This window comes from Nyctereutes procyonoides, unplaced genomic scaffold (genome assembly GCF_905146905.1).
Source record: "Nyctereutes procyonoides isolate TBG_1078 unplaced genomic scaffold, NYPRO_anot_genome, whole genome shotgun sequence".
Classification (NCBI taxonomy): Eukaryota; Metazoa; Chordata; class Mammalia; order Carnivora; family Canidae; genus Nyctereutes; species Nyctereutes procyonoides.
In genome coordinates this window covers 36,279,850-36,351,243 of record NW_026575126.1, presented here as the reverse complement: position 1 = coordinate 36,351,243, position 71,394 = coordinate 36,279,850, and the positions used below count along the sequence as shown (strand labels likewise).

Sequence of the window (71,394 nt, the reverse complement as noted above, 5' to 3'; positions counted from 1 at the left end):
CTGCAAGGAGAAAACCTGCCCGAGGAAGAAGTCAATACCACGGCAAAGAGGGCTGGAGAAGGGCGGACGGAATGCTGATGCCTGATGCCCTTGTTGAGGTGCTGGATCCAGTCGTGCCTGAAGCCCACCTCAATCCCCTAATCTTCCCTGGTTTTCAAGCTACTTTGGGTTGCATTTCTTTGCTTCCATCTGAAACACTCTTGACTCAGTCCCTAATCGTTATCATCTCCTGAGGTGATAAATCTCATGAGATGCCCCCTGCCATGTAAATTGCACTCCTTTGAGGAGAAAGTCCTAAACAGACCTTAAGATTTATGAGGGTATCCTCATTCCAATCAAATGTATTTGGAGCCTGTCTTGTACCAGGTGCTCTTATAGTTAGTTACCCTAACAATTTTCTGGAAAGTATTATTATTATTATTATTATTATTATTATTATTATTATATTATTATTATCCCTATTGTAGAGATGAGGAAGGCAAGGCTCAGAGCGGTCAAGGAACTTCACCAGAATCACATAATAACTAAATGTTGGACGTAGTCTCAAACTGAAGTAGTGTGACTCCAAATGCACTAATAAAAATGTCTGATGATGATGATGAAGATTGCTCCCAATTTTGAGCACTTACCGTGTGTGCTGGACACTATGCTAAGCACTTCCCCTATGTCAAATACCCCAACAACCTTGGACTTTTACCACTGAGGAAATTGAGACTCAGAGCACTTATATAACTTGCCCAGCTAGTAAGGGGAAGCTGGACTGGTCCTCACCTCTCATCCCAGTATTCCAGATTACCTGGTGCCATCTCTGTTCATGCTGCTTAGATGCTTCCTGAATTTATGGACTCGACTCTCATCCTCTCAGCTTTTGTCTTTCTGGCTCGAGAGAGACCCACTGTCACAGAGATGGCTCCAGGTGCTCTTCACTGTCTGTCTGCCCCTCCAATCAGGCCTGGGCTGGCCAGGTTCACGGAGACACTGCTCACCCAGAGCCTTACCTCCAGACTCAAGAGCCCAAGACCAGGTGCCAGGGCTGCATCCCAACCCCTCCTTGACCACTGCTGTCAGTGAGAGGCCAACAGGGTTTGAACGAGGTTGGTGGGACCACCTAGAAGATGACCATGGGTGGACTCCATGTCTCTGCCTCTCTGGCCCTCACTTCTCAGGGAGCCCTGCTTAGAGGCTGCTGGTCCCTGGGGGTGCTGGGCAGTGGCTCCACTGCATTTATTTACAGAGCGAGAACAGTGCCCGCCTGGAACACTGGCATGCTGCCTACCTTCCAGGAATAGCTCAGTGACCTAGGCCAAAGAGTCTCCATATTTGGCAGAGGGAAGAAAACCTTTAGACAGAACAAAAGAATGGTCCAGAATCACTGCCCTTTGCCAGGACCATCTCTTCCCAACTCTAGGTCCCACTCTCCCAGGATGGACAGCTCCTGCTCCTACCAGGCCCCCTGGATATCCCCCACAGTGACAAATAGCCAATGATGGGTCTCTGTTGGCAGTGCTCCATGTACGATGCCAAGGGGAGATATAGGTTCCCATCTGGCAGGCAGGAATTTTGTTTTTTCATCACCAAGTCATCCAGACAGCTTCCTAGGCCAAGAGTGGTCAACAAATGCCAAGCCAGCCTTGACAGGATGCATCCAGGACGGCAGGCACAGATGGCTCCATCGGGCCCACCTCAATGAAATCCTCCTTCAGAGGCCACCAGGTTCATCTGTCCAGTCCTTGGCCAGCCTCCACTTTGTCCAAAGATGTGAAGCTATAAACTCTGTTTCAGAAAACGTCATGGGGAGAATAACGCTATGGATTCTCTCAGCCTTAGTCCAAGAGTTGATTGTCCTTTGGCCTCATGGAAATCTACCTCTGACCAACCTCCAGCCTTCCTCCCTCCTTGCTCTTCCTCTACTTCCATCTAGTGTTCCCTGGGTCACATGAGATACCTTTTTGGAGAAGACAGAGCACTCACGATGTCCAACCTGGGCTTGAAATTCCACCCTCCTGCTCAATAGCTGTGTGGCCCTGAATAGATAACTTAATTTCTCTGAACTTTGGTTCCCTCTTCTGTATATAAGAATATCTCCCCCCTTGCCTGGTGGCTACATGCATTAGAAAGTATGTACAGAAAGTACCTGGCACAGAATAACTTCAAAATAAGATAGTCAGTACTTTTTGCTATTATTTTTTAAATGTTTTCCCTCTAAAAGCCCAGTTCTTCCTTGCCACCAGATCCCTTACCCCAGCAGCTTTCCCAGATGAACAGTTTCTGGAGTCCTCTTCTCACGCCTGTTCAAGCTCTGTCTTCCATGAGTTTTGCTGGAGACCATGTCCTGGTACAAGATGTTACATCCTACGGTGAGAGGTTTAAAGTCACTCTCACCTCCCAGAATGCTGGGCATGGAGACCTGGTTTCTTCTCTCTTTCCAGCCTCAGAACTCTAGAAAAAGCCTCATGCCCTGGGAAGAAACTGCTATCCCAGTCCAAGGCTACCCTCTCCAAACACTCACAGCATATGCAGAAATTAATTCAAAACATAGCACAGCCTTAAGGATAAAACACAAAATCCTAAACTTCTAGGAGAAAATCAGGGAGAAAAATCTTTATGATCTTTGGTTAGGTAAAAAGTTCTTAGAGATGGCCCACAAGCAGAATCTATTTTTTTTATGGTAAATTGAGCCTTATCAGAATTTAAAACATTTGCTCTCATTTAATGAACGAGATTAAAGGAGAATGAAAAGATAATTCACAGGCTGGAAGAAAATATTTGCAAATGACCTATCTGACAAACAAAGGCCTTATATCCAGTGTACGTAAAGAACTTTCAAAACTCAACAGTGAGAAAACACAAATAAACTCCTCCTGAAATAGGCAAGAAATTTGAACAGATGTTTTACTTAAAAAGGCATGTGGAGGGATCCCTGGGTGGCGCAGCGGTTTGGCGCCTGCCTTTGGCCCGGGGCACGATCCTGGAGACCCGGGGTTGAATCCCGCGTCGGGCTCCCTGCATGGAGCCTGCGTCTCCCTCTGCCTGTGTCTCTGCCTCTCTGTCTCTCTCTGTGTGACTATCATGAATAAATAAATAAAATCTTTAAAAAAAAAAAAAGGCATGTGGATTTTTTTGTTGCTGTTTCTTTGTTTTCTTTTGGTCCTTAGATTCTTCATAGAGGGGAACTGTATGGCGTTTGTCTTTGTCTGACTTATTTCACTTAGCGTGACACCCTATAGATCCATCCATGTTGCTGCAAATGGCAAGATTTCATTCCTTTTCATGGCTGAGTAATGGATAGAACTGTTGAATCACTATGTTGCACAACTGAAACTAACATAACATGGTATGCTAGTCATACTTCAATAAACAATAAATGGCTTGGAAATACTGGGCTTCGTGAAGAAGAAGAAAAGGTATATGGATGGAAAATAAGCACATGAAAAGTTGTGAAACGTTTTAGTCATAAAAGAAATGCAAATTGAAACCACAGTATGTGTGGTTTGTGTAGATACCACTACATGCCTACTAGAATTGCTAAAATAAAATAAAATAAAATAAAATAAATAAATAAAAGAATTGCTAAAATAAAAAATCCTGGCAATCGCAAGCGCTAGGAATGTGGGATAACTGGACTCACGTACACACTGGCTGCAAATTGCTACTGCTCCTTTAGAAAACAGCTTAATAGTATCTTATAAAGTCACACATATACTTAATGTATAATCTACCAATCCTACTCCTAGATATTGAACCAAGAAATGAAAACTGTGATCATGTAAAAACCATCATGTGAATGTTTATAGCTGCTTTATTCATAATAACTAAAAACTGAGATCACCTCAAATATCCTTCAATCAGTTATTGGATAGACAAATAACTAAATACCTAAGCAACAGAGTACTATTTAGCTACAAAATGTAATCAACTCTACATACACACAATGATGTGGATAAATCCAAACGCATTTCACTAAGTGAAAAGCTAGACCCAAAGGACTATATAACATACACCTTTATTTATATGATCTTAGTGGAAAGGGCAAAGCTAAGGGGTTAGAGAACCAATCAGTGGTTTCTGGAGGTTAGAGGTCAGGGGGAGGAGTTGACTACAAAAAAGACAACACAAGGGAATTATCTGGGATGATGGAACTCTTCTGTATCTCCACATGGCGGTGAATATATGCGTTTGCCAAAACCCATAGGACTGTACACCACATAGAGTGAATTTTACCATATGTAAACTTAAAAAACAGAATCTAATAAAATGCTTTGAAAACCAAAAACGGGAATTATAAGTAGTAAAAGAAAAACTAAGTTGGGGACACCTGGGTGTCTCAGTGGGTTAAGTGTCTGACTTCGGCTCAGATCATGATCTCAGGGTCCTGGATCAAGCCCCAAGTTGCAGTCAGCTCCTTTCTCAGCTGGGAGTCTGCTTGTCCCTCTGCACCCCCCCCATATCCCCCACCTCCAGGTCGTGCACGCATTCATTCTCTCTCTCTCTCAAATAAATTTTTAAAATCTTTAAAAAAAAAAAAACTGAGTTGACAGAGCTGAGGAAAGAAATGAAAGAGAAAACACCACAAGTGTGAAAGCCAAGTTAAAAGAATAAAGAATAAAATATGCATAACTAAAATGGGATGGGACAGGATGGACAGTATAGGACAGGATAGACTATAAGCAAGAAGTCAGTCAGGACCTAAATACAATAGTGCAAGGGAGATTTGCAGTTGACATACGCCAGGATGAAATCAGTGGAGGAAATGGGGAGTGGTCAGAACCTGGATGTATTTTGGGCGTAAAGTCACTTTTTACTTCAGGACTGAAAATGAGGTACAAGAGAATGACTCCAAGGGAAGGGTGTTGCCTGGACAACTGGGTGACCAGTGGTGCCTGTACGGTACTGGGCAACGCTGGTGGAGGACCGGTTTGGGGGAGTTCGGTTGGGTTATGTTAACTTCGCACAGCCTACTAGCTACCCAAGAGGGGCTGCCTCCCTCAGACTGTGCCTTAGCTACACTCCATCTTCAGGACAGGGAAGTAATGCCTACAACATTCTGAGAAAAGAAAGAACTTCAAGTGTAAAGCAGCAGACACCACCACAAAGGCAAAATAAGAACTTGTCCTCAAAAAAAAAAAAAAAAAAAAAAAAGAACTTGTCCTCAGAAAAACTATTCAACAATAAATCTAATCAACCAAATAGTGAATCAAAATAACCTGAAGAGAGAAAACTTGTGGTTAAAAAAACTTACAGGTGGCAGTGTGTAGTCCACAGATTAAGCAACTAGAAATTTCAGTTATAGACAGAAAATAAGTGTTACTACTTTGGACAATATGAAAGCAGTGCATTTAATAAGCACCTTCTGTTGTGGGAGAGGGAGGGGAAAAGAGTAATGTGCTAATTTTCTTATTTCTCGTTAACAGTCACTGGATAGTGTCTCAAATTGAAATTGCGTTTAGAACTTACTTTACTTTCTTAATATTTATGGTATTTGCTCTTAATTTTGAAGGCTACTTTAGGAACTAATGTTTCTTGTAGGAAAAAAAAATTGATCTAATCTCCAGAAATTCCGTGTCAGTTCATTAAGTTTCTTGTTGAGCTATTAAAAATTTCAGTTAAATTAAATTTAACACATATTTAGTAAAAATGCCCTGCACAGTATGATTCCATCTTGGCCAAATTATTTCTCTAACTACTAAGTGCCCATTCATCTACTCCTCTTTCTCCGTATAGGCATAGCGACATGACCAAAATGGTTATCACAGACTGTTAATGATGATTCTTTTTGGTAATATGAATGGGTTAGCTTTTTTTCAAGCAAATATTTTCTTTTACTACCAATCATTTACATGTAAATACAAAAGATGATAATTTTTAAACCTGAGTAGCAAGGGGACGACTCGATGGCTCAGTAGTTGGGCGTCTGCATTCAGCTCAGGGCCTGATCCCAGGATCTGGGATCGAGTCCCACATAGGGCTCCCCATGGGGATCCTACTTCTCTCTCGGTCTGTGTCTCTGCCTCTCTCTCTGAATAAATAAAAAAAAAATCTTAAAAAAAAAAAAAAAACCTGAGTAGCAAGAACAAACTCAGCTGGGTAGTAAAGGATAATATTTGAAGGTTCTAAGAGAAAATCCACTGAACAGTCTTTGCCTGGTTCTGGCTTCCCTGGGCGTTTGTACCAGCCCTGTATGGAGAAGTCAGTAGTCAGTCGTCAAGGACATGACACACAGGGCCCCACATTAGGGGCAGCCAGCCATCTGATTACTACTAACATTTGAGCCAGGGATTAGATGTGTGGCCAGGATGGTGTGTGTGTTGGGAGAGTCAGGGGGCGTGTGGGAAAGGGAAGGAGCTCTGTCTCCATTTTTCTGTTTCTAAGCTCACTATGGACAACCTCCAGGTCTCAGGAGTGGGTCAAAACAGAAGTTTCTGGGGGGTGAGGAATGAGTCCACAGTTAGTCTGTCTTTGAGCTCTCAGAATGGCAAGCACTGCCTACTAGAAACCAAGCAGGCTCTCCAAAAACAACACTGCCCATCTCCCAAGATTCCTTTGTGAGGGGCTAGAAAAGCACTATGTTGCTATGTCAGAAGACATTCAGCAGGGCCTCTTGCAAAGTCCTGTGGGCAACTTACGGACATGTCCAAGGGAGGGCGGCCATGGAGGCTGTCCCAGGTGTTGGCTCTGTCCTGAACAGTATTCCCATTGATTACTTGGATAAATAAATGGAGAGCTTGCTGATTCAACTGGAGGTGGCATGAAGCCAGAAAAGATGTCAGGGCCCATCTTAAAAGATTCTGTAGGCTGGGATGATGGGCTACAAAGTAACAAAGTCTACTCCATAAACACAGAATGGGAAATTCCAAGCTTGTCTTCAGGTAAAGATGTCAGGGCTTTAGTTGACTTCTCTTCGTATTAACGGATCAGGGTACAGGGCTCCCAAAGCCATTATTGGCAGTTCCCAAACATACCATCCCCACTGGGGCTTTGCAGAGCATGTTGTTTCCTAGGTAGCCAGGTACCCTTCACCTTCCTTATCAAGGCAGCCCTTCCTCAAGACTCAGAGGTCAGTCAGCTCCTCCAGAGGAGCCCTGGCCCCCTACACCTCTCCTGTGATGTCAAAACCACTTGACCAAACCTACCGTAGCTTTTGCCAAACATAATTCTCTACTCAGGGATTTCCTTTGTCTTTACAAGTAAACCCTAGCTCCTGAGTCTTGGTCCTCTGTGTCCCCATCAGTCAGCATAGCATCCGGGACACATGATTTGTGAATAAATGCTTGATAAATGAACAGATGGGTAGGTGAACGAAGCACAATGGACTCTCCAGCTAAAGCAGCAAAGCCAAGGGACAAAAGGCCAGAGTTCTGTGACCACATCATCTCCAGACCACACCCTTCTGGTGCTCAGTAACCTCTGCACTAACGAACGCCAAGACCCAGGGGCGTTGATCGTTGGTGCCTCTGAGGTTTTCTACACAGAGCTGAGTTTCGGAAACTCATTTTCCTCATCGGTGAATTGAGTAGGTTGGATTGACAGCTCCACCCAGGACCAGCTTCACAGGCTTATAGCGCAGTTACGGGGGCCCCGGGGCTTGAAAAGACCTCCACTTGGTTTAAAGTTCTGCTGCCACCATTTTGAAATCTCAATTTTTGAACACTCCACGTTTTCATTTAGCAGTGAGCCCTGCAAATTATGTAGCTGATCCTCTTCATCTATGAGTAAAAAAGGACTCATTTTATTTTTACTGTAAACTTAAACCATTTAATGAATATTAAAAGCAAGGCCAACTTGCATCTAACCTTTATCAATTCATTGAACAAATATTGGCCTATGTTTTATGTAGTTGTTATTATAAAATGCATACAAACATACTTACCTTCTTCTCCAGGTATCATTATTTCATATGTGTGTGCTTGACCGTGCTTTGACATGGTTCCCGTATTCGTCATTTTTAAAAGTTCTGTAATATTCTAGAATGTAAATACACCATGGGTTTTAAGCCAAACCCCGATGGCTGGGCATTTGGGTTGCTTCCAATTTTTATAAATAGCATTTCTAAGAGCAACTAAGTACAAATTACTTTCTCTTTTTTTTTTTCCTCTTTTAAGCTATTTCCTTGGAGTATATTCTCAGAAGTGGAATTATTGGGTCAAAGGGTAGGAATAATTTTACAGCTCTTAAACATTACTGGATTGTTCTCTTGAAAAACTGGACCAATTTATGGAGCCATCAGCAATATACATGTAATTGCTTCTAAGGTCCTGAAAGAATTCTTTTTTTACTAGTTTAATAGGTAAATAATGATATCTCTAAATTGAAAATAGCTTAAATGTTCAGCAAAAAGGGAGTGAGTTTCAGAAGCATGGTAAATCTATATACTTTTTTTTATATGATCTGTAAAAATCAGGTCCTCTGGCCAGGGTAGTCTTCCCTCCCCGTTCCAGCTACTTTGTGCTCCACGAGCACAAGCACAGATTCCCCCCACTGGCAGAAGGCCCTTGCTCCGGACCAGTGCTACATAGGTGAATAGGACAAGCTGGGTCCCCACCATTTCCCCACCATTGCTAGTTGTGCACATCTGTATACCTCTGTCTCTTACCTGTGAGCTTGGAGTGAGCCCCACCAAGTGACTTCCCGGGTTGAGAGAAGAGTCAATAAAATAATGTAGGAAGTAGGTAGGCTCTTTGAAAGCATCCAAGTTAGTTACTGGCATAATGGGTTTGGTGCTGGGAAGGAGCTGGCTGTGCAGAGCCACTGATCAGTCCTGAGCACCCATGGAGTTCCAGCTGGGCTCTAGGAGGAAGAAGCAATTGTGAACACTTGCTAGTGGTGGCCCAGCCAAGCTGTGTGCCTTCTGGGAGGAAGGAGCCTTATCTGGCACCCAGTCCCACCTTCCCTCTAGTTTAACGGTGATACACATTTCAAAGGTACTTACTGTGTACCACACACTGTTCCAAGGGTTTCATCAAATTAACCCATTTAATCATCTTAATAAGGTAGCGAATTAGCAACTGTCCCCAATGGATAGGTGAGGAAAGAGATGCAGAAGAGGATGAGTGACTCGCTCTTAACAAGTCAACAGCAATTCACGGCTAGTAGTGGAGCTGGACACGGCCCAGGTGGTCTAGCTCTGTCTCGAGGATCCAGACACCTGTCTTCTGAGCTATGCTATCTCCAAATGAATCAAGGGACACCAGAGCCCCATGGGCCCTGAATGTCATCTAGTACAACCACCTCATCTTTAAGATGAAGAAACTGAGGGCCTATCCAAGAAGCTAATCCACCCAAAAGCACACAGTATTCAGTGATCAAGCTGGATGGCAACCCAGGTCACCTGACTCCCAGGGCAATGCTACCCACCCCCACACCACTTCCTCTCACAGCAGCTCATCTGCTGCCCCAGGATCAGTGGCAGGGCTGAGAGAGGACAACCTCTCAGCACTCATCCCTGAGGACCTAAGCCAAAGAACTAAGCAGTCTCAGTGCTGATGGAAAATCATACCAGACAGGTTAGGTCTGGAAAAATCAAGCTGAGACCAGTGTTTTCTGGAGAAACACCAAACCCACCATTTGCTCTGGCCAACAGAGCAGTTTCTTTATGGCTATGTCTGTCCAGAGGAGTTAAGGGCTGGGAGAAAAAGCGACAAAAGCACATTTCTTTTAAAGAACCTAATGCAGGGAACCCTGGGTGGCGCAGCGGTTTAGCGCCTGCCTTTGGCCCAGGGCGCGATCCTGGAGACCCCGGATCGAATCGCACATCGGGCTCCCAGTGTATGGAGCCTGCTTCTCCCTCTGCCTGTGTCTCTGCCTCTCTCTCTCTCTGTGTGACTATCATAAAATAAATAAAAAAAATTAAAAAAAAAAAAAGAACCTAATTCAGAAGGACGGAGGAAGGAGGATTCTCCAAGGCCCATCCCATCGACCCAGGAGAGGCACTTTCTGCCAGGACCGGTGCCAGGAGGAACCCCCATACTGAGTTCTGTCCTCTCTCCTCTCCAGCCCCCCCCCAGCCCCAACCTACTCCGGCCCAGTCCTCCCTGTATCAGGACACCTCCGGCCCCTTCTGGGATGCGTTCTGTTGCTTCCTCCCCCTGCTTTCATCTGCTGACATGCACCTTCTTCAAGCCTCTACAGTTATAAATAAATGATGTCTGGATTGATTAAAGGATTGGATTTCCCTCCAGCAACAACCTTGACCTCTCAATTCTGAAATCTTGCTGCCAACCAGCATCACGCAGATTTCCTGTTGCCTTGGGACTTGAGTGGAAAGAGCCTTCAATGGGGGACACAAGAGCACCAAATCTGGCATAAGAAAAGGAGGATTCCAGTTCTGGCTCTGCCACTGATGCTCTGTGTCCTTGGGCAAGTCACACAACTCTCTGAGCCTCAGTTTGCTCTCCGTAAAGAGGATGATAATTCCTAGCCACCTTCCTTACAGAATTATTGGAAAAAGTGAACAAGGTAAATGTGAAAACACAGTGAATTGTCCCAAGCAGATGTCAGCTACACAGTAGCTCTACCTTGCAGCTGGCCAGCTCCATGACCTGGGGAAGTCCCCGTAATTGCGATGAGCTGCACTTCCATCCTCCACAACAGAGATAACCACACAGGCTCTTTTCCAATGTTGTTTTGGAGACAAAAATGGCATATACATGTGAAGATATTTTTGAACAATAAAACATCCTGCCCTACTGATATGTAGTGATTATAAATGATGCTTTACAGAGAATGTTGAACAAAATAAGGAAATACTTGTGGTATAAGCGAAAAACTCAGAATACAAAATTGTGTATATAGTTTATAAACAAGAACAAGAAGAGAAGAGACAAGGAATGATGACAAACATGCTAACCGCAGATGTCTCCCATAATTAGGATACTTTAACCGCTTTATGAACTGTTTTTTCCACAATGAGCCTGTATTGGTAATAGGGCAGGGGAGGGATTAAAATGTTTTTTATTAAGGTTTTTAAGAAGTTATTGAGAAGTCTTGTTCTCAAGTTGCTCAGACAGAGACAGGCACTAACTGCCAGATCGATGCTATTAACACAAAAGCTGCTGTGCACAGTATGTTAGGGACAGAGAGGGGTGGGGGGAGGTTATCTCCTGCAGGAGGGAGGAGAGGAGGTGACCAGACAAAGAGCTGGCCCGGCAGCCACAGAAGCACTTACCTGTGACTTCTGTGGGCCATCACAGAACAGCAGAGCTACAAGAAGCTCAGAAACCCCTAGTCTCCTGCTATTACCCATTTTCACTTTCCAATCAAAATCTGAGCCCATGATAGGAAAAATGACTTGTCTAGGACGTCAAGTCTCATCTCCTGCTTCTCCAGTCCTTCTGTGTCATCTCTGGGGGACTGTGGCCACCCAGGTCAGTACCTTTCTGCTCTTTAGCTAACATTTACCCACCTCCCAACTTTCTGGTCAGTATATGTACTGGTGAATCAGAATCTCTACTATGGACTTGGGCACAACATATTCAGGATGTGACTCTAACATACCCCTCCCCGTCCAGAAAATAAGGCCATCACAAATACAGCAGCTGAATAATAAAAATCATAGAAGTTAGGGATCCTAGAGCCTAATGCACTATCTTCTTCTTATAAGAGAGAAGACCGAGGCACAGATCTTGAGTGACTTAGAGTTACACAGCTAGTTTGTGGATGTGTCAAGTCATAAACCCCACCCAGGAACCCAATTCCTGGTCCAGTGCTCTTTTGCATTATACTATTCAGTCCCTCAGAAATGAATGAATGAATGAATGAATGAATGAAACAAAAATTGGTCATAAATATTGTAATAGATAGTCATTACAGACTGGACTGTCCAAAATATTTGGACCATATATAATAACCAAAGAGCTAATGCCTTAATATACAAAGATTGCCTGAAAATCAATGTGAAAAAGATAACCCAATAGAAAAAGAGAACAGATAAAGATGCAAAGACATAATTCATAGAAGAAATACAAATAGCCAACAAATATATCCTACTTTTGTAAGATATGGTTGTCATAAAAAAATTTCAATTCACCCAAAGGAGGATTGGATGGGAATGCTTGAGGGACCTTCAGTTTTTACATTATGTATTTCTGCGTTGTTTAAATTTATTATCATAAACGTTTTAGAAAATTTTTTTAAGTAGACTCCACACCCAGTGTGGAGCCCAACATGGGGCTTGAATTCATAACACTGAGATCAAGACCTGAGCAGATGCTTAACTGACTCAGCCACCCAAGTGCCCCTAGAAATTTCTGAAAAACTGGGATCCCTGGGTGGCGCAGCGGTTTGGCGCCTGCCTTTGGCCCAGGGCGCGATCCTGGAGACCCGGGATCGAGTCCCACGTCGGGCTCCCGGTGCATGGAGCCTGCTTCTCCCTCTGCCTGTGTCTCTGCCTCTCTCTCTCTGTGTGACTATCATAAATAAATAAAAATTAAAAAAAAAAAGAAAAGAAATTTCTGAAAAACTGACCTTCTAAAATAAAAATATATAATCACATGATTTCAAAGCTAAACATTTCTTTGCCATTTGGAATTACTTTGCTTTGTCTTTCTACATCATTAACATGTTCCAACAACAAATAAATAATAGATTCATGCCAGCAACCAAAATTAATTCCAAGTATGTCAAAAATGCCAGACGTGAACAATTTTAAAGTATCACATGAAAATATAAAAGTGTGTCATCTAGTGGAGATAAAGGCCTCCCTAAGCAAAACATAATACCTGAAGGCCATAAAGAAAATTGTTGACAGATGTGACAACTTACAAATTAAAACTTTTGTACAATGAAAGACTTACAATTATAAACAAAGAAAAAAGTGAGAGGTTGGAAGGACATATTTGCAATAACATAATACATGAAGGACTGATATCTGGCCTTCAGGCAATAACCTAAAATCAATTAGAAAAGACTAAATTTGGAATATACATAAACATGAACAGAAATTATGAAAAGGCGATTCAGTAACAAAAATTAATGGTTAATTAATAATATTTAACATATTCCACTTCATGTATAATCAGAATACCCATCAGATATCCACTAAAAGTAGTTAAAAAATTATAATCCATACTATAGAATGCTATGGAGGCATTATTTGCTTAAATTAAGGCCAATTTACATGTACAAACATGGAAATATTTCCAAACATATTTCATAAAAAAAATATGTTGTAGAGGGACACCTAGGTGTCTCAGTGGTTGAGCATCTATCTGCTTTCAGCTCAGGTCGTGATCCCAGAGTCCTGGGATCGAGTCCCACATTGGGCTCCCTGCAGGAGCTTCTCCCTCTGCCTGTGTCTCTGCCTCCATTTCTGCATCTCTCATGAATAAATAAAATCTTTAAAAAATATATGTCATAGAAAAATACAAATAGTATGATCCCTTGTATGCTTAAAAGCCTTATATCTGTTTCCATTCATATGCATATACACATAAATGGGTAGGCAAAATTCTGAAGGAATCCACATCAAATTGTTAACAGTCGTGTCTCTTTGGAATGAAGTGGGAATGAAGGAGGTTGCTTGGGGACCAAGGGGACAGCCACCATTTACTTTATTTGCCAATGTGCCTACTGTTTAAATCCTTTGCAAAACTATATTCCTCTACGTGCCATATTTTTTAGAAAACAATAAAATAAAACACTGGAGAGGTCACCATGGCTATTTTCTCTTGAACCAGACTATCAAGAATTGCCTCAACTTTAGGAATGATCTCTCTTTTTTTTTTTAAGATTTTATTATTTATTCATGAGAGACAGAGAGAGAGAGGCAGAGATGCAGGCAGAGGGAGAAGCAGGCTCCATGCAGGGAGCCCGACGTGGGACTCGATCCTGGGTCTTCAAGATCACACCCTGGACTGCAAGCGGCGCTAAACCGCTGCGCCACCAGGGCTACCCTTAGGAATGATCTCTTGAGATAGAATGAGACAACCAGCTTTGGAAGCCCCTGGAAGTTTCCTCCAAGTTCAGTCTTCATGGTGTATAAATATGGTTTGTTCCATCCCAAGTGCAATGTAAAAGCCAAGCCCACTCCTCTCCAGAAGTTCCTGTCTTCCCACTCCCCATCCTCTCGACTGCCAATTTCTGCCTCTAACCAGTCTCCCTGGCCCTGGAAACCTCTTTGGGAAGGACAGTTCTCCATCCTTTGCCAGGAAAGCCTAAGTTGCAGGTGTTTCAAGAGAAGAAACTTTATAAAGTGGACTCAGGCAAAACCCCAAGAAGAGGTCTCTGAGAATTCACAGTCACTTCTACTATCCTCACCTGAGGAGTAAGAATTTCTCCTCCATTCCATTAAAAGATGCCAGACTCAGACGCTTGTTCATTCACACATTTGTGAGCCCCTCCTTCTGTGCCAGATGTCCGGCAGAACTTTCGTTAGGGTCCTTAGTTCATTCAGGCCACACTGCAATCCTGAGGTGGGCACTACTGCTTGTCTACATTTTACCAATGAGAACCAGGGTCTGAGAGGTGATGTTGCCAAAGATCAGTTCAGTGTCCCAAACATGTATTACTCAGGTGCTCCAGGGCACAGGTCCAGGCGTTTGGGACCCGCAGAAAACTAGATGCCATCCCATCCTTGAGGAGCTCATAGTGTGAAGGTAGAGACTCTCAACAATGAGGAGATTGCGGGTCTTTAGAGTCTTGGCTTACACTCTACAGAGGCCAGTGTCGGGCAGTCCCGTAATAAACATGACAGTTGCACTCAAAAAATATGCAATTTCGGGGTGCCTGGGCAGCTCTGTCGCTAGAGCGTCTGACTCTTGATTTAGGCTCAGGTCATGATGTCAGTGTCCTGAGATCGAGCCCCCACCCCCGAACCACCGGGCTGGGAACCTACTTAAGATTCTCTCCCTCCCTCTGCCCCTCCTCCCAGTGGCAAGCTCTCTCTCTCTCTCTCTCTCTCTCTCTCTCTCTCTCAAATTTATTTCTCTACTTTGTGCTGTGGAGCTTAGAGACAGAGACAAGTCAGCCATGGGGGCCATGGAAGTCAGTGTAACCCATCCGCAGGGTTTAGCGAAGGTGTCCCAAAAGTGCTGAGCCAGGATCTGGACCCAAGTCCATGCGACCCCTGGTCTCGAGCCCTTCTCACTGTGCCACACTGCACAAGCTATCTCCCCGCAGTGAGGCAATCTGGGGGTACAGATCACACTGGATGAGAGAGGTCAGTGTCAAGCAAGCAGATCATAATGAAAGCCTAGTGACAGAGTTTTGCTCAAAATTATGCCCCAGGATGACCTATGACTCTGGGAATTTCCATCAAAAAGACCAGCGTTCTCCTTTAGCCTTGACCTTGGGGAGCACAGACCTTCCTCATGGGACCTCAGGTGCCGTTTGGGGCGGGCTGCTCTCCTCACGGCCTCTGGAACCCCAGTTCCAAGGTGCCATCTCCGCTTTCCAGACCCACATACAGACATTCCCCTCTTGTCTCTCTTTTCTGCTGTCAACTCTGCAGCCCATCCCGATGGCCACTTCTTGAAACCTCAACCCGTTTACCAAGTAGTCTGATCTCTCCACTCTTCAGCCCTGCGCCCGCGCTCCCAGCATCCACGCAGCCAGCAGCAGCCACCCCGGCCCGTGCCCCCCGCCCCTGTACTGGCTGCGCTCAGACAACGCTCACTCGGCACATGTAGTAGACCAGCTGGGGGGGCTTGGCAGGGAGCCGCCAGGCCACTGATACCCTTCAGTTAGCTCGTCACTAGTCCCGTCACTACCAACCAAACCCATTTCTGATTTCCCCTGTAGCAGAGAACACGCACCTTTCCTGGCATCTTAGGCAAAGCCCTCTACCCACACAGTGGGTGCCCTTCATATCAGAGATGGAGTTTCTCCAATCCAGAGCGTCTTGACTACTCTGGAGACTTAAACAGGACACTTGTCTGCCTTCTCTCTTTCTCTGCACGGTATGTGCTCATGCACACACGTGCACACACATACACACACACACAGATGGCAGTGTAGACAGAGACATTGTGCTTTAACACAATGGAAGCCAGAGCTTCTGAAGACGCTCCTCCTCCCCCCAGCCCTTGGCTGCCTGCCCAGGAAGCTCCCCATCCTCTCCAGCCCCTGCTCCTGGGTCCTCCAGGAAGCAAGCACCTGACAAACTGACAGTAGCCGCAGGCCACCCCACATCCCCCTTCCCAGCCTAGAGAATCCCTTCCAAAGCAGACAGGGCTTTTTAACAAACAATTAGCTTGAATTTTTCATTAGCTGCTGCTTCCTTTGCAGTTCCTGCCTCTCCCCCTTTGCATGGCCAAGCTCTGTACAGCTGGGGAGGCCCATGCCATCACATAGGAGAGCCCAGCAGATGCGCAGGTTGAGGCTCCCATGAACCCACCTCTGAAGTGGGCCCGTAATGAAGTTGATTATAAATTAAAGCCATTTCTTCCATGCAGCCCATGGGTGGCCTACTTGAGAAACAGCTGTTTCCGAGAACACCAGCAAAACTCTTCCTGCTGTAAGAAAACCACTCTTCCCTGAGGCTAAGGATGGTGACGGAGAGGCTAATGAAGATGATAAAAGCGATAGAGAGGGGCAGGCCTTCCATGGGCACAACACTCCACTGCTGGCAGTGCTTTCACACATTCCGACTCTCATTTTAGCCTCCTACCAACACTGGGAGCTCATTATGATCATGATTATCAGCTTCTGGTTTACAGAAGAGGAAACTGAGCTTCAGGGCCGAGTGACTTCATCCAAGGGCTGAGGCAGGACCACGGATGTCTTTCTGTGGCAACTCCAGGCTGGGTTTTCAGAACCAGGAGACCAGTTAGTTCCCCTTTCCTCTTTAGGGGACCTAGATCAGGGGAACACTGTCTAGATGAGTGAATGGACAGATGTTCAGGAATCGATACTTGGCAGTGTTTCTGGAAATGTTTGGGAAGAGAGGGAGAGAGAGAAGACATAAAAGGACTATTCTCAGTTCCAAATATATATGCAGCAGCGAGGGGAGCCTGTACAAACGTGTTCTAGGACATCCGCGTGTTGGCTTCCAGCACCACAGCCAAGGATGTCTACCTGATGTCAGAAAGGTGAGGCTCTCCCAGGCGGAGCATCTGTCCCTCTAAAGCCAGCAGGAGGGCAAGTGCCCCGAGAGGAAGAAGAAAGGTCTGTTGAGCCCTGAGAAGAAGCTTAAGAGAAGACATCTCCCCATGGCTCCCCACAACCTAAAGAGGGGGCCATCCACCGCCACGCACCTATCAGATCTGCCTTATGCCCTCAGTTGGTTCCACGTTACCTCAAGGGCCCAGCATAGGAGCAGAAGATGAGCTGGTCACTTTTGGATTGCTCTGGTTGCTCTGTGGTACCTAGGGAACAGTCAACAATCACCGAAAAATGAACAAGTGAGCACATGAATGGGAGAAGCTCAGGGAGGAGGCCAGTGCACCCCCAACCGCATGCTCCCCTCTTCCATCTGCCTCACCTTTACTCCCATGGTTAGCACCCTGGTCTCCTGCTGCCCTCTCCCCTGTCTCCTGGCCACAGCTCAGTGCCCTTGCACCTACCTCCAATGCTCTCAGGAAGTCTCCCCCCATCCCATGGTCTCTGTGCAACTGCAAACAGCAGTAGGGACCCACTCAGCATAGGTGCCTGTGTAGTCCGCAAGTTCCGGAAACCAATATCCTTGGAGGCAACCCTCAATCAATGGTAGAGGGGCCAGGGGGTAAGCACACACCCTCAGATGGAAGGTTCTCAGTGGGACCCAGCCCAGTTCCCTGGAGCAGTGTCCTCCAGGATGCACCCTTATATTGGATTGTCCTCCTTCTGTCCCTTTCCCGGGGAGGAGAGAGCCTCCCAAGCTATCCTACCTATCATAAGACCCCTTGGAGGGTTCTCGGTGCCCCTAGCCCTCTGCTGTTTCCTTGGTTCCTGTCCACACAGTTTCTACCCCACTGGGGGAAATTCAGCAGCCCATGGTCCACAGAATGCACAGTGACCATACAGCTGCCATAGCTAGTGCACCGATGCCATGCTGTGGCCTGGGCTGTGCCTTTACAGACCTTCTCTCCAAGCCTCACAACTACTCTGTGAGATACATAATCCTATCCCCACTTTATAGACACACATACCAAGGTCAAAAGAATAGGAATAAGAGAGAAGCAACTGGCCCGGCCCCATCAGGGATCTCACCTTGGCTTACGTGGCATGGCCAGCCTGGATCCAGAACATCCGCGACTCCCCCAATGAGCTCTGTGTCTACACAGAGCCCTGAGTTTGAACCCCTAGCACCCCCTGGCAGAGGGACACAGAACAAGGTGGGTAGGAACCTAGGGATGCAGGAGTAGCACGACTAGAGCACAGGGGAGCAGGCCGAGGGGCTGAGAAACAGGGCTCAAAGGTCCAGATGGCCGAGCGTGCGGGGCCCTGCATGGGGGGTGGGAAGGTGGATTTTTCCCTCCGAGAGTAACCTGAGCTTGTGAAGGCTCTGAGACAAGGGGACAGGGTCCGAGTGCTGTTTCCGAGGCTTTCCAGGGCTGGGTGTGGTCAGAGTGGCTTGGCCAACTGTCCAGGAAGGAGATAATCAAGGCGGGAGGCAGGGCAGGTAAGACGGGGAGCCCGGCCAGCCCAGCCGAGGAGGGGATAAACCAAGAGAACCCGAGGCGAGAAGGAGGACTGACTTGAGGGTGGCCTCAGGGCTGACTCCCTGTCCCCACCAGAGAAGCCAAGGCCAGCCCGGTGAGGAGCTCTGCGCAGCCCCCACTCCCCACTGCCAGTGGGCAAGGTCTGGAGCCTCCAGGAAAGGGCGAGGCTCCCTTGAGCCCCATCCTGGGAGTCTGCTGGGCCATCTCTGCCCCCTTGAAACCGTGAAATATTTACAGCCCGCCGAGCAGGGGAAGTGGGGGGGAGCTAGCGCATGAATTATTGACAGCTTCACTTGCATCATGGCCCAGACTGCTGGGCTGAGCAGAGGCCCAGGGGAGCCCCACGGCAATCTAGGGGCATTAAGCGGAGTTTTTGAGGAAGCCAGGGATAGAGGCTCCTGTCAGGGGGACCCAAGGTGGCCGGAGTAGCACGGCCCCTGTCCTGGCCCCTTGGGGTGCCCAGCATCAGGGAGCGGGTAGGGAGCAGACTGATTGGCAAGGAGCCCAGGGTTATCAAGGCTGGCCCGGTGGCCCCCGTCCTTCACCGGCTGCCTCCCAGGCACCAGGGGTTTGGCCTTCCCGGGCTTCACCGGGCCGCCTCCAAGAGGGCTGCACACCGTCCCCAGTCTCGCAGCTCACCCCGAAGGGCCCGCTTCTCTTGCCCCCACACCGCCTCTGCCGGGCCACAGCACAGGAGGCTGAGCCTTCCACACAACTTCCACAGAACAGCCCCTAGGAAAAGGCCTCCAGGGTGACCAGCTCCCTGCCCTCAAGCAGACAGCCAGATCCTGCTGTCGAGGAGTGAGCACTGGAATAAGAGTCAGAGGCATGGGTCTGACAGCACCACTAGTCACCCACAGACCCAAGCCCAGGTTTTCTTGTTGGAGAAGTGGATATGGATACGGTGCCCCCAGCCAACCCCATGGGGCTGGCGGGCATCTCCAGGAGACCTCATGAGGAAGGACTCTGCAGCCAGAGGTACTGTTCTTACCAAGACCAGGGCTCCCCCAGTCCCCAGCTCTGGCTGCAGCCAAGCTTCAGCCTTCCCAGACAGAGAAAACCCGACAGCCAGGGTGACAGGCCACCCAGCCGTGTGATCTGTGTGATCCCGCACCAAGACCAGAGGCTTCTGATATTTTCACATTTTGTCCTTCCAGGACATGTGGTGTTGAGAGAAGCAGCCTCCTGCCAGGGTCCCCCTCCTCCCCGGTCCTGAGGTGAGGGAAGGAACCAACCTGGGGATGGGGGTGTCCTCCTCTCAAGCCCATGCTGGAATAGGAGCATCCGGGCCGCTGCCCTCCATCGCTGAGCTGAGGGCAGCTTCCGGGGATCCCGGGGGCCTCTGACTTTCTGCTGGGAGGCTCTGGAGGCCCTGAGCCAGGGGGAATGGGGAGGACTCCCTGCCTTGCATTTCCCAGAAGCCCACCTCCTCCAGCCCCATGGTCCAACTCCTGCTGCAGGAGGGAGCCAGATGGTGTTTCTACTTCTCACTTGCCACCTCCCTCCCCATAGCTCATGGCACTCTGCGAACTTTCAAGTTAGCAACTTTAATATCTTCCAGAGAAGAGAAGGAAGAGGGAATGAAGAGGCCACCAGAGGCCGGGGGGTGGGGGGGTGGTGCAAGGGAACAGGGCTGGTCCTGCAAGCCATTTGTGTACAATGCTCCATTTGACCAGATACAATATTTCTCAAAAGGGACACTACTGGCCTTTGGAGTTAGATCATTCTTGGCTGTGTGGGATTATCCTTCATTGCAGGACACTTGGCCACCATGGCCCTAGGCCCCTGACACAGCATAGTGCCCAATTCCTACAACACTGTTATAACCAACCCCCCACATTTCCAATGGTCTCTAAGGGCACAGTCCTACCCCATAAGGAACCACTGGTTGAGGGTCCTCAGGGACTGGACCCCTCTCTTCTCTTTCCTGACTGACTCCTACTGTCCATGCGCCTGGTTCAGCTCACCAGCAAGACGCACACACAACGTGCTCCTACCCACCCACCCAACTGACTGATCCAGTGTCCCATCCAGGTGGTGCATGGACAAACTATCTCTACCTGCCAGACAGACTGACTGCCTGGCTAACTGGCTGACCAGCTGAACTCACCAACTGCCTGTTTACCTGACCAACAGGAAAAAAGGCCTTTCTGGAATAAGAATTCCCTGAAGCCCTCCCCAGATCTGCACTCAGCCACACTCTATAGGGTGAGAGCCCTTCCACCACCTCTTAGAGGGGGTGTCTCACTTGCCCTGATTCCCTTCCTATGGGGATTCTCTGGGAACAGAGGCCATTGGCCCTTGGTCCAAGCCTCCAGACTCCCTCCAGTTAGGCCCATTCCCCACGGCCCACCACCCGCCCTTACTCAGCTCCTTGCAGCACCTCGATCCGGCTGCCTTTATACTGACCTCAGGGATGCCCCCCTGTGCCTTCCCCGCAGGTGGAAACATGCAGCAGCAGTACTCCCCCAAGCCTCACCAGGGGCCTTTCTCAGACACCCCCACCCCAATTCATGCTGAGCTGGCTGGCCTGTGTGAAATAAGCTCTCTCCTGCCCACCCTCCGCCCCACCTGGTCTTCTCCAAACCCTGGCCTTCCTCCACACAGAGTAACAGCCACCCATCAACCCGGTTCTTCACCCATGTGTCCATCTACCCGCCTGCCTGCCCAGCCCACGATCCACCAACCACGTATTAAATCATTCGCTCGATATCCAGGGTCTATCGGACAGTAATGGGGCCACACTTGGCCAGCGCCACTTACCCTCACTCAACTAGCCCTTCGTTAAAAATACTTTGAATTTTTTTTTCTTTCAAACTGTATCCCTAGAAGCCTGGTCTTTCCACACATTCTGCATGCACTGATGGAGCACCTACTATGAGCCAGGCAGGGTACTAGCGGATACAGAGAAATGATCCCGTGCCCTCTCACCAACAGCCTGTTGTTGCTGCTGAGGGCACAAGCAAACAAGCCATTGAGACAAAATGTGGGGCAGCCGAGGGGTGGCCAGCAGAGCGTGCCGAAGGGGAGCAGGGCAACAGTCACATCCAGCCCCAGCGTGGGGCTCACAGATGCCCAGCACAGTTCTGAGCACCGTGCAGATGTTGACTCGTCTCATCAGAAGGGGGCACCTGTTCCAGGGGGAGGAGGATCCCACACAGAGGGAACAGTCCGTGCAAAGGTCAGGAGGTCACAGTGACCGCAGCAAAGAAGGCAGGTGGGAGAGAAGCCAGAGAGGAGGCTGAGGACAACGGCAGGGCTCACGCTCATTCTTCCCTCAATGGGGGTTCGCTGTGTGAGGACCCAGGGACTCAGGGATTCTCTGTGTAAGTCAGAGCCCCAACCCCATGGAGCTTACAGTCTAGTCTCAGAGGAGTAGCGAGGGTCAGTGCACATCAGAATCTACTGAGGTGGTTGTAAAAGCCTCTGGGTGGTTCTGAAATGCACCCAGGCTGAGGCTTACTGTACTGAATGAACCCAAACCACACACCCCACACTAACATTCTGTACAGACGTAGATTAGAGAAGGAAGCCGAACCTTCCTGGCCCGGGAGAATGTGAGGAGCTAGCGCTGGTTGTGGAGCATAGTCAGGGGTGCTGGACGCTGCCGAGGCCCTTCCTACTTCCGTAATGACAGACGGCCGGGCTGTGGCGCATCACCCATGTCTCCCTCCTCCTCAGGATGCGGTGCTCATTCCCACAGCCCACAGCGGAGGCCCCTCCAGGCACCGCCCTCCGCAGAAGGGGGTCCCCCTCCCTTAACACCACACCCAGAGCAGCCCACGTCCAAGCATAAAGGACTTGTTCCCCAGCCTCGAAAAGGGACCTCTCGAAAGGGTATCCCAGCTCCAGGGCTCCCCACGGCAGCAGCTGAGACCTCTCCTGCAGCTGGTTCAAGCTCCTCTCCCGCCTGATCTCCACCCCCAGCTGAAGCGTTGATACAGCGCACTCCCCAATAACCCCCTGGCATGCGGATCTCCATCTCCGGGTCAGCTTCCTTGAGAAACGGACTAGGACACTGGCCATACCGAGCGGGGCACTGGGATGGTGCTGCCTTGACAGGCCTACCCAGTTGCCCACTTTCTCATCTGAACCCCACTTCTGACTTAGCCCCACTGAGGAGGCCTGTTCACCACTCATCACACATCATTCATTCTTTCAGGGTCTCCATATGCCAGCGGTCACTACCCAGTTTCTCTGACCTACATTTGGTTGTCCTGGCCTGGATCTTTATCACCAGCACCACTACCTTTTTCTTTGTACTCCTTTCATAAAATTTAAATTTAAGTTAAAAAAAAAATATATATATATATATATATGTATGTTTCCTCCTCCAGGAAGCCTTCCTAGACTACTTTCCCTGAGTTTGATGAATCCAGAATCTTGGAGCATTCAAACTTCCAGCTGTTTCAAGTTGTTAGAACGTTTGTGTGTTCATACGTGGATATTTAAAGCCATGCTTGTGGATTTCTATGAAGTCTTCATTGGTGCATTTCTCTCAGGAAAGTGTGTTCTGCTTCTCCAATAGAGGGGGATGGAGAACACCCAAGATCAAGGTCCTCCTTCATCTGTGTCTCCCGCCAGTCCTCTGTGCTTGGCAACCACTTGGCTACCCCCAGAAGTGACCAGTGAAAGTCTGATGACTGCCAAGTAACTCAACAAGAACTAGCAGTAGGAACACTTCTAGCCCTTAATTCCCTTCTAGCCCTTAATTGAGCACCTGCATAACAATCTCCCTGGAACAGAGAAAGGGCAGGCAAGGTAGCTGTCATTATCTCCAGTTTGTAAATGAATATACTAAGGCCAAAGAGGTGACATGACCCCAGGGACACCCAGCCAGCAAGTGGCAAAGCCCAGGCTAGAACCCACGTCTCCTAACTCCCAGCCCAGAGCTCCTTCTGTCCGAGGGCAGGCAGCCCCACGGAGTGTGGGAGCGTGTGGGAGCGTGGGGATCTGGTCCACAGGCCAGCAGCGTGCCCCTGGTAGGCGAGGCGGCCCCTCGCAGGCACTGGTCCAGGGTGCCCCAGAGGCTATTCTTTTCCCAAATGACCATATGCAAAGAGCCTTTCAGCAGAGGTGGTCACGAAGAACGACGAGGGATCCTGGCCACGGAGGAGCCTGCGGAGCCCTCCAATGACATGACCAAGGACTGAGCCCATCTGCGGGAAGGGGGACGTTCGGAACACACGGAGGGACTTCACTGCACCACCCGGCAAAGGCACCAATCCCTCCTAACATCACCCGGACCCTGGAGGGCGCCGAGGGGCGCCAAGGCCTCCCGGGGGTCACAGCACCATGGGAAGTGAGACCCTTGAGCCTTACTGAGGGGAGCGAATGCTCCATCAGGACTGTTCTCTGGCCTGAGGCCCGGCAGTGGGTGCGCATCAGCGCTGGCTCGGGGGATTCCTTAAGAGCGGCTCTGAGCCCACAGCGGCTGCTGCAGGGAGGACCACCAAGAGGCTCACGGACAGCCCTGAGCTGAATTAACGGGGGCTTCACCTTGCCCTTGAAGACTGGAAGCGCCTGGGAGGGCACCGGGGTTCTTCTTCATCAGCATCCACATCCGCATCCACAGCATCATCTCAGGTAACACACGTGTAGCTTTGGCCCCCTACCAGGCTGTGCCCTAACACTTCCCATGGGGGGGGGGCGATGAGCCAGCCACCCCCACCTCCCCACCCCACCCCAGGCAGATACTATTATCATGCCCTTGTCCAGCTAAGGAGACAGCGAAGCGGGCTACTTGACCAAGCGGCAAGGGCAGGGTTCAAACCCACGCAGTCCCATAGGGTCCCCTAGGCCGCATCACCCCTTCCAGGGTTCTGGCGTGTTCTGGCCCTAAAATCCAGTTCGAAGCCCACAGAACTGACCAGGAAGAGACACCTCCACCCTCCCCACCGCCCACATACACACAAGCTTTGGGCGGGGATTCGGAGGAGGCTGCCCAGCCCCGAGCCCCGAGCCCCGAGCCCCGAGCCCCGAGCCGGGCTGCAGCCTCCCGCGGGCAGAGCAGGGACGCCCAGGCGGGCTCGGCGGGGCGGCGGCCACCCCCCACCCCGGGGCACCGGGCCCACCCGGGCTGAACGGTGAGCCTCAGACCTGCACGGAAGCACCTGCGCGGGCGCAGCCTACCCGTCCCCCATCTGCGCGGCCCGCGCCGCTCCCGCCCCAGGCAGCGCCCTCTGCTGCTCGGGCCGCGGCGCGCTTCCCGCCCCCCCCCCCGCCCCGCCCTCCCCTCCCCTCCCTCCCGCCCCTCCCCCGCCTTCCCCTCCCTCCCACCCTCCCCTCCCCCATCCCCCTCCCCCCCCCCCCCCCCCCCGCCTCCACCCTCCTGTCCCTAACCCCCCTCCTCCAAAGTCCAGCGCAAGCCTCCTCCTCCTCCTCCTCCTCCTCCTCCTCCTCCTCCTCCTCCTCCTCCTCCTCCTCCCCCAGGGATGGGCGGGCAGGGGCAGCCTCCAGAGCCTGGTCGGCCAGTCAGTCCGTGAAACTGACTTATCTAGTAGATAAGTAGAGTCACGTGGAGATGCTAATAAGACACATGGGCTTCCAGATAGGTCCAAGTTCTGTTCTTCTTCCAGATAGGTCCAAGTTCTGACCTATCTTGGGACCAGATAGGTCCAAGTTCTGTTTGCCCCAAACTCATAAAGCCTCTTGGAGCCTCAGTTTACAGATCTCTACCGTGGGAGTGATCATTCCTCCGCCCTAGGGCCACTGGAAAGGTTGACTATGATGATGCGGTGAAGGTTCAGGCTACTAGGAAGGGGTGGTCATGATTACACACACCCACCTTCACCCGGCTCAAAGGGGTGACCCACACTGCTGGACTGCTGAAACCCCACCTGCAGGCCTTCAGGGCCTTAGGCTCCTTCACACCTCCCTTCCCCCTGACCTGAAGGGGGCCCCAAAGACTGTCCTCGGGAAGCCCTCCGAGGAAGGTCCTCCCCGTGCGGAGGTTAACCAGCTCGCGACCTGAACTATGGTAACTGAAGCCCCTTCTCGGGGCCTCACCATTAAATGTGGGAGCTGGACAAGACGTGTGGTTCCCAGATACTAGACTGTCAGCACCCAGAACACCGAGGGAGCTCTTTAATAATCCAGAACCCTAGACCCCAACTTCCCAGGGTTCTGATTCAGGCAATCACTGTGGAGCCTGGGACGCCCTCCCCAGCTCACTTAGACATCCAACCAGATTTCAGAACCGCAGCTGAGATGTTCAGAAGGTCTTCCCCAGGTCCAGGATTCAATAACCTTAGATGGGTTGAAGAAAAGACCTAGATTGATCCCTGGCTTTGCTCTCTAATCTGGAACAGGCCACCTTCCTCTCAGAAGACAGTCTTTTTTTTTTTTTTTAAGATTTTATTTATTTATTTATTTATTTATTTATTTATTTATGAAACAACAGAGAGAGAGAGAGAGAAGCAGAGACACAGGCAGAAGGAGAAGCAGGCTCCATGCAGGGAGCCCGACATGGAACTCAATCCCAGGACTCCAGGATCGCGCCCCAGGCCAAAGGCAGGCACTAAACCGCTGAGCCACCCAGGGTCCCTTAGAAGACAGTTTGAAGAGGTCTCTCCCTATCTGTTTCTCCTTTGGAGAATATTAGGAAACGGCCCCTGGTTAGTGGGTGTCCTTGGTTACCTTCCTGAAATTCATTCCTCTTGCGTTCCTTGGTAAGAGAACCCCAGTCCTGTTAAACTGTCCCTTAATCCAGAAAGTGATGTTAATCCTCACTCAGCTCACTCGGTTCTGGTAATCCCATGTCCTTGGCAGTTATTTATTGAAGAAGCATCATAAGAACCAGTTTTGGCTGAGGAGCTATGAAGGGAAGTTTGCAGTGGTGGGTAAGGGGGTGGGAAACAACTACTTAGAAAGAGGTACAGAAACAGACTCCTTCTTTCCCTGGATATAGTGGTGACTACTAGATGTGATGTCCGGAACTTCAGCAGCCACCTTTTGACTGTGAGGGGATAATCTGATGACAAAACTCCTAAGCAGAGTAGAAAGCTGGAAGGAAACTTGTTCCTTCATTACCTTATGAAGCTGCTATATTAGCCAACTCTGGAGCCACTTTCTTCTAGGGATTTTTTCTGTTACTTACAACACACAGCATCCTAACTCATGCGTTCAGCTTCTGGAACCAAAGGAAAACCTATGCACAGTGAGTTGTGGGCAGGTTTCCTGTACTAGGAATCATCCTTCCACCAACTCCTTCCATTCTCGAGGACTGTCAGTTTTATCTTCTAAATAATTCTCCAATTCATTCATTTTTCTGTATCTCCACTGCCACCATCCTTTGAAAACTGTCACACTTACTTCTTAAAAAAAAAAGATTTTATTTATTTATTCATGAGAGACGCACAGAGAGAGGCAGAGACACAGGCAGAGGAAGAAGCAGGCTCCATGCAGGGAGCCCAGATCCTGGGATCACACCCTGAGCTGGAGGCAGACGCTCAACCGCTGAGCCACCCAGGCATCCCACTCACACTTATTTCTTGACTGGCCCCACACATGCACCCTCCCCCCATCCAACCATCGTCCCTCTCTAGATCAGACTGTTGACCATATCACTGTCTTGCTTCAAATCCTTCAATGGCTTCCCTTTCTCCTAGAAAAAAACCCCATATGCTTTCCACACCCACAAAGCCCTATATCATCAGCCCCTCTCTACCTCATCAGCCTCGCCACCATTTATGTGAGAACTGGATGTCCGTCATGCTCTGCTCCCATCATGTTTGAAGCTTTACTTCACCTAGGAGCCCCTAACCACCAGGACCCCTCTGCCTGGAATCCTCTTCTCCACCCAACCTCAACCACCTACCTGACTCTTCTTCCCCTGCAAACTCTCCCTCAAGATATCACTTCCTCAGGAAAGGAACCCCCACATCAGCCCAGAGGAGCCCCTATCCTCCCCATTAAAGGTTCTCAAGCCTCTTGAGCTTTGTCTTTGAAATACTCATCATCAGGGCACCTGGGTGGCTCAGTAGGTTAAGCCTTGGGCTCAGGTCATGATCTCCAGGTCTGAGTAGGGAGCCTACTTCTCCCTCTGCCTGTCACTCCCCCTGCTTATGCTCTCTCTCTCTCTCTCTCTCTCTCTCTCTCTCTCTCTCTCTCTTTCTGTCAAATAAATAAATGAGTAAAATCTGAAACATTCATCATCAAATTGATTTGGTCAAATCCTGTCCCCCCTGGCTAGACTCTAACCAGCATAAGGTCAAAGACCTGTCTTTCTTGCTCATCATTTAAGCCTAGCCCCTCTCACGATGCCTCACATAAATCCGATGTTCAACACGTCATTGCCAAAAGAACGAATAAATGATTTTTGACTTTCCCAAACAAGGATGGTGCTAACTTTTAAGCTCCATCCCCAGAACATTAGGGGCTAAACTTCTCTTCAGAGCAACCTTCTTTTGTGTAATCAGAGAATGTCAGTGCTAGATGAGACCCAAAGATTTTCCAGACAAGCAGACAGAAGCCTTGGGTATTCATTGGATTATCAGCCATTCCCTATGCATCCTCTCTGCTGGGTGCTATGCTGGGTGGTGAGGGCCCAGAGTTAACTAGGGCAAGGTTCCTGTCCTCCCAGAACTCCCTTCTGGTAGATTTTCCCAACCTTTTCCTCCTTTCTGCCCTCCCCTGACCCAGTTCTCCATCTGTCTTCTGAGGCACTAAAGGCAAGGCAAGTGTGACAGCAGGACACCATGGGGCCCTGTTCCTGCCTGGGGGTGCCCTGGGGACTTCCCAAAGCTCTGGTCTAAAGGACAGAGAAGTGTCCGGGCAGTGCTGACCAGATACCAGAATGGAAGACTTCTGGCCCGTCCTTCTTGCCTGTCAGCCAAAGGAATAGGTATCACAATGGAGAGTTTCCAGTGTACAATGGATAGTTCATAATTGCCTCAGTTTCCCCAGGGTGACTTTCTCCCTCAGAAGCTAAGCTTTCTGGGGTGTGTTAGGAGAAATTCAAACTCCATTTCAGAAGAAGATAAAAATCCCACCTTGGTGCCTCTTTGTTCCTAAGCAGAGACCAACTTCATTGACCAGGATGGAGCCACCAACCCTCAGGCCTGAAGCCAGGACTGCCAAGAAGACTTGATGGGGGTGGGGGGAGCCCAGACTCAGGGTGGGATTGAAGAGAGATGCTCAGGTCAGAAATTCCGGTGGGAGGACGGGAAGTAGCTGAAGATGCAGAGCTGAGAGGCATCTCCAGGCATCACCCAACATCTCCAGCTAGACACAGTCACCCACACGCAGGCATCATAGTTCTGAGTCTCCACTGCCTTTCTTTGCCTCACCCCCTCATTTCAGACGCCCCATGGAAGATACTCCAGCATCAAAGAAGCCTCCTACTGACTTGCAGGCATAGAGGGCTGGAAACAGAGGGAACATAACCCTGGAGAGAAAGCCATGGGCTTCTTTCCCTGACATCTCAGGTGGTTAATATTGGCAAGGTGGGCTGGAGGCAGCAGTAGACTGGGAAGACAAGAAAATTGGGAGGGAAAATTCATTCAGGGAAAGATCTGCTCTTTAATTTCCCAAATAGATTCGCTCTTTGCTTTCCTCTCCTTACCCTCCCCCCTCCTCTCCCTCCTCCAGCTCTCCTTCCTCCCCCTCCCTTCTCATTCCCCACCCCAACTCCTCCATCTTTCTCTTCCAGCACAGACAGTCTTATTCAATTAAAGTAGGACAGGAATGTTTTCCAAAGCTTTAAAATATCTCTGTTAAGGAAATTCACTGGGAGGAAGAAACCCTGCTTAATTTCTTGGAAAATAAAAAACATATGGTGGAAACGGCTGTTGTTTGTCTTGTCCTCCAGTTCCCTCCCAAGGAGAACACATCTCAGGCTCACCTGTCAGGCACACCAGGCAGGTGGGGCCTGGGTGGTGATGGCCAAATCCAAATTTGCAATCCTCCATCTGGCTGCTGTCCTGAGTTCTGACAGGTGAATTTAGGGACCAGGAAAATGCCTTTGAACATCTGCTTGCTAGGGAAGAAAGTAACAGCTACTCCCATCTCCTCTCCCAAGTGGTCTTTCTCCCCACAGGCAGGCCAGAGCTTCAGTTAACCCACATGGGCCCCCACCGTACTCCAGAATTCTCACTGTGAAGGCTTGCTGTGTAGGCAGAAGTCAACTCAAGGACCCATACCTTAGAGATAAAGCAGCTTCTATATCCTTATGGAATGAAAGACTCAGAAATAGGGACACCTGGGGACTCCTGGGTGGCTCAGCAGTTTAGCACCTGCCTTTGGCTGAGGGTGTGATCCTGGAGTCCAGGATCGAGTCCCACGTCGGGCTCCCTGCATGGAGTCTGCTTCTCCCTCTGCCTGTGTCTCTGCCTCTCTCTCTGTGTGTCTCTCATGAATAAATAAATAAAATAAAATAAAACCCATTTGTTATATAAAAAAAAAGAAAAAAGAAATAGAGATGCTTGGGTGGCTCAGTGGGTGAGCGTCTGCCTTGGCTCAGGGCATGACCCCGGGATCCGGGATCGAGCCCCACATCAGGCTCCTTGCCGGAGGCCTGCTTCTCCCTCTGCCTGTGCCTCTGCCTCTGTGTCTCTCATGAATAAATAAATAAAATATTAAAAAAAATAATAAAGACTCAGAAATTACCTAGAAAGGGCCATTTGAGAGTAAACAGAATGGTTAGGGTGGCAGTACTTAACTTTTCTGGGTCACTCTGGGAATCTCATAAAAACTAAAACTTCTTTCCCAAAAATGTACATACACACAAAGCAACAAGATTTTGTACATGACTTCAGTCCATTGAACCCAGGTAAATAATCCATGGATCAGCAGACAGCATCATCCTTAGGCCCAGCCAAGAGAGGACCCTACTTCATGCTTGAAGCTCTATAGGGCTCCACTCTGGTCCTTCTTGGTCCTTTTCCCTCCCTATGGGGGAAGGTTTCCTTAGGGCCAAAAGACTGTTCACACTTGGAGCTCATGCCCCCTTCTGAACCATTCTCCAGGCATCTGGGACCATTCATTCTTTATCCAGACAGATCCAAATCCACTTCTGGGGCCTGCATGTTACTCTTCACCCAATTCATCCTCTCAGGGATGGAATTTTCCACCTGTGTGCTAGTCCCTAGGTCCATAGTACAGCTGTTTGTTGGGGAGAGTAGATATCCAAACTGTGCACAAGAACTCTGTAGAAAGTGGAATAGTGCCCTTCCCAAAGATGTCCATGTTCAATCCCCAAAACCTTGAATATGTTTCCTTACACAGCAAAGGGACTTTGCAGATGTGGCTAAATTAAGGATCTGGAGATGGGGAGATTATCCTGGATTATTCAGATGGCCCCAATATAATCACAAAAGTCCTTCTAAATGAAAGAGGGAAGCAGGAGAGTGAGATTTGAAGATGCTACATTGCTGTCGTCGTAGGGGAAGCAGCCACCAGCCAAGGATGTGGGCAGCCTCTAGAAGCTACAAAAAGGAAACAAATTCTCCCCTAGATCCTCCAGAAAGACATGCAGTCCTGAAGACACCTTGATTTTAGCCCAGTGAGACCTGGCTTCTGACCTCCAGAACTGTAGAAGAATAAATCTATGTTGTCGTAAATTATTACATTTGCAGTAATTTGTTACAGCAGCAATAGAATACAGACTCTTAAGGTCCTGGACAGAGCCAAGAATGGGAAGCAAAGGGGAATGGGTTGCAGGCTGGGGAGAGAGGGACAGAACATTCAACCACATTGTGCCATAGAATGTCAAGAAATCTAGGGGTTCTGAATTTGAACATGGAATCCAAGGTTGTTACAAAGGAACATGTGTCAAGGTAAGATGTAAACATATTTTATATAACAGTTGTTAACTTGACTTCTGACTTCTAAATATGTGGACATATGGCTCTTGGGCCACCATTTGCACTCTTGCCGCAGGCCCTGCAACTGTTTGCAAGAGTCCCCCAGAGGAAAGGCTCAGGACTAACTCTCTCATGGTCGCCGACATTTAGGCCACCACCTTCCATTATGCTCAGCACCCACGATATTTCATTATCTATGGATGGCCATATGAGAGAGCTCTTTAAATACTCTAAAGGCTAAGGCTGTCCAAAGTCACAATCACACTAAACTTCAGAGTCAAGCATAATGCATATGCAATGATCTTCATTATCATTTCCGGAAAGCATGACAAATAGACAAAAATGGCAGTGTGTGATTGTATTTTTCTTATATTTCTACTGCCAAGCCCCTTCTTATAGTTCTCATTTCCCTTGTTACATTTCCAGTATTTATAACTGGCTCAATGGAGATGTTACTTTCTCATACCAAGCATCATGTAATCCTCATCCTATACTGACATTTGTATATGTCAAGAGATAATTGTCCTTTCCATATTCCCAGTAGCCATGGTGGCCTGCATCCTCCATGCCTTCTTTCTCCCAGCCCCAACACATGTCATGGCCAAGTCTTGATACTCCTGATCTCTCTGCCAACCCTTCCCAATCCTCAAGTCCCTCTACCTCTCTGTCCCACAGAAATCCACCTCCTCCCACTCTCTACCTCATAGCTGGTGGCCTCGCTTCTAGCCAGCAAGAGGTGGGGCCAGCACGCAGCCCTCCTAGGGATCCCAGCATAGCAGCAGCAATGTAAGGACCACAGTGAGGGGCAGAGTCATCCCCAGATGCTTCCTTCTCCTTCTGTTGCATCTTCTTCCCTCTCGGTGGGCTCCTTCTTTCCGCTAGACTTTCCAGGTTCTCTATAGCTTCCTGCTCTTTACACTAAAAATGGTGTCAGCTAATTCTTATTGAGTACTTTCTATATGCCAAGTGGCTTGTACATACATCGTATCTTGTGATCTTTACAGTAAGCCTAGAAAATGGGTCTTATTCTACCCACTCAACAGGTGAAGGAGCACACAGGCCTGAGGAGGTTACGTTTTTCCCCTTGTAGCTAAATGACTGCAGTGAGTTTCCTAGCTTCAGCCTTCCAGTCCAGTTGGCTTCCCACTACTTTATATTAAGTGACCAAAGAATTATAATGGAATTTCAGGCTACAACCTACCAGATGCGTGAAGCATTGCAGAGGCCGGAAAGGTCTTCGACTTCCATTGCAAAGTTGGCCCCTTTTCTCTGCTCCATGAGGACTTATGCACGGTCATGGGTAGTTTGCCTGAGGCTCCTGCCCAGTCTCTCTGGCAGAAGCAGACTTGTGAGAGCTACTGTTAGGGTCCAGGTAGTAGTATCAGGTCTCACAAATAAAAATATAGGGCGTCCAGTTAAATTTGAACTCCAGATAAGCAAAGAATCATTTTTTAGTGTGAGTATTGCATGTGGCATACTTAGACTAGACTAAACTAAAAAATTATTTGTTGTTGGAGGATGTTCCAGGATGGTGGCATATTAGGGAGACCCTGAGCTTGCCTCATCCTTCAAATACAACTAGATCAACCTTGAACCATTTTGGACTACTAGGAAAAGGATCAGAGGCGTACAGAAACAATGTGCACATTTGGCTCGAGCGAAATTGGCAGAAGCAAGGTTCAGAGCCCTGAATTGGGGGATTGAGAAAAATCATTCATTGTTTATCTAGAATTAACTGGGGGTCTTATACTTTATCTGGCAACCCTGGGCCCAGGCCACTCCTCTGGGTTTCAGCTGAGCAGTTGGAAGAAGGGCAGCTGCAGTTCCTTCCACTCACCACAGGTGGGCAAAGAAGGTCTGGAATGGCAGTGTCTAGCCTGAGCTGCCAGGGAAAGGGAACGGGAAGCCCTTTTACTCCAAGGTACCCTTTCCCCTGCTGGTTCCTTGTGCCCATTTCCCAGTGTTGGAAGGAGGCTGTGCTGGCCCACTCTGTCTGGCCCTCCTACCAGCCTCCCATCTTCTGCAACTGCCTGCAAAACTGCCCTAGCCCAGTGGGTTCTCTTCTGCTGATCCCAGTACACCCAGGTCTGTAAGCCAAACATACAGGTCAGCCCAGGCCACCGTTTTTGTGACTTGAGATGGCAGGAGTGGGAGAGTGGCCAGACCTCAGGGCCAGCACAGCCTCCTTCCAACACTGGAAAATGCCTCTATGGCAAACCCACTCATCAGAGCCACCATTCTTATTCCTGAGAAGCTGAGAACTGTGCTTGTGGTAGAAGGATCTGGATCAGAAACCAGGGCAGGCAGGCCAGGAGCTCCAGCCTCCCTGGTGCACTCATGTTTTCTCCACTCTGGTCCCTGGGGAACTGGGCAGGGGCAAGGAGGGAGGGGAGAGGGCAGAGGTTATTTCTATTTCTCATAGGAAATCTTGAGCAGTTAAAGGCAACATGCTTAATCCAGAGAATGACTGTTATGGACTGAAATGTGCCATCCCCCCACCCCTACCCCACCCCCCACCATTCATTCATATGCTGAAGCCTTATCCTCAGTATGACTGTATTTGGAGATCAAGGTTTTTAGGAGGTAATTAGGATTCAATAAGGTCATAAGGGTGGGTCCTAATCTGATAGGACTGGTGGCCTCATAAGAAGAGGAAGAGAAAGAGAAAGAGATCTCTTTCTCTCTCCATGTACATGCACTGGGGAGAGGTCATGTGAACACACAGCTAGAAGGTAGTTATTTTGTGAGCCAGGAAGAGAGACCTCACCAGAACTGGACCATGCTGGCTCCTGATCTCAGACCTTGAGCCTCTAGAACTGTAAGAGAGTAAATTTCTATTGTTGAAGTCATCCAAGCTATGGTATTCTGTTATAGAAGCCTAAGCTAAAGCAATGACCCATACGTGGCAGCTCCCAGGCACAGGGACAGAAAACCACATACCACAGCCTGGCAGTGGAGCCTAGTGGCAAAGCACAAGGGCTCAGACCCAAACAGCCTGGAACCTAAATCCCAGCTTTGTTACTACAAGTTATGTGATGTTGGGCCATTTACTTAACCTATCTGTGCCTCAGTTTCCTCATGTACGAATCTGGGCTCATAACTGTTGTGGGAACTACATGAGTTAATGCACATACAATTATCTACTGAATCCCTACTCTGTGTCAGGACTGAGTATCTAGCTGTCAAAGCAAAGAAGTGTGCCTGCCCTCATGGAGAGGCAGAAATGGATGTAAGAAGGTAAGTATGGTAGTGATAAACGCTAAGGAAATGAATAAAGTAGTGTGGAGGGCTAGGCTGAGGTGGGGACTGCAATCTTAAGTAGACAACCAAGGAGGGCCTGATGGAAGTGTTCAAGCAGACACCTAGGAGAAATGCACTCCAAACAGAGGGAAGATTGAGTACAAATGCCTTGAGGTGAATGCACATGGCCTTGTCTAAGGAATAGCAAGAAGGCCAATGTGGCACAGAGTGAGCAAGAGGGAGAGCTCTGGAAAAGTAGTGGGGACTGGATCATTCATGACCATTGAGAGGACTAAGACCCATACTCTGGTATGTGAGCCATTGGAAGGTTTGGAAACATAAGTTATGTTTTTATAGGATCACCTTGGCGCTGTTTGGAGGAAAATATACTGGGTGTAGTGGGGGAATGGAGAGCTAATGCAGAGAGATCAGCCAGGAAGAAGGATCCAAGGGAAGGATCATAATGGCTAAACCTAAGGTAGAACAGTGTGAGTAGCAAAATGAAGTCAAATTCCAGATATATTTTATAGGTAGAGCAATGTGACTTGCCATAGATTGGATGTAGAAAGTGAAAGAATGAGGAGTCAAGGAGAGCACCAGAATAGCTGAGCAACCGAGCACCAAAAGAAGATGGTTTAATGGGAAATATCAAAAGATCCATTTTAAACATGTTAAGCTTAAAATGCCTATTGAACAATGAGCAGAGATACAGGGAAGGCAGTTATATCTATAAGCCTGGAGTTCAGAAGAAAAGCCTGGGCTCAGTAATTTTGGAGTCATCAGCATGTAGAAGGCATTGAACACATAAGATTAGATGACATCACCAAGGAAGCAAATGTAGATGGAAAAGAGGTCAAGGGTTTAGCCCTGGGTCTCTCCCACATTAAGGGCTCCAGAGGCCCAGGAGCAACCAGCAAAGGAGAATGAGAAGGGACTAGCCAGCACAATTAGCATGATTTCATACTTGTAATTACTCGTATTTGTCTCATTTGTTATTATTGGCTGCATTGATGCACCACCAATTCTAGGTCAGCGTGATACTGTCTAAAGCTAACAGAGGGTACCTGAAGGATCTGAAAATTTGATAGAATTGCTGAAGTTTTCATCAGACCAGAAGAGCCAAAAGAAAGAAACACATATTTAGTTGTGTAGTGATAAACGGTGGTGCAAGAAGGAGGAAAGATCTTGCCAGGGAAAGGTGGAAACATTCCTCATGTATAAAAGGAAAAAGAGGAGAAAGAAGGGAAAGTCATACTCCTTCCACCCCTGCAGCCACCCCCTTCCACTTAGCTGAATGACAGAATAACAGGAGACAATGAGAAGACAAAGAATATTTTAACTACCGTCTTTATTTTAAAAGGTCAACTGTAATCATATAATTGAGACACCTTGTTTGATTGAAGGATGAAAAGCCATACATGATTAGAACATAGAATAACTAAAGAAGACTCTTAGGGACTATTCCATAACTAGCTGGCCCCTTTGCCTTAGATCCTGAAGGCACTTAGGAAACTGAGTATTTGGCCAAGGCATTAGGGGTTGTTGAAATTCAGGGAGGATGGGAGTCATCCCTGAGGACTGCCATGGAATGGATATTGAGATAGCCCTGACACTGAGAACCTTGCAGGTACAGAGCCAACAACTCAATATATACCAGGGAGACCAAACAATCCATCTGCCATCACCTGCAAGATAATAAGATGTGACAAGATCGCTAATGTATCTTGAGAGAGAAGAAACTGCAAGACTAAATGCAACAATCTCACACTTCAAGGAGGCAGGAGGGAAATGACAGATAGGATAAATGTTGAGTTACTTGGTTACTGTTCTCAAGCAGTCCACATATTATGTATACATCACACACAGGGAATAAAGAGAGCTGCCTTTTATTAAGCACTCATGGGCATTGAACTAAACTCTACACAAAGTAACTTCTTGAATTCCAACAACAATCCTGTGAGGTAGGGGTGCCATTTTTACTCCATCCCTTTTATAAATTCATGTGTTGGGCCTTAGGAGGGGGTCAACTGAGCTTCCCAAGATCACAAAGCTACCTATTAAGCAGCTAAGTTGGACCTTGAACCTGGGGATCACTGGCTCTAGAATCCATACTGGTAACCCCATACCACTGCTTCCCTTCCTGAAGTTTCCAGGCACTCATCCTCCTCTTACCTCTCAGCCCACCCTTACTTTCTTTATGGTAGTTCCTGCCCACTGCATCTCTCACTGCCAGTAAGCCCCCAGCTTCCACCACCTCATGGTAAAAGTACATGATACATGCATGGTGAGTGCTCATAAATGCTTCCTGAATTAAGTATCTGGTATCAGCTTTGGATTGGGTTCTCTAACATTGAGAATGAGGGAACTCAATCTCAGGGGAGGCAGAGAGCCAGAGCTTTTGATGAATGCCGAGGTACCTGAGATGGGGCCCTTTTTCACATGGCTTTGAGAAACACTCCAAAGAAATCCACAGGTTGGTTGTGGGCCATCACTGGCCTCCTGCCATTGTCCAGTTTCTCCACCCAGCACCAGAAGACTGATTCATTCATTGGGTGACCATTGAATGGTCCATTCTGTCACCACTGTTGTGTCAACCCTGTCAAAGAAACTGGTCAAGTAAGTAGGGGTGGGAGAATGATCACCCAGGCTCTCTGGTGCTCCAAATATCACTCATGTTTTATCCTTGTTAGTTCTTATGTGATACTTAACAGGCATGACACATGTAGAAGTGCTTATTTATTTGCCTTCTTGTTCAGAGAATGGGAGGTCACATCATAACCTAGGTATACCCTCCACTCGTAGAATTTTTTTTTTATTTTTTTAAATTTTTTTTAATTTTTATTTATTTATGATAGTCACAGAGAGAGAGAGAGAGAGAGGCAGAGACACAGGCAGAGGGAGAAGCAGGCTCCATGCACCGGGAGCCCGACGTGGGATTCGATCCCGGGTCTCCAGGATCGCGCCCTGGGCCAAAGGCAGGCACTAAACCACTGCGCCACCCAGGGATCCCCACTCGTAGAATTTTTTTATGAAAAAGAAGAATCCTGGGGATCTCTGGTGGCTCAGCAGTTTAGCGCCCGTCTTCAGCCCAGGATGTGATCCTGGAGTCCCGGGATCAAGTCCCACATCGGGCTTTCTGCATGGAGCCTGCTTCTCCCTCTGCCTGTGTCTCTGCCTCTCTCTCTCTCTCTCTCTCTCTCTCATGAATAAATAAAATCTTAAAAAAAAGAAAAAGAAGAATCCTGACAATTCTTCATCTAGAAGCTTTAAAATCTCAACACAAGAGATATCAAACAGATAATATCTATACCACTGTGAAATTTTAAAGCCTGAAATCTAGATACATCATTGGACAAAAGCTTGTTAAACTACTTTTATAAAGAAGAGACAGCCTAGAGGTATGGTCTAGGTAGCAAATATTAGAATTTCACATTGCAATGATTTATGAAAACCATGTAATAGCATATTTGAAGTTAGGAAAGTACCAGAAAATTCAGGATATATATGGTTATACCATCAAAATGCAGACTGTTCATGGAAGACATTTTGCCAAATCATCCTGCAGGCCTGGAAAGTACAGATCAAATTCTGTAACAAAGGGCTCGTGAAAAATCTTCAAACCCCAGGTCTATTACCTGATTACTGGAGCAATTACCTGATTACTGGAGCAAACTGTTAAGATCCAAATCCTAACAGTTGTCAAAAATGCCAATAGTGCCCATGTTCTGTGAAACTGATTCTTTCCTGAAGCTAACAGATGATACAATAACTAAGGTTCAGCACCAAGGACAGAGCTTACTGAATCGGGGAGCATGTTCAGTTTTTCAATTCTGCAGACAAGAAATTTTTGTGAGTTCAAAATGAAACCAGAATACTAGTGCTAGAAGCAGTAAAGCAGTGCAACATTTTCATTTTACAGGGGAATAATCTGGATCCCAAAGAAATCAAATGATCCCAAAGCCAGAGCACCAGGACCCAGGCTTCCTAACTCTGGGCTCTGGGCTCTCTCTGCACCATACGGAGGCCTGCTGACAGGTGGATTCCAATTGTTAGAGGTGGTCATGGCAGGGTAGGAGAGCTTGATGCCATTAAACAATCAAATGCTTTGACCCATCTTAGCCAATTTCTCAATGTTTCTATCATTCAGTTCAAGATAATTCCCTTGCTCCTCTACAGAAACTTTTCCAGGTTTGGGGGGGTTCAGTCAACGTTAGTGCCAAGAGTAAATATCTGGGGAGAAGAAGCAACATAGAAAACACAAAGGATTGTAAAAATCTCCATGGTTCCTCAGTCAAGGAAGCTTTTCTTATTACCTTCTGGGAGTGTGACCAGTTAGAAAGAGAGTACAGGTAATGAAGCACAAGTAAGTGGATTGCTCCTGCCAAGATCACAGCTTGAGAGAATGAATGGCAGATGGGAGGCCCTAGCCAGTCAAACCCAAGACTCAGGAACAGGGCCTAGGGACCATTCTCCCACTTCAAACCTCAGACAGTCAGCCGCACATATTGAGACCTCAATAGACATACACAATAGCAGGTTCTTGGTGTTAAACACAGGCATGGCTTCTGCCCTGGGAGAGGCACTCAGGCCAGCATGCCAGATCTCTGTTGAAGCAGCCACACCACAAGAAGCATAAATCTGGCTCCCTCAAATGGAAATCCTCCTGTATGAAGGATTCAGGGGACTATGTGAATTTGGACAACTTGTACCAGCTCTCTGGGCCTGACTATCCACTTCCATAGAGAACAATGAACTAGATGATCTGAACTTTGTAAATTGTCATCCCAAGATTACCTTCCTAAGTAAGATTCAGAGAACTGGAAAGATACGATTAGGTAGTGGGTCTTTGAATCTGTAGGTCAAGCTTAGTGCCTCCTTCCCCAAACTTTTCCTACCAACCAAGAGCAGTCACTCCTCTGATCTCTCTGGAGATTTGTATATACCTAGATAACAACATTAACTATAGAATTGGAAAGGAAAGTGGATATTAATGCAGAGGCTACATGAGGTGAGCTGGCTGGACATCAGAAGGCAGCTTTTATTCTGATGAGCTTGCTACCAACACGATTCTAGTCTTCATTATTACAGACTAATAAACTCAAATTCTGTCAAGATCCCAAGTCAGAGATTCATGGGTGGCTCAGTGATTAAGCATCTACTTTCCACTCAGGGCGTGATCCTGGAGTCCCGGGATCGAGTCCCACATCAGGCTCCCTGCATGGAGCCTGCTTCTCCTCCCTCTGCCTATGTCTCTGCCTCTCCCTGTGTGTCTCTTGTGGATAAATAAATAAAATCTTTAAAAAAAAAAAAGGATCCCAAGTCAAATTTGGTCAGATTTCAGAATACTGATGTACTCTAACAAACCTTACTTGAAGACCAAGGAATAAGACCAGGATTTCAATTAAATCACAGTGAGAAATGTAACTGTCAAGTGGATTGGAAAGTTACTTAAGCTGACCACAACTTTTCCATGGGAGCCAAATTATAGAAACATTGAGGAATTGTCTAAAATGAGTTAATTAAATTACTTGATTGTTTAATGGCATTAGGCTCTTACCTTGCCATAACCATCTCTACACCTGCGGTTCACCTGTCAGCCGATTTGCTCTCCCCCAACACCTGCCAGACAAGTTCTACCCAGATAGGGATTAGAGGGACTCTGTTGCTTTTATATGACTGATTGTTCCTTCAGCTTCAATTTCTGACTAATTTCTCTTCTGACTGACTCTTTCTTTGTATGTGTGTAAATTCATTTACCACCAAGTCTTTTTGGTCCTGTTGACATTCTCTTCCTTTAAGATTATCTTCATGCCTCTACTCTGACCCATCATATATTGGCCATGTAGTTTGACCACTATCTGTTTGCCAAGTTTGAGAATTAGAGGAGGGGCACTATACTAGTTAGATATGGTAACCTCACAGACAGCCCTCAAACTCAGGCTTGAAACCACAATTAATTATGATTTATCATGCATCTCTGGGTCAGCTGATCTTGGTCAGGCCTGTTCCTATATCTAGGGGGTCTCCTGGGAATCATCTGATCTAAGCTGGGCTCAGCTGAGGCATAGCTGCTCTTCATGGCTGTCACTTCCCTCAGCTGGCAAAGGCATGTTCGCCTCAAGGCACTGAAGCTGCAAGAAACCAAGAAGAAACCCCTCAGACCTCCTAAGGGCTTAGAACTGGCACATTGTCCCATCTACTTCCTTCTATTCTTCCTTTTCAAAGAAGTCACTTAGCTGAACCCAAAGTCAAGGAATAGGAGGAACTACAAAGTCACATGACAAAGGGCATGAATATAGACAAGAGTATAGAATGAAGCCAATGACACATTCCACCATAGGCATCTTGCTCCTGCCCCCATGTATCCCCTAAAGGAATGACCACACTAGCATTGTTGGGACAGTTTTGCGTTTGAAATTACTTTAATGCATATCGTCTCATTTGTCTCACAGCAACCTCATAAATTAGGACTTGACATGGCCTTCCCTGCTTCACATATGAGGAAACTGAAATTCTGAAGGATTTTGGTAAGTTGAGCTCAAGGGCCTTGATTCTAATTCATCTGACTGCAGATGACAGCTCTTCCCCTACTACTTCTCTGCTTCATCTCACCCAGACAGAGCCTTGATGCAGAATCAGGTGTTCCCTGGGCCTCTTCCTAAGATCCTATAGGATCTTCCTATGCCAGATACCAGACTCCCAGTTCTGAGTCAGCATCCCCTCACTGACTTCTTGAAGTCCTTGTCTGGTACCTCCCCACACTGGCCCCACCTGCCCCTCAAGCACTAGCCTAGTGTGGCGAGAGCAATGTCTCTGATGTATACTACCTCCTGTCTACCATTCTGGGCGATATCCTGGGCTGGTAGGCTCTCTGCCTGACCCCTCTTGTGATTGCTTTTTCTAAGAATGGCCAGGGCTATAGGGCCTTGGCCTATGTACCATGGACTGGATGACCCAGAGAGACTGGGAGTGCTGAGACTGTCCTAAAAAGCAGAGAATTTGGATCTCAGGTTGTACTTTCAGGAGCTTTCTTCTAGACCACTCTATTGTTGCATGGACATAATTCAAACTCAAGGAGAAGAGTTTTCAGGTGACAAGGAATTGTGTCTCTCTTGGGGTCCCACCAACTCTGGTCCTGAAACTCATTATCATTTATTCAGCAAGAATTGATTAGAAGCTTACTGTTTGCCAAATAGCATGCTAGTTAGGGAAAATGCAAAGATGAATTAGATGTTGTTCTTGGACATAGGAAGAGGGAACATAATTATAACAGGACAAGTGCTATATTTAAGTGTGTACCTGATTCCATAGGAGCACAGGGGAAGGAGGGCCTGAGCAACCATGTATGACCAGGAGAAAGCCCTGAAAAGGTAATGCCATAGCCAGATGTCAAAGGACCTGAGAGTTTGCCAAATGCATGAGGTTTCAGGAAACAGGGCAGGGGAATCATCCCAAGTGAATGGAACAGCATGGGTGGAGTCCAGGGGCATGTCATCCTTGTAGCATTGAATGACCTACACAGGAACGTTGGGAAACAAAATGAAGTAGGACTCGTATTATGTGCCCGTTAGTTGGGTTGGGTTTGAGTGCAAGTGACAAAAACAAAAGTGACTTAAACAAGATAAAATATTATTGTTCTCTAGCATAAAGGCCAGATTTGTGATCCAGAGCTGGACTGGATTCTTCTACCAGGGAGTTAGTCTCCTATCTTGTTGCTTCCTTTTACATGGACTTAACCTCAGGATCAAGAAAGGACATCTTATTCCAGCTGGCAGAGGTTTAAAAATAGACAAAGAAGAGGGCACAGTGTGTGTGAATGCCGACTCATAAAACAAGGTGCCCAGCAAGCTGCCAGGTAACACCTCACTTACTCCCACCTTAGTCACTTGACAACACCCAGTGATGAGGGTGGTTAGAAAATATGGTCTTTGTTCTTGCACACACACACACACACACACACACCTAGTTAAAAATGATGGGCTTAAGCAAGAAGGGAGAACCAATATTCAGGGACAACAAGCCATCTACACCATGAAAGGAGCTTCAATTTTGCACCATAGCAGATGGTGAGTCATTGAAGAATTTTGAGGAGGGGAGTGACAGATGTGATTTGCACACTGGAACAATCACTCAGGATGCTGTGTGGAGAAAAGACTGCAGGAAACAGCAGAAGAATCTGTACAAAGGCTCCTTTGAAGCACCCGTGGCCAGCAGAAAAGGGGAAGGTGGGGCAAAGACAAAAGATACAGAGAATGGGGCCTGGGAAGGCGTCAAGAATGACCCCCAATCTCTAACTTTAGTCAATACCAATGCTCAATAACTATCTGTTAAATAGTTAAATAAAAACATAAACGAAGAGTGTTTATGAGGGATTAAATAACATTTGCAAAGTACTTAGAACAGCGTGGAACACACAGTAAGCTCTCAGAAAGTGGACATAAAACCTCTGGTCTCAGAGAAGGCTGTAGGTTAACAGTCTTTTCTACCCAATAGGACCATCTTCTGTTTAATGGGCTCCCCACTCCTCCACTCCCCTCCTCCACACTCCAGTTTGAGTGAGGAATCAGTCAGCATCCTGACCCCGATCGGATGTGATGCTGCCAGTGCTGGGTCACCAAACAAAGGTAAACAGAGGGCCCTAAATGGATCTGGGTTCTTCAGCCTGTTCACAAAGACCTTGGTGGACCCACTCAAAATGGGCCAACTGTTCTAGTTTTCAACCAATGGAGTAGGAAATACCAAGTCAAGAGGGCTTCGTATTGTTTCCTGAGCCAAGGGGTGGGCAGGTGGGTGCAGGATTGGCATCACTTGCTCGCAGAATAGGGAAGGGGGTATGTCTCCGACTTGCTCCAGCCAAGTCAGGCATATTTAGAAGAATGTTAAGAAATGACTCAACTAGTTGAGAACATGGTACTTGTCTCTGTTTTACTCTTCTTCTGTTTTTCACAATTTTTCTATTGTATGTATGGTTTTTTAAATAAAATTTTAAACACACACATCTCAGCCCCAAATCCTGGCCAACTGTAGCTCTGATGAAAGGTGGGACCCCTGGCCAAAAAACAGCTTACTGATTCTTGCCAACCAACCAGGAAGAGAAAAAGCCCCTCTCCCCTCCCAAACCTCTCTGCCAGGAGCTAGCAGACCTTGCTATTGGCCTGCGGATGCTCCCGTCATCCTATTGGTCAGCGTCTAGGTCCTGCCCCGCCCCTCGCTCCAAGACTGTTAATTTCATCAAACATTTTTCAGGTGCCTCCTGTGTGCCAGGAGCTGAGGATACAAAGATGACTAAGCCTTGGCCGGCAGCCCGGAGGTGCTCACACAGAGAGACCTATTAGGACGGGCCTGCTCTGGCGGTAGGAATCTGGCTGGAGCTGAATGTTCACACTCCTTTGGCAGATGGAGATGGAGGGGTCTGGGCCAGAAGGCAGTGCCTGTGGGGACAGAGCTGAGAAGGGAGCTCAGATTTTATATTACCACCCCCACCTCCTGGGGGAAGCCAAATTGGAGATAAACAGAGTCCTGGCTCTGCCCTAGGGACAGAGACCCAGAATCCTGTGTCTGTGTAAAGCACCTTCCCCTTTCCACCTGAGATTTAAGGGTGAGGGGGCTGCACCTGGCCACCAACCTTGCTGTGAGCAAGTAAGGCACTGAGGGCTGCCCTACAAGGCACCAGCTGGACTCTGTCGGCATATATTAATAGTGCGCACCCTCCAGGACACCGATGAGCCTGTAGCCCCCATAGTCACACCTCCCCATCTTAGAGCTTCCTCAGAGCTGGACCTCATCCATCCCCACCCTGTTACTCTTGAAAGGTTTCCAGTTGGTCAGTGGGTTGCTTTGTGAGGGTCAGGGAGGGAAGCAAGGCCTGCTGAGGGGACTGAGCTCCCATCTGCCTTCATCATACAAGAAACTGAGCCACTCAGAACCTGATCCAATGTGTTTTTTTCCAACCCAATTTGATTAAAGTCAGTATCACCTGAAACCTGAGACTAATGTATGTGCACAGGGACTCGCAGGTGGCCCTCTCCAGCGGGGCACTCTCCCTTCTGCAGCCCCTTGGAATCAACCTCAAAAGGCCGGAGGCGCCATTACCATGGGGGCCAGGAGCCAGGCCTTCGTTGAACCAGACCAAAACGCCACTCTGGAAAGTCTCAGAGCATCAATATTTCATGCCACTGGAGCTGTCTTTGTTTTTATGCAAATTGCTCAGGCTGCCAGATGGGCAAGGGCTGGCAGCGTCATCCATCACCGGGCTGTTCCCTCCTTGCAACATCTCCTACTGCCAGGGCCCTGCAGGCTGGCCTCAGCTGTGGCCTGTCCTCTCACTGAGTCTGCATGGTGGACCGAAGCCCTGTCCTGAATGCCGGGGGACACAGAGGAAGCCAGAGGCTAGGTCACTGCACTGGGGGACCTGAGGATGCAAGGACTTCATGATGAGACAGAGGCGGCGTGTCACTTCAGTACAATGTCACGTAGCTTTTCTTTTAATCCTCAAAGAACCTGGGAGGAAGGCATAATTTTACCTTATTATTACCCACAGTTTGCAGATGAAAAACTGAGGCCTCTGGAGGGTAAAGGAATCTCCCAAGGTCACCCAGCAAGTTGAGCACTTGAGTCATCCAGCCATACCTCTAATCCAATGCCACCGTGAGCTCTGGCCTGGAGGCTCTGCTCTTTCTGTGCAGCCTGCTGGTGATCCACATGGCTTCCAGAGTTTATAGCCTCCCTCTCCAACAGCTAGGCCACCGACCCTACTAGCAGCCTCACCCAGGCCACAACTCACCTTTGCCAGGTTCCCAGGGCCTGAGCCCACATCCAGGAACCTAGCCAGTGGCCCCTCCTTCCAGTGTGGGGGGGTCTGCTTTGCTCTTGCCAGTTCTTGGTCCTCCAGATCAGGAACAAAGGATACCTCAAAGCTAACTCCTACCTAGTGGCTCCACCTGTGCCAGGATCCCATGGGGTCTCTGGGCCCTGCCCTGTGGTAAGGCCTCACCATCTCTGCCCAGCCTCCAACCCCAACTCGTTAGCTGCAGTTGCACACCTCTGACTTCTTCAACATGACATCTTTCCTGAAACTACTGCTGGCCTGCCCTCACCCGGGCAGTGGGTACCCACTGCCCAGTCAGCCCTCTGCCCCATTGTCCCTGACTATGCAGGGGCGAGGCCCCAGTCAGAGCTCCCAATCCTGCCTGGTCCACCCCACACTTCCAGGGTACCAGGACAGTAACAGCGATTTGAATGACATGTAGCACAGGACCCTCCAAGCACCCAGCCCCCTAGATCCCAGGGTGCGGCAGGGAGGCAGGTGGTAGAACCTGCAGAGGTTGATCAGTTCACTGTGATGTCACTGAGTGGAGCGAGCTCAGCCAAAGGGGAAGTAGGGAGACCTATGAGTAAGTCGTTGGGAGACCTTGCACAAGTTGCAGCCCTCGGCATCTATATAATTCAGGTTAGGATCATTGATTGTCAAGTCCCTTTCTGAGTCTCCACATCTATGAGCTAGGGGTCACTATTCCGAATCACTCTCTTCCCCTTTTCATCCCTCCCCTGGAACTGGGTCAGAGTGAGCTAGTAAATGGCTACAGTCAGGGTTGTGGTGGGCCAGTGACACTTGCATGAGGCCAGAAGTGCCTCGCAGAGTCTGGATGTCACCTCTACAGCAACAGAGGGGCTCCCTGCATTGACAAGAGGCCTGTGCAGACCACTCCTGAACCCTCCTAATTCCAGAACTCTTAGTATCAGGTTCTGCACCTCATAGAAGAGATAGGAGCCAAGTCCCATGGGCCGTGTCTTGTGACTGTATTATTTCGTGTTGCCCTTGCATCACAACAGACTAGCAAGGTAAACAGCAAACCCCCCTCTGCAGATAAGGACCTGAACTCAGAAAGATTACAACATGCCCCAAGGCCACACCACTAGAATTTAAGCCAGATCTGTCTGAGCCCAGAGCAGCTCCCCACTGTACCATGTAGGATCGAAGGGACCCTGATGTCATGCCAGCGAGACATTCCTGAGTTTGGAGTGTGCCAGGTAAATGAGGCTTCCACATGTGTCTGCGCCTCCCCTCACACAGGCTGTTTTGCACAGGCCTGGAATGCCCCTTCCCATGTCCCTTCTGCTCCACGAACCAAACCTCTTCTCTGCTTTGGGACATCCCATTTGTCCTATAAGACTCAGTCCAGGCTGCTCCTAAGAGATGAGATATTCCCCTCCTCCCTTTGCTTATGTCCCTCCTCCACCCCAACCTAAGTATCCTCTCCTCTGTGATCTGGTTGCAAAGGCTTCCATCAGGTTCTCGGGGAGCAGGCTCAGAGCTGGATGCTGTGCAGGCAATGCTCATCCTGTCCTGTCAGCATTCTGCAGGGTGGCCCTTGAGATTCCCACGGATCTACACCCTTTGGCCTTTTGGCCCCCAGCCCCCACTACGGCTCTGTCTCCACCACTGAGCACAGCACTGGGCATACCTTATGTGCAGAGTAATCATGTGCTCGTGTGAAGAGCACCTGCTCACTCGCACCCCTAATGTCTTCAGGTGCTGAGAGATGGAGCAGGTCCACACAGAAATGTGAGCTTGAGCCATTCAGACTCGATGGTTGTTTATCCCCGACCTGCAGAAAGCAGCTTCTATTCACTACCACCCCTGACTCCCTCTCCTGCTGCCCCCAGGCCCCCTCTCTCCACTGAGTCCAGTTCCGGCATATACCGTTGGGGTGATGGGGACTCCCCCGAGGTGTGCACAACCCTGCTCATCCTTTGCCCCAGAAACTGGAGTGGGGGCGTTTAGGTCAGGAGGTGAGCCTAGGCCGAAGTCTGAGAGGTCCCGGGACCTGATAGGGGAGTTCATTTTTCATGGTTCGGTGTCCAGTTGGTCAGATGGAGCCCAGGGCGTCAGGCCCTGCTCCTGGCTACTGCTGGTAACAGAGCCAGAGGTCAGAGTGGAGAGCAAGGAGATCGGGTTCTTGGGCAAGGACCAAACTGACTGTCATGTCACTTGCCTGCACGCTGGGGAGAAGGGGCCACAGGACATATCCAGGAAAGGTCAGACCTCACCTGGACAGCCCTGGACAGGAATGACCCCTTAGCCAGTGGATGTCAGACTGTGTGGCTCTGAGGAGCTGAAGAGGTCCCCAAGGAACAGGGAATTAAAGGCCCAGCAGGGAGGACTCAGGATCCCCACCCCACCCCCACTCGAGAACAGCTTCTCTCTATCTGTTTTACATATTAAACCTTCATGCAAAATTTCCTTTGAAGAGGGATCCCTGGGTGGCGCAGCGGTTTGGCGCCTGCCTTTGGCCCAGGGCGCGATCCTGGAGACCCAGGATCGAATCCCACATCGGGCTCCCGGTGCATGGAGCCTGCTTCTCCCTCTGCCTGTGTCTCTGCCTCTCTCTCTCTCTCTCTCTGTAACTGTCATAAATAAATAAATAAATAAATAAATAAATAAATAAATAATTTAAAAAAAATTTCCTTTGAAGAGAGAAAGGGTCCTAGTAATAAGGATGACGAGGAGGGATGGGGGTAGATCCTACCATGGATTGTAAATGTGTGGATCTGGGACCTCAGCTCCTTCCTCCTCCCTGTCACAGCCTCAGGCTCAGCAGGAGGACACCAGATGGTAGATGGTGCACACCATCACCCTACAGCCTGTGCGGCCTGTGTAGACACTGCCTAAATTGGACCCCTATCCTCCTCATGGCCCCCACTCCAGTCTCCAGCGGATCACTTCTGGGCTTCACGCTGCTGCACTGGAAGGTCCCCTCCATCACTTCTCCTATTCGTGTCTTTTTCTCAGCCTGGATCCCTGTTCTCTCAGCTCCACTGCTACCTCCCGAGGGAGCCCTCGGGGACTACGTCGGGCACAGGTCGTGCCACATCGAGCCCACGCCTGCCTGCTGCCCTGCACATTGCACACAGGTCAAGCCTGTGCATCTGGGTTCACATAGCTCTACCATCTCAGGAGCTAAATGACATTGAGCAAGCAAACCTCCCTGTGACTCAGTTTCCCCAAACTTGAGATGCTGATAGTACCTACTACTGTTGCTGGGGAGATCACCTGAGATACGACAGCTAAAGCAGCAGGCCCTGTGCCTAACACAGGGCAGATGCTCAATAGGTGGTAGCTGCTGTGACTATTCCTGTCGTCCAGTGAGTTCTTGCAACCAGTCCCAAGCTCTGTTTCCCACATCTTTGCTCCACCGTGACCGTTGCACACACAGCTCAAATACTTTTGAGCTTCCCAATGGACTCTTGACAAGAATGACAGGTTTGCTGGGCCAATGAGAGTAGAGAAGACAAGCAATGTCAGGAAGAGAAAAGAAATGAGAACGGTAAATTTTTATGGTTTTTTTTTAAAGATTGCATTTACTTATTCGTGAGAGACATAGAGTAAGAGAGGCCGAGACCCAGGCAGCAGGATGTGGGACTGCAGGTCTGGGAGAGGCCTTCCTGGGCTCACACACAGCAGGGCCCTACCACGTGAAGTAGCCCCCTCTCAGGACTCCTTCCACTCCTTGCTCTGCAGATTACCAACCCCCATGCTTCAGGTCTCAGCCCAGAGGAATCAGACCCTCGAGGTTGGGTAGCCCCCCGCCCACAGCCCCAGAGCTTGTCTGCCAAGTGGTGCTCACTCATCTACCAGTGGTGAACTTGCCACTAGCATCTTGTTGGGGTGCCCTCTGGACATGATCACTTTGAAGGGTCTTCACATTTATTCCCTCTATACCCCAAGCACCAGCACAGTTTCTGTGCCCCATAACTGGTTGTTGGGTAAATGGACAAATGTAACCAATTAATAAGTCACTAAAGGTGCTGAGAAGCCAGTGGGTCTCCATCTCCATGCTTCTGAGACTATGATTCTTGTTTCTGGAAGCCACTTTTCAAGCCCCTCAGGGTAAGGGGGGACCTATCCCCAGTCAGGCTGAGCCCAGCTACCCGGATGGAAGGAGGCACCCCAGTATCACAGGCAAGCTCTCTCTGTGTAGACTCAGGGCTGCCTGGGAAAAGGGAAGGGATTACTTGGCACCAAATGTAACTATATGCAAAGTGTGGCAGGAGATGTGGGTTGGAGAGGTGGGGAGAGTTTGCTCTCTGTACTTAGGCCAGCTCAGTGAAGACACTGGTACCCAGCACCACCCAACTACCCCGGCTTCCAGAGTCAGGTGTTAGCATCTCTCCCAGGTCCCATAACCCCTCGGTGCCTACGACCAGACCTCTTCTCTGGCCACAGCTGTGCCCCAGGAATGCAGTCTGGAGGTCAATGCTGATGATTAGCTGCTTAGCCCTGGTAATGACATTGTAAAGTGCCATAGTCTACTGGCTCAAAGGAAAATAATGTTTAGCTGTGGTCACTTACAAAGCATCTCCCCTCCTCCCAACCTCTTCTGCTTGTTCTCAGTTACCTGTATTTGTCCACTTGCTTTCTCTTTGAGGAAACAAAAATACCTTTTCCTGGTATCCTGGAAAGATTCTGAAAGATTCAGCTACCTGGGATTGTTTGTAGATGCTGGGCATCTAACTCTATCAAACTGGTAGGGACCGTTCAACTTCTACATTACCTAAAGGAAACAAAAGCATAAGACTAGAGCATGAATGTTCATAATAGCTTTATTTGTAACAGCCCCAAACTAGAAACAACTCAAATGTCCATCAACAAATGAAGGGATAAACAATTTGTATTATAACTGCACCATGGAATATTGCACAGCAATACAAAGGCTGAGCTATTATTGTATCAATGAGTTATTGATACACGCAACACAGATGAATCTTAAAATAACTCTTCCAGGTGAAAAGAACCAGACAGTAAAATAGTACATACTGTAGGATTCCTGTGTCTCTTCCCCTCTCTGTGTGTGTTTCTTGTGAATAAATAAATACATCTTTAAAAAAAAAAAAGAAAGAAAGATGGGGGATCCCTGGATGGCTCAGTGGCTTGGTGCCTGCCTTTGACTCAGGGCATGATCCTGGAGTCCCAGGATCGAGTCCCGCATCAGGCTCCCTGCATGGAGCCTGTTTCCCCCTCTGCCTGTGTCTCTGCCTCTCTCTCTGAGTGTGTCTCTCATGAATAGATAAATAAAATCTTTAAACAAAAAGAGAAAGAAGAAAGAAAGAAAGAAAGAAAGAAAGAAAGAAAGAAAGAAAGAAAGAAAGAAAGAAAGAAGAAAGAAACTTTTGGGGTGATAGAGACGTTCAGTACCTTGATTGTGATGGTTTCATGGGTATATACTTATATCAGGACTTACCAGATTGTACGCTTTTAATATGTACATAGCCAATTATCTAAATAAAGTTTTTTTACTTTTAGTTTTAGTTTTTTAAGATGTTATCTATTTATTCATTAGAGACACACAGAGAGAGAGGCAGAGACACAGGCAGAGAGAGAAGCAGGCTCCATGCAGGGAGCCCAATGTGGGACTCGATCCCAGGACCCCGAGATCATGACCTGAGCCAAAGGCAGACTCTCAACAACTGAGCCACCCGGATGCCCCAAATAAAGCTTTTTAAAAAGATTTATTTATTTGAGAAAGAGAGAGCACCAGTAGGGGGAGAGTCAGAGGAAAAGAATCTTCAAGCAGACTCTGCACTGAGTGGGGAGCCAGATGCAGGGTTCGATCCCACAACTGATGAGATCATGACCTGAGCCAAACGAGGAGCCAGACACTAAACCGACGGAGCCACCCCGCCACCCCTAAATAAAAAAGGAGGGGGGAAGAAGTAACAAATTACAAGGTTATGTCATAGGCACAGCCTCAGCCGCACCCGTGGACCTCGTTGTCTGTCCGGCTCCTGGCTCAGCCCTGGACACATGGGGACACAACAAAGCCTGGTGTCCTTAAACTGAATAGGTAAGTGTCGGCCTGTGTGACTCATTTGGCCCGGGAGAACCATCTCCTCCTGGTCCTGGCTTAGTCACGTGTGCTGAGATACAGCACTCACAGCTTTAGGACGATGAATCTGATCCATAGTAACTCCCTAAGCAGAACTGTGAGCAGTTTATCCAGCCCACCCCGTGCCTCCCTCCATCTCCTGCTCCTCAGCCCTACAGCCGACCTGCTCCCCAGGGGCTGTTCAGAACCCCAGTACTGGGCTGTGAGAGAAGGGGTGACCTGGAACAGTCCTGGGCACAGCCCACTGCCCTCTGGGTGAGAGAAGAAATGGCAGGTATCCTGGGTCCTTCCGCCTCTGGGATCCTAGCCTCTTATCCACTCCTCACAAGACAAGGCCACCTGAGTACCATGAAGGAGAAGCAACAAAGGGGAAGGGAAAGGCTGAGGGGGCAGGGAGGATATGCGGATAGGGAACAGACAGGCCATCCTTTATTGATGGGCTCATTAGCTATTGATGAGAACGGCCTTCGTGTTGGCCTTGTTGCCTGTCCCAGAGAGCCGAGCTGTGGTGGGGCCAGGGCATTCACGGTGGGCTACAACACCTCCTGAGCCAGAACGCAGATCCTGACTCAAGGAACCGGTGGGTCACCAGGCTCTGTGGGGCACCGACTCCTCTCCAGGGTGGAGGCCCACAGAGCACCGGCTGCTCTGTACATAGGAAAACGAGCCAGTACCCCACCCCCATGCAGAACAGCAAAAGATCTAGTGTCCCAAGATGTCCCAAAATATCCATGAGTAGAGCCTCTTGTGGAGTAAAGGCGCTGTGCATCCACGGATCCCTGGAAGCCAAAATATCCATAGGCAATTTCACCTTGCCAGGCATTGATCTGAGTGCTTTATATGTATCACTGCAGTGAGATCCCACGGCGACACTGGCAGATGTCCTATTATTCTCATTCCTGTTTATAGATGAGGAAATGGAGGCTCAGGGTGGTTAGGTCATTTGCCCAAGGTCACACAGCTAGTAGCTGAGCGAGCCTGGGTTTGGACCCGGCAATCAGCCCCAGAGCCTGTGTCCAAAACCATTGTGTGGTATTACCTCAGGGAGATTAAGGGGTGCACTCAAGGTGACCAGCAAGTAATTGTAAAACTCAACACCAAGTCTTCTAACACGAGCTCGGTCCATCGCACCTCTCTGCCTCTCCTCGCTGTGACCAAGTGGAGCCCCTCAGGACGGTGAGGGCAGGGAGCTGGCCAGTGCCCTCTCCCCATGGCCCTGTCAGGGTGAGGGGTCCTCTCTTCTCCAGGCCGGAGCTCTCCCAGGGAACCTGAAGGGATATATTGGAGTTGGAGAGAGGACTCTTCTCCAGTTAGTAGGGTCAAGGTTCCTGTCGCCCCGAGAGTCAATGGGACTGAAGCAAGCCCCTAACCCTACCCCTATCCTGGCCCGTCTCACAGGAACCTCGGGGGAAACCTCACACAAGAACCTGTCCTAAGGTGGGTGGGGTGTGCCTGGGTGGCTCATTCAGTTAAGCGGTTAAGCATCTGCCTTCAGCTCAGGTCATGATCTCAGGGTCCTGGGATCGAGCCCTGAGTCGGGCTCCCTGCTCGGCGGGGAGCCCACTTCTCCCTCTCTGCTTCTCACCACTGTTCATGCGCTTGCTCATGCTCGCTCTCTCGTGCTCTCTCTCTCTCTCAAATAAATAAATATGATATTTTTAAAAAGAAAGAAATATCCTGTCCTAAGAACCTCAATGCCAACGGTCACTGAGGAGCCCCACAAAACCATGCCTGACTTGATCACTCACTTATGAGCAAAGTATCCTACAGGCTAGGGGTGACAAAGAGGAGACACAAGGCCACCGCTGCCCCCTCTGTACCTACATGTTATTACCGGCTTCGTGGAAATGTCCCAAGCCAACAATTTGTTCAGCCTCCAGGTCAGAATCTGATCTGTGCACCGTTGGCCAGGAAGGGTGAGGGTCACCCTTTCCAAATTCACTCTGCCCGATTTGCCATGGGTGCCTGCACCTTCACCTGCCCGCCGACGCTGACCAGATCCTTTCTCAAGCTTCATCCAGACACAGACACAGCAAGGGCGATCCTGTTTCACAGAAGGATAGGATTTCTGCATCCTGGGCATCAGCCGGGCAGGGTCCTTCCTGCCAGTCCTCTGTCTGCCCTGAGACCAGCAGATGCCCTCAGCCATGGAGAGCTGACCTCGCCGAAGCGTGCAAGGCTCACACAGGCCGAGCAAGAAGTACCTTCTCCGTTGCTCCTGCTGGTGAGTTCTTGGCCATATTTCCCCCCTCTCACCCACACTTCAATCTCTGCAACTGGATCTTAACAGCTGTATCAAGGGGCCCTGAGCATCTTTCCCCCAGAGTTCCAGAAGCATTCTGGGGAAATTCAATTGCATGCATGGTAGCCAGCATGAGCTACCCAGGTTGGCCTGTTTCCCAGCATGCTCTTAGGGAGACACATTATTCTTATGGTCTACAGCCCTAGCTCAATTTGCTTGGAGCCTTCCAAGAACACCAATTCCAATCCTCCATTAAGCTTAGGCCTTCTCTCTGTGCCAGAAGAAGGCAGATCTGTCCCCAGGTTTCCACCCACTATGCCCATTTCTGCTCCAGAAATTCTGGAGCCTTCTTGAGGCTCAATGCCCCACTTTAATCAGGAGAGTAGACAGTAGCCTCCGTGGTATTTTGTCAGGCACACGGCAGCTTCCGTGGCCCGCCCCACCCACGGAGGCAGAAGCCTGCAGTTCCACCATAAGGGGAAGTGCTTTGTTTCATTAGCCATGTCTTTGTGTACCATTCGATGAATATCCAACAAGTACTGACAGAGTCCCTTCTGTGTGCAAGGCATTGGGGTGACAGGAGGTCAGGAGTTCCTCCCCCAGACCTCTCTGCAGGCACCGTCATTATACCTGCTTCACAGACCAGACACTGAGACACAGAGAGATTAAGCAACTTGCCCCAGGTCTAACAGCTTAATACATCCTAGAACACAGCTAAGGGGGTGGTTCTTTAGAGGGATGATCCCAAGAAAATAACACAAGATTGGGGGTCTCTGCAAAAAGGAGAGGCTGGCATTTGATGTTGTGCTATTCAATGTCAACACTCAGCCACAGGACCTGCTCTGCCGCTTCTTCCCCCGCCCCTCAGGAGGCCTGGGCAGGAAAAGGGAGGGAGAAGGTGGGGTGTCCGACTGACTGTCAGACGGAATGGGGCCACGTCGCTCCTCCCCTCCTGTTCCCTGACCCCTGAATTGGCGGCAGAGACCAGAGGAGGCCGGATTCCATCACAGCATGAGAGAAAGAGGCGCACACAGGATGCATGCGCAACAGGGCTGAGCAGGGAGCCCTGAGGTGCGTGTGAAGGAATCCGCTGGAGCCCTGATACAGGGCGACTGGACCCACCCGGCGTGAGGAGGACCTCTCTGGTAACCACCTGGATGGGATGGCAGACAGGAAGGGCAGGGGAAGCAGCCATCCAAGCAAGAGGTGAAGCCAGAGCTGGCCGGCTTCAGGAGAGGAAGGAAGCACAGGAAGGGGGGACCTCATGGCCACAGATGCCCAGGATTTGGAAACTAATGAGGTGCAAAGGCTGGAGAGAAGGAGACCTCCACCTGAACAGGGGACAAGACTGGGGCACACATCTGGGGAAGGAGAAGACAGTGTGGGCTCAGACAATCACACTGGTTATGCTCTCAAAACCAGGCCACGGCAAGGCAGCTACTCCCAGGGCAGCCAGGAGCAGGCCCCTCCCTCTGCGTGGCACTTACCACGCGTCCACATGTTCTAAGTGTCTGACAACCACTCACTCCTGTAATCATCCTGGCAGCCCGATGATACACAAAGCCTCCCCATTTGACAGATGAGGAAACTGATGCCCAGAGATTAAATGACTAGTTACAAACCCAGGCCTGCCGTGCTTATAACCACGGAGCTAAAACTGCCTCCTGGGAGGATGCAGCAAGGGTGCGGGGAAGGGACAAGGCAAGTGTAGGTGGACTCATCAGTGATGCATTGCAGCATGCTTCTGAGAAAATCAAGGAAGCTCAGGGAGTGCACCCGTCCCTTGCCTTGGGTGAGGCTGCCCAGCAGCATGGGGTGAGTGTTAGGTCTCAAATAAGGGAAAGGAGGCTTGAGTCCCTGCACTGCCACTCTAGGCAGGACATAGGGGTGGGCAGGTGGGGCAGGTGGTCTTATGCTCACTTTAAAGATAAAGGAACTAAATCTTAGGAAGCTAATGTGACGCTCCTAAGAGGACACAGCTGGGGGGGAGGTAAAGGCAGACTTGAGCCAGGTGTACTGATCCCAAGAATCCTGCTCCTTCCAGCTAAACAAATGGCAATCAGTTGCCGAGGGCAAGGCAGGCAGTAGAGGGAGAAATAGAAATGTTCCTTATTTTATCATTTTATCTAAAGCCACCCCTTCTTATATTCCTGGGAACACCCCCCCCAAAAAAAAAAACACCCTCAGAGAGCAGGGGGCAGGGGTGAGCAGGAGTTTTACCAACATGTGACACTGATCTGGCCCTCGCCACTCACACCCCGCAGTCCAGGTGGCCTAGAGGGATGCTCTGCGGTACCTTCTTCCAACCCCTGCGACAGACAGCAGAGTGACAGGCTAGGACAGGGACCCACCAGAGGGCAGGGCAAGGTGTGAGTGTGTAGGGTACGGGCCTCAGTCTCGCTCTCTAGGGTCTTACTTCCTGGCTGCTCATCTCAAACTCTGGACAGAGCCAGCCTAAAACCGAGATGTGCTTTCCACTTCCCAGAGCCCAAAGGGTGTGCCAGCAGCAGGCTCCAGCAGAAGCCGCATCACAGAAGGTGCAGGCACTGGCAAGAGCAGCCCCCGGCAACACCATGCATGGGCAGAACCTTCAAGAAGGCTCCCAGGCCTGCGACTTCTGTGCCATCTCTTCCCGGTACCTGGAAACTGCATCTGTTACCATCCGGGACAGATGCATCTTGTCTCTAGGGCAAACAGGAAGGCAATAGGGGGCCTCGATGGTGCACAAAATCAAGAGATCCAGGAGTCTTGCCTCCCTGCTGATCTCCAGAGCAAGTATCCTCCCAGGTGGGGCAGGGGGCCGGTCCAGTCTCCATGGTTAATAACCGTTAACTTGTAAGCCCTTCCATTCCTGCTGGAAGGCATGACCCTGCGATCATTCTTTTCAGCATTGCTGCTGCTCAGGTTGTAAATGAAAGAGCTCCTGCCCCTATCATTCTGCCTCTTTAGGAAGACAGCTCTGGCTTTGAGTGGTCCCGCAGGGAGAGAGCAGCCTGCCCACGCGGTGCCCACCCCACTCCAACAAGGAAGCACGCCATGTGACCGGCTTCCTGAGCCCCCTCCAGTCCCCCTTGTCTTCCTTCAATTGCTCCAAGTAACAGAACATCCTCCTGCTCCAAGAGGCGGACAGACTAGATGGGAGATAGGGTGTCAGGGCTCACCTGGAACAGAAACATTGTGGATGTAGGTGGTTTCCGGGGCTGCAGGGTGGTGCATGGGAGCCTGCTCATGTGTGTCTGCATATTTGTGCATGTGTTCAGGGGCCTGGGTAATTTCATGTGCAGTAAGTATGTGTCTGTGACCGGCTGTGTGTAGCTGGGCATGTGTGGCCATGTGTGTATCCGCGTGTGTGTGTGTCCCAGGCACAGTCCTGAGTGAGCATGAGCCGCACATGGCAGTGGGGGTGCTAGTGTGGGGCTGTTGGGTAGAGGGAAGCGTGTTGGTGTGGGAACTAGAAAACTTGGGTGTGAGTCACAGCTTCGTGTCTTAGTGGCCAGAGGACCTGTGGCCGGTCACATACCTTTCTAGACCTCAGGTCCTCCATTTGTTAAATGATCCCTAGTTGCCTTCAGGGACACTGTGGGGCTGAAACCCTGGGCCATACAAGTTGTGTGCAGCCTCTGTCTGCCCCCAGGCCTCCCCCTCCCTGACCTGCATGCTTGCCCCAGCAGGCTCAGCCTCTGAAAGGCCCGGTCGCTGCCCCAATAAAGGTATGACACATGTGTTGTACTAGTGCCGGAAGAAGGAAAGGAAACGTGGCCCATCCTTGACGCCGGAGGTACTAGCCCCCAGCAGCCGCCAAGCACCTGCTACACGCTGCAGCTTTCAGTGTGGTGGCACTTGCTCACCACGGACTCATGAGGCAGGTACCAGTAAGGCCACTTGTCCCAGTCACACAGACAGGAGGTGACCAAGCTAGGATTGTGAGCTGGCCCTTCTGTCTGTCCCAGAGCCTGAGCTCTTCCCTAGGAGGGGCTGACCCCTGCGGGCCCCACGCCAGCCTGCTGACTCCTTTCGCCTTCCCTGAGCTCACATGGCCAGCAGGACCCTGCCTCCGGCTGCACCCTCTGCCCTGCCTTCTACTCGGGAGGGCTGGGAGGGCTGGCCCCTGGGGTACTCGGCCACAGGGACAGGAGGGCGCAGGCTGGCGTCTGAGCCACCACGTCCCTTCCTGAGACTCCACCTTAGTATTCCTCAGTTGGAGAAACTGAGGCTCTCACATCATCCTCACCACTGATAAGGTGGACAGGAACAGGGCCTGGACTGGGGCTGGGCGAAAGGTTTGGGGTCCTGGGGCCATGTCATGGGGCGCAGCCGGGGCGGGCAGAGACCGGGAAGAGGGTGGGGGGAGCCAGCAAGCCCAGGCCCGGTTGGTGAAGAGGGGAAGGGAGGTGGCGCCCGCGATGGAAGGAGGGAGCCCTGCGCAGACTTACAGAGGGGCCAGGGTCGGCTTCCGGCGGGGCAACAGCGCCCCCTTCCGACAGCCTAGGGCACAGCGACGGCGGCTCCCCGCCCCCCACCCCCGCCCCGCGGCCCACCTGCCGCCCGTCCCCCCACTCCGCGAACCCCCCCACCGCCGCCGCCCGGTGCTGTGGGACCGCCTGTGCGCGGCTCCGCCTTCTGTCCCTCAGGCTCTCCGGGCCCTGCATGGTCATGCACACGGTTGTAGGCTCGAGGCGACTTCTCTCAGCCTGTTCTCTGGCTCCCAGAGGCCACAGCCTCACCTGCGGTGTGGGGGTGTTGGGTTGCTAAGCGACCCAGGCAACTGCGGGGGTGGGGAGGGCCTTGGGGGGGCCCCGGACGCTGCGGGCTCTCGTCCTGTGACCTCCAGGAGCCCGGCCCACAGCCTGGCAGCCCCACAGACATCTCAGGAACATCTGCTCTGGGAGGGGCACAGGGCTGAGCCCCCGCGAGTCCAGGCCTGGAGGAGGTGTCCTCTGGTCAGGGAGGGGCCCGTCAGCACCACAACCACAGCCGCAGCCCTGGTTCAAGCAGGAGGTGCCAGGAACACAGGGAGGCAGCCGGGGTCACCATCTACACCGTCTACACCAATGGTGTGACCCTTTTAGACCGTAAGAAAGCAGAGTTCACAGAGGTGGTGACCCCAAGGCTGCATACCTGGTAAGGGCAGGGCTGAGAGTCAACCACAGGCCTGCCTGGCTCTGGGGGAAGGGGACCGGGCAAAGGCCGGACCATGGGAAGGTGGAAGATGCCGTGGGCCGCGCTGCCCCCAGGTACAAAGATGCCAAGAGACCCAAAGAAGACAGAGCTCATGGATCAGATAGTAGCGCGCCAAAACCTTGTCTAGGGACTTCTCTGGAGGGCAAGAGGGCCATCACTTGGCCTCCTTTAGGGAAAGCTTCGCCTTCAGATGAAGGCAGGAGTGAGGTGAGCAGGGGGCAGGAGCTGTGCAGAGTGGCCTGCCCAGGGAGGCACAGGTGCGCCCGGTGGCCGGTGGCTGGCGGCCGGCAGGTACTGCCCTAACCCACGCTGGCTGGGCACGTGTCAGGCAGGCGGAGATGATGAGCGGAGGCGGACCCGGCGGACCCAGAGGGTGAGAGCTCCCCCCTGAGGTGTGCTAACTCTGAGGAAGCCTGAGAACACCAGGCTGGTGGAAACGTGTGAGACTCCAGGAAAGCCACGGGCACGCCCTCAGTGTGCAAACAGAGCAGGATCCAGGACCCTGCCCAGCGTCATGGGAGCTGGCCCCAAGTGCCCTTGGCCCGCAGCTCCCCCTCACCCACTCAGACCGTCTGTCTCCTCCCGGGGCCCTACGTGGGGTGGAGGGGGTAGGCCCAGGGGCAGAGCCAGCTCCCATCTTGGCTCCCACGACATGGTCACTGCACAGCCTATCGAAAGCAGAGAAACCTCAGCAGAGGAGCGGGTATCTCCCAGTGCAGCCCCCCGCTTCTCTCCCGCCCCTGAACAGGCAGGATGGCCAGCACTAAGCTGAGGGAAGCCGGCCTGCGGGGCCAGGGCCTGCCTGCATGCTGCACACACTTCTGAGACAGGGTGGGCTCCCCTGTCTGCTCTGCAGGGGTGCCACCTGCCAGCTGGCCCCTGGGGGCCACACTCGGCCCCGGCTGTCGGGTGCATTGACTCCTTCTAAACCATTTGTGGAGCCCCTGCAGCATGAGTGGGGACGGCCCAGCACTGTGGTCAGCACTATGGAAGAGTAACCACCTCCTTCCCCACGACCCATGCAGTTTCACAGCATCGCCATAGCCCCTTGGACCTTATCAAAACCTGGAATAATCTCTTGCAGACCATGCATTTTTATTTCCTAGGGCTTTTGGTTTGTGGTTCTGGTTCTTGTTTTTGCCTGTTTGCCTTTTTTTTTTTAATATATGTATAGAGATGAATGGATGCACACTAGATTAAAGCTGTGCAACCTGATAGGTTTGAACATATGTATAAACCTGTGAAACCATCACCGCAATGAAGATAAACATCACCATCACCCCTAAAAGAGTTTCCTTGGCTCCTGGGCCATGGCTCCTTTTCCCTTTCCTCCCCCAGCCCCAGGCAACTACTGATCTGCTTTCTGACACTCTAGGTTAGTTAGCAGTTTCTAGAATTTTGTCTAAATGGAATTATGCTGTAAGTACCCTTTTTTATCTGGTTTCTTTGACTCAGCATATTTTCCTATTACTGATGGAAAAAATGGAGCCTTGATGAGGAAATGCAAGTAGTCAGCAATCATAGAGCAGCAGAGGCATTGCAGGTGTCCTGGCTCTGAGCCTAATATGCTGTCTGCACCACTTCACTCATCGCTCACTCATTCATTCACCAGAGAGTAATTGGGCACTTGGGTGGGCTCAGCCCTGGAACTAGGTATTAGAATCATAATGGCACACAACACAGACATAATCCCTACCCTCCCTGAGACAGCACGTCATTCATTTGCTTGTTCATTCATTCGTTCACTCACTCACCTGCTTAACAAATACTCACTGCACAGCCACAGAAAACTGAACTTGGCACTGCCGCACCACCTCCTACGCCACTTTGATGCTCATTTACCATCCTCCTGTCTGCCTTTTCGAGCTGGACAGTGGGGTGATGCAGGTGGAGATCATCAGAGGTGAGCTCTGTCCTCTAGGGCCATCCAAAGCAGAAGGAAAAACTCTAAGATACTATCCTGCACTGGGAAAGCCCATGAGATTGCTAAAGAGCTAAGGCTGACCTTGCCGAAGGTATCACTCCAAACTGAGTGCAAACGTGAGTGATCCAGGCAGGGAGGCCAGGAGCTCAGGGGAGGTGGGGGCCTCCCCAAGCTCCACTGGCCAGAGCAGGCTCTGCAGACAGGGTGGGCCATGAGCAGTCCCTGGGTGAGCAGAGAGGAGTGGGAGACACAGAGGGAAGGGGAATGGTGCACCAGGTGGGAGCAAAACGGAGACAAAGACACAGAGGCAGGGCCAGGGAGAGCCCAGCAGGAAGACAGTGAGCTGAGAATTCTCTCTGGCTAAGTAGGAGGCCACGAAAACATGCACTCTGCCCAAGAGGATGTTGCATTGCATTTCTGTGCAGAATGGAGGGCAGTGGGGTGCAGGGAGGATAACACTTACAGTTTTGTAGTCATTTACAATTGACAAAGTGCTCTTGCTGTTATTATCTTATTTACTCAGTATACTCTTTGATGTGAGTATTACCATTATTTTCCCTGTTTTACAGATAAGAAAACTGAGGCTCATATAAATCCAGTAATTTGCTCAAAAATAAACAACTCCTAAGTGATGGGGCAAAGCTTCAAGCCAGGATTCTTGTCCCCAAGACCAGTCCTCTCTTTTCCCTATGTCTATAATTATCAAAATTTACTAGTCTAAATGGGGCCCATGAGCACGCTTCTATAGACCACAGAATACATTGTTCGAACTTGGCATCGTCCCACCACTTCTCGTACCACCTGACCCACTCGCCACCCCACTATGAGCTGGGGACAGATGTGACAAAGAAGAGATCAGGAGGAGGGAGAAGGCAAGTGGCCTGGCTTCCAGGAGAGGAAGTTAGTCATTTGGCCAAGGAAGCCCTTCCTAGTCCCCACATGCCTTCTGCCTCTGGCCTCCAGAGAAGGCTCCTAATAAGGGCCGCCTCTAGCCATTCAGAATGGTTCCCAAGCCCTTGCCCCAGAGGCACCCGGATGGTACCCCTTCCTGTCAGCCTGGAGAAAGTGGAATGGAATTCACACCAAGAAGCAGATAAGCAGGTGCACCCCCAGGACCAGCCCCTAACTCATCACATAGGTCACTTACGAAGGAGAAACTAATATTTCTCTAGGGCTTACTGAGCTCAGAGCCAGGACTCCAGCTTACATCTACTGGTTCCCAGGCAGAGATCCTAACCACTGCTCTATCCTGCCTTCAACCACCCTCTGCTCACCAGGGGCCAGCCCTTGCCACTGAGGACTCGAATCTGATGTGCTGGGTGATGAGTACATCCTTGCCCGCTCCACAGCCAAGGAAGCAACAGCTCAGTGACATCAGGTAGCTTGTGAAGGCCATGCACTCCTAAGAGGGAGGGCAGGGGCTCAGCCAGGCCTAGCCACCCAGACCTGAAGTCCACACCCAAACTGAGAAAAGAGCGCATGGGACTGATGGGACTCCAAGTGCCCCCACTTCTGTGACCCTGGCCCACTGCCCCCGACAAGGCCTCAGCTTCCACCCCAGGGTTCCCACGGACTAGCAGGAAAGGCCCCAGGCCAGGAAGCAGGCTCAGCTCACACTCTGTACCACTAGTGTGATCTTGGGAGGCCACTTAGCCCCTGTGACTCGGTTTTCCCACCTGTAAAACAGAAATCACATGTTTCAGCCTCACACAATTATGGTCATTCAGTGAGACACGAAATGTGAAACCACTTCAAAAAGACTACAACACTGCATCCTGCAAGGAATCTGAAACTCCAAGGTCATGATCACCACAGATTTTATCTCTCTCCCACCTGAACTCCAGCCTTCTTGGCTTCAGTGTCCTTGCGGCGAAACTGAAGTTAAGTGGCCCCGAGGAAGGAATCTTCGTCTGTGTTTGTGGGTATGTGAGCCCGCTGGCTCTCCTTAACCCTGCCCCCAAGGAGTGTGTGTGCACACGCGCGCACACACACACACACACACATACCCTACTTCTACCTGCCTAAAATGATTTTTTAAAATGAAATCATTCTTGGGGCCCCTGGATGGCTCAGTTGGTTAAGCGCCCAAGTGGCTTTCAGCTCAGGTCATGATCTCAGGAGTCTGCTTATCTCCCACCCTCTGCCCTCCCCCGCGTTGCACGTGATCTCGCTCCCCAACTCTATAAAACAGATAAACAAATAATCACTCCCCAGAAACATCTTAGACATATGCCAAAAGAATGCCAATGGCTGGAGCTTCTGAAGTCCCTATTATGTGAAGAATTCGGCAAAAACGATAGCTATGACTTAATGATCTTTCCACCAGATATAGCATTTGACATATGCTATCTCATTTACCGTCGCCTCCAAACAACCCTGGGCGTCACTTACAGAGGAGGGGCCCAGGCCCAGATGGCCGGCGTGCGCTGCCACAGGGGTCTGCCGGTTGCCCCCCACCTCTGTCCTCTTGTTCGCCCTCCAGACAGAATCAGCTGGGTTCTTGCGTCCACCCTGCCCCACCACTTGGCCCAAGAGGGATGGTGGTGGTCATGAGAAATGTTTGCAGCGTGAGAGAAAGCAGCCGGCTGAGGTGGCAGGGAAAAGTGTTAGGAGAATTGGAGCACTTCATCCAAATACAAAATTACCTCTTTTGTTATTGAGAAACGTTAACTTGCTGTTTCATCAGTTCACTTGCTGTTTCATTATGCCCTCTTCCGGCCGTCGTGTGCGGAGACCCTCTTGCTGGTCGAAGGGCTCCGCTCTTAGCCAGGCTGCTTCTCCGCAGTCCGCTCTCGTGATTAGTAGCAAGCTCAGCGGGTGAAAGTGGCTTTCAAGGGAAGACTGGTGTCCCAGCAGCCACGAGGTTCCTTCCCAAGCTAAAAAGAAGTCATTTTTAATCCCTTGGTGTGTCCTACCTCAATGGTCCAGAGCCCACGTAGCTGACCCCGGCCCCTGCATGATGACCTTCTTCTTCTCCACAGCTCGAGGCAGGCCGGGAAGCCTGAGGGTCCTCATGCTGCTTTCCGGACTCCCGTAGGCCCCATGTGTGTGGCTGGAAGGAAATGGAGGTTGCTCTGGTCAACTTCGAGAACTCAGATGAAATCCAGGAAGGGCCAGGCTATGCCGCAGACTTTGACACAACCAGCCCAAAAGGCCGGCCTGGGAGCAGCCCCTTCTCCAACTGGAGGATCCTCATCGGCGACAGCACCAGTCCCGAGACGGCCTTCTGCAGGCTCCCGGGAGACTATGTCGATTCCCCAGGGCCGGAGCCAGTGGTCTTGAATGAAGGGAACCAGCGGGTGATCATCAACATTGCTGGGCTGAGGTTTGAGACCCAGCTCAGAACCCTCAGTCAGTTCCCTGAGACCCTCCTGGGAGACCGGGAGAAAAGGATGCAGTTCTTCGACTCCATGAGAAATGAGTATTTCTTTGACAGGAACCGGCCCAGTTTTGATGGAATCCTGTATTATTACCAATCAGGTGGGAAAATCCGGCGCCCTGCCAATGTCCCCATCGACGTCTTTGCTGATGAAATCTCCTTCTATGAACTGGGTAGCGAGGCCATGGACCAGTTCCGGGAGGATGAAGGCTTCATCAAGGACCCTGAAACACCGCTCCCCACCAATGACTTCCACCGGCAGTTCTGGCTCCTCTTCGAGTACCCGGAGAGCTCCAGCGCTGCCCGCGGTGTGGCTGTGGTCTCTGTGTTGGTTGTGGTCATCTCCATCACCATCTTCTGCCTGGAAACACTACCGGAGTTCCGGGAGGAGAGGGAGCTGAAGGTGATGAGAGACCCCAGCCTCAACACGAGTAAGACAGTCCTCTCCCACACCATGTTCACTGACCCCTTCTTCATGGTGGAGTCCACATGCATCATGTGGTTCACTTTCGAACTGGTGCTCCGGTTTGTGGTCTGCCCCAGCAAGGCCGACTTCTTCAGGAACATCATGAACATCATTGATATCATCTCCATCATACCCTACTTTGCAACCCTCATCACAGAGCTGGTCCAGGAGACAGAGCCCAGCACCCAGCAGAACATGTCCCTGGCCATCCTGAGGATCATCCGGCTGGTGCGGGTCTTCCGCATCTTCAAGCTCTCCCGGCACTCCAAGGGGCTGCAGATCCTGGGCCAGACGCTCAAGGCGTCCATGCGGGAGCTGGGGCTGCTCATCTTCTTCCTCTTCATTGGGGTCATCCTCTTCTCCAGCGCCGTCTACTTTGCCGAGGTGGATGAGCCAGAGTCCCATTTCTCTAGCATTCCTGATGGCTTCTGGTGGGCAGTAGTCACCATGACAACCGTGGGCTATGGTGACATGTGCCCAGTCACCCCTGGGGGGAAGATTGTGGGCACTCTGTGCGCCATCGCGGGGGTCCTCACCATTGCCCTCCCTGTGCCTGTCATTGTCTCCAACTTTAACTACTTCTACCATCGGGAGACTGAGAATGAGGAGAAGCAAAGCATCCCGGGTGAAATCGATAAAATCCTCAACAGCGTGGGCTCAAGACTGGGCAGCACGGACTCTCTTAGCAAGACCAACGGTGGCTGCTCCTCTGAGGGGTCCAAGAAGTGACCTGTCCAGGGCTCCGTGGCTCCCTGAGTCTCCCTGTCTATGTCTCTTTGTCTTTCTCTCTGTGTTTTTCTCTATGTGTCTCTCCCTTTCTCTATCTCTCTGTCTCTGTCCCCACGCCCACAGCTTCTCTCTCCCCTCCCTGCCTCTTCCTCTCTGTTTTTCCAAAGACCGAAGTTTATCCCTTGTGAATAGCAGGCCATCTTGGACTGCAAGCTGTTTGAATAAATCCATACTTCTGCTTCATTTTCTAAGCTGTTTTCTCTCAACCAACGATTGGAAGATTTCATCCTTGTTTTCTGTGAGGGGTACTTCTGGGTGCTTGCTGCTCGTCGGTGGTCCCCAGAACCAGCAGTATTGGCATCCCTGGGAGCAAGAAAATGCAGAATCTGAGCCCACCTCAGACCTACTGAATCAAAATTCTCATTTTAACAAGATCCCAAGTGATTCATTTCCACCTTAAAGATGAAGAAGCACTGGCTTTGGTCTTCCCAAGAGGAGGCATATTAAAAGGCCGGGGAATGCTGTGAGCAATGAGTAAGAGCTCCGGGTTGTTTAATAATAATATCTTACACTTGTGTCACGTTGCATAAATTTTCCAAAGCTCTTTCACCAACAGTATCTCACTGCATCTCAAAATAACCAGTAGAACAGATTTGGTTATTATTCTCACATTGTAGATGAGCAAACCCAAGGACAGCGACTTACTCAGAAACGGTGACACAATCAATGCCAGAACCCACACCTACCTACTAGTCTAGAGCTCTTTCTGTTTGTGGATGCTTTGGAATTGGAGAGAGAGGGATGTGAGGGCTCTGTCTTTCAGAGGATCCAGGCAGCAGACCTCTGGGCAGGAACACTCTTCCCTGGGGACTCCAGCATCTCCACGAAGCCTGGGGAGTCACAACCTGCCCGGCCCTTTGCTCCTCAGTCCCCTCCTTGGGCAGTGGACAAGCAGAAGCACTCCCAGGTGCTTCTCACCTGGCCCATCTCTGTGAGTCCATGCACAGGCTGGCAATCTTGAGTGTGGGAAATGTGTGCAACCAGAGCCTCGGAGCTCTGCTCCAGGAAAATAGACCTGTCCGCCTGCCTTGGGGTTCAGTTCCCACTGAGTTATGAGCAATTGACTACAAACCTGTGGGGCAGCTGGAGTGAGAGCGACAAGGCCCTAACACATGTGCCCAGATTCCAGGCCCACCCAAGGAGGGTGGTTATAGCAGGCTCACCCGAGGAACTGCCCTCTTGGGAGTGGATCCTGCTCAGCACACTACACTCCCAGGATTAGGAAATGGAGTTGGAATTCCCCAAAAGACAGAGAAGGAAGTTTTTACTCTATGCTCACCACCACCACTACCACCATTCATCCCCTCAAGTAAGGAGGCCTGCACCTTCCTCAGGCCCAATGCCTAAGTCTGGACGTATCTCAGAAGTGCATCAGCATCAGAATTCTGGGCATCTGGGCTGCAGGTCACTGCCCAGTTCCACTTCACACAGTCCAAACCACACAATCCACAGCACACAATCTGGAGCACACCCAGCTCCACACACCCTGCCAGACCAGAGATACCACCACCATCTCCCATTCCATGACAGCCTAACAAATGCACTGCTTCTCTTCTTTCTTGTTGTCCTTAGTCCATGCCCTAAGAAGCTGGACTTAGTCATCTGTATGGCCTTTCGTGCTCTAAAAACCCCAATCTCTTTCCCATACTTTAGCCTCGAGCTCTCACTTAGTACTGAGTCATGTAAAACCTGGATAAGACATCACTGCGCTAAGACCTGGACAAGCAGGATTCCTGTCCTAGGCCTGAGCTTCAAGGTTCTGGGCTTTGGGGTATCTTCCTCACAATCTTCTAAGTCCCTTTCTAATTGCTCTCTTTCAGACCACTTTCCAATTCCCTACCCATCCCTCATTCCTAAGTGTGTGGAGCTGGCCAGATGTCACAAGGCACTCCTGGATTCACACATGTGGGAGCATGCTGAAGCCCTATGCTGGGCTCTGGCTCCAGGCTGGTGGCCTGGTGAGCGGATTGCTCCCCCTGGCTGGTGCAGCATCTCTTTTACAGGATCACAGCCTGTACAGGTGCAGCCGAGAAGGGGCACAGGGAAGCCTGGCCTGGAGCATACCCCCTGCCTGCTGCTGCTTCCCCCTGGGGCTGCTTTGCCTGGTGGACAGGATCAGAGGAGCCCAAGGGGACCTAGGACCCCTTCTCTCTCTAAAGGCCTAGCTCTGAAGGTCACTCACAGGACCATGTCTCAGACCCTTTTGCAGTTTCCCAAGGCAACACCTGAGCTTCCAGAAGGCCACCTTCCTCAAGTACCCTGGCAGTTTGGCCTCCGGAGGCAGTTTGAACTGCTCCCCTCACACTGCCCTCTGCCCAGGCCCAAGGCAGGCCTCTCTCCCTGGAAGTCCTGCCCAGATCACCTCCCAGCAGCTGCAGAGGAATCGGTGGGGTCTGCCCACTAGTGACAAGGCCCCCTCCCTTTCTGTTAGGTCCTGGCGGGGAGGACAGGAGGAAAGGGGACACTCAAAGAGCCCCTGCCCTCCTCCACAGCTGATTCCAGCCTTCTAAAAAATAAAACGCATTCCCCCATGGAGTGGAGCCTCCAAAGGCCCTTTGAAGTGAGAGGAGTAAAGCCACCCAGTGTCCCCAGAGACCACAGTGTCTGCCCAGCCACATCCCTGAGACAGGAGAACGGCTGCCCTCAAACACGGGGATGAAAAGGCACCAGGGGTGGCAGGGACCTGGGGTGATGAGTAAAAGGAAGATAACACCAACTTTCGTTATTGCCTCTCAGGAGAAGCAGAGGGAAAAAGCTGCCTGTGAAATGTCAGCGGATGATGAATGCTATTTTACTCCCGCGGCGGAGGTGCCAGGCAGATGCACGCGGAGAACGGGGCAGCGACCCTCATTGGGAGTTTGGGGTGGAGCCTCTGCTCTTCTGAACCTGCTGCGGGCCGGGGCTGAGCCCCCTCCTTCCCACCACCACCCTAGGGCTCTACTGTTAACAGAAATAATAAATACAGCAGGGAAAAAATAACAGAAATAATAAGTGACACCAGGCTCCCATAAGATTGTCACGTGAGCTAATACATTAAATCCCTCAGCAAAGGTAAAACATGCCAAAGGTCAGATGGAAGTAGATGGAGCCGAGCATAAAAACCCCCTCACAGCTTGTAAACCCTGCGAGGCCACGGCTGTGCCTTTCCTAAGGTTATAAGCCCAGAACAGCGTCGGGTACATAATAGATGCTCAACAGATGAAGGGAGGGGAGGAGGAAGAGAAGCAAGGAAACAATCCAAGGCAGAGCCAAGGCCATAGGAGGGCTGAGTTGCAGGCCCCCGGCTCCCCCCACATGCCCCCAAATGACAATACTTGTGACCCAGTTACCTGGAGACTTTGGGCTGAAGTAACTTCCTGGCACAGAGTTTTCCATGGGGCCTGAATTCTCAATTTTTTCCAAGATTCCCAAGCAGCAGCAGGTCAGCAGTAGCCACCATGTCACACACTGCACTTTCTGGGGGGTACAGACAGCGGGCCTATTCTTCCCTCAGACAGTCTCCAGGTTGCAGCTCTGTCTGCCCCTGGGGAGGCGAAACGGCCTCTCTACGAATTAGAGCTGTCCCTGTGAATAGGAGCAAGCCACCCGTCTGCTCCCTGACTCATTCATCCCAGAGGCTGAGCAGCCTGGGACAAAGCCTCAGAGTGAGGCTAAGCAACCCTCAGCCCCACTGGGAGGCAGCCCGTTACCATATTCCCCTGGGAAGACTCTGAAGCTGGGGGCGGGGGCCGGGCGGGGTCCACAAACCCTGTCTGGAGGGAGCCTGGCTGGAGAGAAGAGAGGGATGGGGACGGTCTCGTGGCCCTGAGGACTAAGGTACCAGATGCTTCCCTGGGTGGAGAAAGGGAAGACACGGCTTCCCTTTCCCGACACAGTGTCCGCCTCATCTTGGAGATGACGGGACCGCCGCAGGGCTGGAGGACCAGGGCGCTGTGGCTCTCTTTCTCTTCTTTGGGACCACAGGCGGCCACAGAGGAAGTTAGGCCTGGGAGCTGGGGGCGGGGTGCCCGAGTCCAGCGTGTTGGAAACCGAAGGGGCTTTTCTTTAAAAGCTTCAGTAAGTGAGTAGGAAGAGCAATGGGCTGGAGCCTTCCTGGAAGCTGGATGAAGAAGGCAAAAGACAGAAAAGACTAAAGGTTAAAAATAGTTACTTGGACAGCAAAGAGGCGTTGGGATGACCCGAGGCTGGTTACGATTTCCTCTGAAGCATCGTATGTAAGTGAAATGCTCAGTTCGACTGTTTTAATAGTAGGTGGGAGCTTTTTTCCTGGAAATCAGACGTGGATCACTCTACTTGGTAGGGAAGCTGCCTGGAGCGTCGGCGTGTGGAAGGAGCCCTGATTTTACAGCGCGAGGTTCGGATCGCAGTTTTGCTGTGTGACTGTGACCAGCTTACTCAAACTCTCTGAGACCCAATCCTTTTCGACTGTAAATTGGGGCTCATTGTGCCTACTAGGGACGTCAAGAGAATCAAATGAGACGTCATCTATAACCCCCTTTCGTAGAATAGGAACTAAATAAGGAAATTTCCCCCTTCGTGAGGGATCTCCAAAAACTATTCAAAATGTAAGCAGGGCCCTTGCCTCTTGGTTGCAGCATACCTGAGTTCAAGATGGGGCAATAGGTACCAGCAGCCACTGTGGGTGCCTAAGATACTCTCATTCTCCCACAGAGTAGGAATGCCCACCTCCAAGCTTCCCTGGACACCTCTCTGTGTTCTCAGAATTCCCTCCCATCCTAGGATTTATTTAAAGATTTTATTTATTTATTCATGAGAGTCACACAGAGAGAGAGAGAGAGAGAGAGAGAGAGAGAGAGAGAGGCAGAGACACAGGCAGAGGGAGAAGCAGGCCCCATGCAGGGAGCCCGATGTGGGATTCGATCCCAGGACTCCAGGATCGCGCCCTGGGCTAAAGGTAGGAGCTGAACCGCTGAGCCACCCAGGGATCCCCTTGAAACAACTTTCAAAGTCAGCTTTAAACAACTCAAAGCTTTATTTTATTTATTCTTTTAAAACTTTTTTTTAAATTTATTTATGATAGGCACACAGTGAGAGAGAGAGAGAGACAGAGACACAGGCAGAGGGAGAAGCAGGCTCCACGCAGGGAGCCCGATGTGGGACTCGATCCTGCAGACTCTGGGATCACGCCCTGGGCTGAAGGCGGCGCTAAACCGCTGAGCCTCCCAGGCATCCCCCTCCAGTCCCAGGATTAACTGCAGCAGTAATTAATGCGGGGTGGTGGGTGGATAAAATCACCCTGTGTGTGTTTTTATCTCATTTGAACTTCACGAGGACCCTGGAAGGTATTCAGGAGGGCTTTGGGATTTGCTCTTCTTTGGAGGTGATAAAACGGAGGTCCTGACAAGTTCAGGGACTTCCCCAGATCTCAGCATCTAGGCGTCGGTGGAGCAGAGCGGGTCTGGCCAACGCAGCTTACCACGGGGCGTCTGCCCCAGACGCCATGGGGAGCTGGCCTTTCCCGGGGGCCGATGTTCACGTGCATCTTCTGGCGGGTGCATTACACACAGGCTGCCACCACGGACTACCTCGGGGCGTGTGCCTCCAACAACAGAAATGGATTGTCCCATGGTTCCGGAGGCTCGAAGTCTAAGATCACAGTGCCGCCAGGTGGTTCCTTGTGTGCAGACGGCTTTCTTCTCTAATTTCTTCACATCATCTCCCCTTGGATCTGTTTCTGTGTTCACATTTCCCCCTGGTATAAGGATACCAGTCGTATTGAATTAGGGCTCACCCTAATGACTTCATTTTATTTTATTTTTAAAGATTTTATTTATTTATTTATTTATTTATTTATTTATTTATTTGAGAGAGACAGAGAATAATGAGAGAGAGAGAGAGCGCACGCGAGAGAGAGCATGAGCAGGGGAGGGAAGAGGGAGAAAGAGACTCCC

General features: G+C 50.0%; 1 protein-coding gene across 1 annotated transcript; it reads left to right on the top strand.

Annotated features, from left to right (window-relative positions):
* The first annotated feature begins 56,316 nt into the window (after window positions 1–56,316).
* KCNA10 (potassium voltage-gated channel subfamily A member 10) lies at window positions 56,317–65,422 on the top strand. Its single transcript, XM_055340651.1, has 3 exons — window positions 56,317–56,378; window positions 58,739–58,864; window positions 63,886–65,422. Exons 1-3 carry the CDS (start codon window positions 56,317–56,319, stop codon window positions 65,420–65,422), a joined length of 1,725 nt encoding a protein of 574 aa, XP_055196626.1.
* Window positions 65,423–71,394: the final 5,972 nt, after the last annotated feature.

Excerpts from the sequence above, each read along its gene's own strand:
- KCNA10 (XM_055340651.1), top strand. The coding sequence starts at position 56,317 with ATGCATGGGCAGAACCTTCAAGAAGGCTCCCAGGCCTGCGACTTCTGT. Across the intron at positions 56,379-58,738 it reads TTCTGTGCCATCTCTTCCCG|GAGGTGCCAGGAACACAGGG; the intron begins GTACCTGGAAAC and ends TGGTTCAAGCAG. Across the intron at positions 58,865-63,885 it reads ACCCCAAGGCTGCATACCTG|GCCCCATGTGTGTGGCTGGA; the intron begins GTAAGGGCAGGG and ends GGACTCCCGTAG.